Source organism: Pecten maximus, chromosome 8, assembly GCF_902652985.1.
Source record: "Pecten maximus chromosome 8, xPecMax1.1, whole genome shotgun sequence".
NCBI lineage: Eukaryota > Metazoa > Mollusca > Bivalvia > Pectinida > Pectinidae > Pecten > Pecten maximus.
This window is the reverse complement of record NC_047022.1, coordinates 33,398,561-33,470,649: the sequence shown is the minus strand read 5'-3', so window position 1 is coordinate 33,470,649 and position 72,089 is coordinate 33,398,561. Positions and strand designations below refer to the sequence as shown.

Sequence of the window (72,089 nt, the reverse complement as noted above, 5' to 3'; positions counted from 1 at the left end):
CCAAATAAGAAGTTTAGAAATGTCAACAGATGTGACGGCCGACTGCACAACGTTATCACGACCTGTGTCAACGTTAACGTTACCATGTTAGGACTTAGCGGATATGTCCTCATTATTGAAACATAAACAATTTTCAGCTTTCAGTTCATTCTCATTCAAAAAATCGTCACTAAGAAAATCGTCATCATCATGACAGAATTAGAAAAGGCAAAGTGTAAACTAAGCACCATGTGTGGTATCAACGTTCAATCGAACCAATACAGAACACCACCGATCGGTCCTAAAAGAGCGTATATTGAATCGTCATCAAGTTGGAATTCTCCATCATGTTGTGGGGTTGACTCGTGATCCTGGCTGCTTGAGGTGTAAACTTCATAAAATAATTCACGCTGCATACGTTTACCGCTAATTATTATCCGGAAAACAACAAGTCAACTCTCAACATACAGTTGAGTTTAGACTAAAGGTTACACAAAGTGCACTCCGAGTGCACTCCGTTAGGACTCGGAGTGCACTCCGTTTGGACTCCAGGTAAACTTGGAGTGCACTCGGAGTGCACTCCAAGTTTACATGTACCTGGAGTCCTATCAGGCCCCAATCCTACCTGGGTCCACATGTATCACATGTACCTGTAACCAAGTACATATATACATGATGTTTATAGATAGATGTATACTCTTATACATTTTGACTCCTTAAACATGTAACAATAAGATATGTGTTACTGTTTTATCTTTGTATATATCATCTTATTATTTTGTTGGGTCATTTTTTTCGTTGGTTAACTAACAGCATCTAATATAATAGATTTTTTTCTATTAGTAAACCCTACATAAAATGAATAGATCTGGCACTTGGTTGAAAAATGTATGATAGCATTCCTTTGATTTGAAGAGTTTTAACAAGCCACGTCAATTAGTAGAAAATTGGCAATAAACAAAAATGTATATAAATTTGGCAAGTTGTTTGTGGTCTCTCAAAATGTAGAGTTTGATTGTGTACTGGACATAACTTGTACTCGAAGTACTAAGTACTGTTTTTAATATATTTCAAATACTTTTCTTCCAACAGTTTATATTTATCTTAACATACAATAAAAAAGAAAGTTGTTTTTTTATCACCTGGGTAGCATATTCCGGATCTAATGTCTAATTTTGATTTACTATTTAACATCAGACTTACATTTCTATTTGCTAAATCAACTTTTTTTTTGTTATGCCTGCCTCATTATATCCAGGTCATACATGGAGTTCTTTTAACAGTTATATCAGATACATCCTCCCCCCCCCCCCCCCCCCCCCCCCCCCCCCCCCCCCAAGCGTGATTACAGGGGTGTGGAGAAAAGACAGACTTACACTGACCCCAATAATGACCCCTTCCTCCAAGTTTACCTCGTAAGGTGTGAAGATCTGGACAGGTGTACACACGGTCATCTAACTAGATAAAGACCCCCTTAATTGTTAGATGGAAACTGGTCATCACACCTTACCTTTACCTAGCCCCAGTTTCCTCTGGCCCTGACACCATGTCTGGTGTAATATGGTGTCAGGGCCAGAGGAAACTCCGGCTAACCTTTATCAAGGTCTTATAGAAATATAGGTACAGACTTGTGACGGTCGATATCCGACACTTTTGAAATTACATGTATATGATTGTCCATTCCTATTACAGTATTATTAAAACAGTTATAAGTCATTTATAGAAAGAAAAAAAATATTTGAATTTTTTTTTTTATTTCAAACTGGTACTATTACTTATAAGCATGTATAGAGTAATTAGAGGTCAATATGCATGTAAATCAACATAGATTAATATAATTTTCATGTTTGAGTTAAGTAAATACTTATCAAACATTCCATACACCAACTGCAGCGGGCATTATGCATTTTTTTTTTTTAAAGTTAGAACATTTAATTTTATGATTTTATAATTGGCTTGAACAACCATTGTACATTCATGACCTGTATCTGTTACATACAATGTATGAGTGACACATATCATGATAAATATTGACTGAATGGGATAGAAAAAGATGTAGTTCCAACAGGTCAGTTTTACAGGTAAATGGTACATAGGTTGCCGTGTCCAACTGCCCTGAGGCAAATTTTACCTCAGGCTCTATAATCTTTTTTCCTGGATGAGAACAATGTGTACTAATTACGGGTATAAAGCTATAGGTTGGTTTTGGGAAATGGTGAATTTACATTCATTATACCCTTTTTAATTACACTGAATTTTTTTTTTTTTTTTTTTACTTTAATCTCTTTCTTTACAATTAATTTTTTTAAGCAATGTCTTTATATTTTTTAATATTACAAGATAAGAACTGCATCATTTCTTAATTTGATTTGCATTAATTTTTTTTGAACTTATATCATTCAACATTGTACCTCTACATACCGGACACCTGCATAAACCAGCCAATACGTTTGGTCTCAAGGACTTACGGTTTAGACAGGTTACAATGTAATAAGAAACAGCTTATTTTTACTTTCTAATTTCAGTAAAGAATGACTTCATTTCAATAGAGTGTGTCTTCTTAAACCTGTTAACCAATTTGTTAATGGTTTTACAACTTATCTTGACATTTCCACCTTAATTACACTGGTATTTAGTTTATACGTGTAATTTTGGTCTGATTAAGGCCTCTCAAATGGAGAGCTACAATCCTTTCCTTCAAGTCAGGAGATAATCTTACTGTTCTGTTAATTGGCCTGAGGTTATAACACTGTGACCCTGCTTTGCACAGCTTCATCATTTGAACAGTGACAGTATTGACACAGGTATTTCTGTGAACTCAGGACAGTACCTGTAGCTGGCTCATAAAACTCACCTGGCACAGTATCAGGGGTGTCAGGCCAGAGTCAGTCATGCATGGCCAATAATAATAGCAATTAAACAGATACTGTCATTCATTATGGTAGTCCAGAACTACATACTTGTGTGTACGTTATGTCAGAACATTAATTTAACTAGGTAATGCTCGTGAATATGTACAGTTGTAAATGTATATTTTTCTAATGATACATTTAAATATATAACCTATTATCTATCAACTAAAATGATTGTTCATTTTATAATTACTTGCCTGAATTGAGTACATATATGTAGAGAATGTCTTATATAAAAAAACACATAATTCATTAAATACTGTAAACTTTCAATATTTTGAATAATCAATAACATAATATAGATACATTATATAAACTTCCTTTAAAGTCATGATATATGTACAGTAATAAATATTCTAATTGAAATAATTTTCAATTCCTTAATAAAATGAAATACAATTTACTTACATCTTAATGAAATATGAAATAATAAGCAAAAACTTTCATAGAAACCTGATTATAGCATAAATTGTATAACTGTCTTTTATGGATCTTAATAAATATAAATTTAACATGTAGGCATTATTACCATGTATTAACAATAAAAGAAATATTCCTAGTAGACTAAACAAATGTTAATAGTAATATTAACAGAACAAAAGTAATTTGTAAAAATCTATTTATTTATATGTAAATTATATTAAAAGCATCAAAGTATTAATATATATATATGATATAGTCTGATTATAGAACTGGAGTAGGCATGGTGCCTTATAGGACTCCAGGTAGACTCGGAGTCCACTTGGAGTGCACTCCAAGTTTACCTGGAGTCCAAACGGAGTGCACTCCAAGTCCAAATGGAGTGCACTCGGAGTGCACTTGGGTGTAACCTTTAGTCTACACTCAACTGTACAAACAAAAGGACCCGGACGCTGGGTCAAATATGCGGAATTTGATTAAATCAATCCGACACTACCTGACCAGTCATATGGGTGTATACATCAGTTCATTCTAGTATTGCCAACGTATTGAGCGAACAACATGACTTTCACGCCAAAACCCTTTCATTATGTAGCGGAACTGGACCGGGTCGACCATCGGCGACCAGGTAGCTCAATCGTTAGAGCATCCGGCTAGTGTTCGGAGGTCCCGGGTTCGAACCCCGGTCTGGCCGTGCATTTTTCCACTCCTACGACAACTCCAATATTCAAGTAAGTTTTATCTATAAAAAAAACTAGAAAACAAAGTCAAAAAAGCATATAAAGGATTTAGCATTTAAGATTTGCATGGCGGGTTTTATCGATGCTATGCACTCTTACTTTCTATTACAACTATTGGTCTTATTTTCCGTTTATTCCTTCAAGGGCCGTAATAAAAATCCTGTCATTGTAATATGTTCTAGTTTTATCGATATTGAGTTAGAGTTGTATAATTGTGTTTGTTGTTGAATTCCTCTGCCCTAACAAAGGTATTATCAATACATGAAATACACGTGTAGATACACATACTGATAATCAGCGGTCAACCTATCTCTGGAAGGCTAATGATATTAATAAGTTGGTTACGATACTATTGATGATTGTGCTTGTCGATTTCAGACTGAATTGTTCCAATTGAATGCCCTGTTGATGTTGCTTATGCCCTGCACTCTATGGCACAACAGTCAATAGCGAAAAACAAACAAGACATCTGACTGAAATGGCATACTCAATCTCGATATAACCAGTACGGTGATATATTTGATCTGTACTCCATGGCACGCGATATTATCAGTACGATGATATATTTGATCTGTACTCCATGGCACGCGATATTATCAGTACGATGATATCTTTGACCTGTACTCCATGAGAGACGATATTATCAGTTTGATGATATATTTGACCTGTACTCCATGAAAGGCGATATTATCAGTTTGATGATGATCAGTACGATGATATATTTGACCTGTACTCCATGAAAGACAATATTATCAGTTTGATGATATATTTGACCTGTACTCCATGAAAGGTGATATTATCAGCTTGATGATATATTTGACCTGTACTCCATGGGAGACGATATGATTAGTACGATGATATATTTGACCTGTACTCCATGGGAGACGATATGATCAGCTTGATGATATATTTGACCTGTACTCCATGAGAGACGATATTATCAGTACGATGATATATTTGATCTGTACTCCATGAGAGACGATATTATCAGTTTGATGATATATTTGACCTGTACTCCATGAGAGACAATATTATCAGTACGATGATATATTTGACCTGAACTCCATGAAAGGCGATATGATCAGTTTGATGATATATTTGACCTGTACTCCATGAAAGGTGATATTATCAGTACGATGATATATTTGACCTGTACTCCATGAAAGACGATATTATCAGCTTGATGATATATTTGACCTGTACTACATGAAAGGCGATATTATCAGTTTGATAATATATTTGACCTGTACTCCATGAGAGACGATATGATCAGTTGACGATATATTTGACCTGTACTCCATGAGAGACGTTATGATCAGTTGACGATATATTTGACTTGTACTCCATGAGAGACGATATGATCAGTTGACGATATATTTGACCTGTACTCCATGAGAGACGTTATGATCAGTGGACGATATATTTGACCTGTACTCCATGAGAGACGATATGATCAGTTGACGATATATTTGACCTGTACTCCATGGGAGGCGATACGGTCAGTTTGATGATATATTTGACCTGTACTCCATGAGAGACGATATTATCAGTACGATGATATATTTGACCTGTACTCCATGAAAGGCGATATGACCAGTACGATGATATATTTGACCTGTACTCCATGAGAGACGATATTATCAGTACGATGATATATTTGACCTGTACTCCATGAGAGACGATATGATCAGTACGATGATATATTTGACCTGCACTCCATGAGAGACGATATGATCAGTACGATGATATATTTGACCTGAACTCCATGAAAGGCGATATGATCAGTTTGATGATATATTTGACCTGTACTCCATGAAAGGTGATATTATCAGTACGATGATATATTTGACCTGTACTCCATGAAAGACGATATTATCAGCTTGATAATATATTTGACCTGTACTCCATCAGAGACGATATGATCAGTTGACGATATATTTGACCTGTACTCCATGACAGACGTTATGATCAGTTGACGATATATTTGACTTGTACTCCATGAGAGACGATATGATCAGTTGACGATATATTTGACCTGTACTCCATGAGAGACGTTATGATCAGTGGACGATATATTTGACCTGTACTCCATGAGAGACGATATGATCAGTTGACGATATATTTGACCTGTACTCCATGGGAGGCGATACGGTCAGTTTGATGATATATTTGACCTGTACTCCATGAGAGACGATATTATCAGTACGATGATATATTTGACCTGTACTCCATGAAAGGCGATATTATCAGTACGATGATATATTTGACCTGTACTCCATGAGAGACGATATGATCAGTTTGATGATATATTTGACCTGTACTCCATGAGAGACGATATGACCAGTACGATGATATATTTGACCTGTACTCCATGAGAGACGATATGATCAGTTGATGATATATTTGACCTGTACTCCATGAGAGACGATATGATCAGTTTGACGATATATTTGACCTGTACTCCATGAGAGACGATATGATCAGTTTGACGATATATTTGACCTGTACTCCATGAGAGACGATATGATCAGTGGACGATATATTTGACCTGTACTCCATGAGAGACGATATGATCAGTTGACGATATATTTGACCTGTACTCCATGGGAGGCGATACGGTCAGTTTGATGATATATTTGACCTGTACTCCATGAGAGACGATATTATCAGTACGATGATATATTTGACCTGTACTCCATGAAAGGCGATATTATCAGTACGATGATATATTTGACCTGTACTCCATGAGAGACGATATGATCAGTTTGATGATATATTTGACCTGTACTCCATGAGAGACGATATGATCAGTTTGACGATATATTTGACCTGTACTCCATGAGAGACGATATGATCAGTTTGATGATATATTTGACCTGTACTCCATGAGAGACGATATGATCAGTTTGATGATATATTTGACCTGTACTCCATGAGAGACGATATGATCAGTTTGACGATATATTTGACCTGTACTCCATGAGAGACGATATGATCAGTTTGACGATATATTTGACCTGTACTCCATGAGAGACGATATGATCAGTTTGACGATATATTTGACCTGTACTCCATGAGAGACGATATGATCAGTTTGACGATATATTTGACATGTACTCCATGAGAGACGATATGATCAGTTTGACGATATATTTGACCTGTACTCCATGAGAGACGATATGATCAGTTTGACGATATATTTGACCTGTACTCCATGAGAGACGATATGATCAGTTTGACGATATATTTGACCTGTACTCCATGAGAGACGATATGATCAGTTTGACGATATATTTGACCTGTACTCCATGAGAGACGATATGATCAGTTTGACGATATATTTGACCTGTACTCCATGAGAGACGATATGATCAGTTGATGATATATTTGACCTGTACTCCATGAGAGACGATATGATCAGTTTGATGATATATTTGACCTGTACTCCATGAGAGACGATATGATCAGTATGATGATATATTTGACCTGTACTCCATGAGAGACGATATTATCAGTTTGACTGATATATTTGACCTGTACTCCATGAGAGACGATATGATCAGTTGACGATATATTTGACCTGTACTCCATGAGAGACGATATGATCAGTTTGATGATATATTTGACTGTACTCCATGAGAGACGATATGATCAGTTTGACGATATATTTGACCTGTACTCCATGAGAGACGATATGATCAGTTTGATGATATATTTGACCTGTACTCCATGAGAGACGATATGATCAGTTTGACGATATATTTGACCTGTACTCCATGAGAGACGATATGATCAGTTTGATGATATATTTGACCTGTACTCCATGAGAGACGATATGATCAGTTTGATGATATATTTGACCTGTACTCCATGAGAGACGATATGATCAGTTTGATGATATATTTGACCTGTACTCCATGAGAGACGATATGATCAGTTTGACGATATATTTGACCTGTACTCCATGAGAGACGATATGATCAGTTTGACGATATATTTGACCTGTACTCCATGAGAGACGATATGATCAGTTTGATGATATATTTGACCTGTACTCCATGAGAGACGATATGATCAGTTTGACGATATATTTGACCTGTACTCCATGAGAGACGATATGATCAGTTTGACGATATATTTGACCTGTACTCCATGAGAGACGATATGATCAGTTTGACGATATATTTGACCTGTACTCCATGAGAGACGATATGATCAGTTTGATGATATATTTGACCTGTACTCCATGAGAGACGATATGATCAGTTTGACTGATATATTTGACCTGTACTCCATGAGAGACGATATGATCAGTTTGACGATATATTTGACCTGTACTCCATGAGAGACGATATGATCAGTTTGACGATATATTTGACCTGTACTCCATGAGAGACGATATGATCAGTTTGACGATATATTTGACCTGTACTCCATGAGAGACGATATGATCAGTTTGACGATATATTTGACCTGTACTCCATGAGAGACGATATGATCAGTTTGATGATATATTTGACCTGTACTCCATGAGAGACGATATTATCAGTACGATGATATATTTGACCTGTACTCCATGAGAGACGATATTATCAGTACGACGATATATTTGACCTGTACTCCATGAGAGACGATATGATCAGTTTGATGATATATTTGACCTGTACTCCATGAGAGACGATATGATCAGTTTGATGATATATTTGACCTGTACTCCATGAGAGACGATATGATCAGTTTGATGATATATTTGACCTGTACTCCATGAGAGACGATATTATCAGTACGATGATATATTTGACCTGTACTCCATGAAAGGCGATATGACCAGTACGATGATATATTTGACCTGTACTCCATGAAAGGCGATATTATCAGTTTGATGATATATTTGACCTGTACTCCATGAGAGACGATATTATCAGTTTGATGATATATTTGACCTGTACTCCATGAAAGGTGATATTATCAGTACGATGATATATTTGACCTGTACTCCATGGGAGGCGATACGGTCAGTTTGATGATATATTTGACCTGTACTCCATGAGAGACGATATTATCAGTACGATGATATATTTGACCTGTACTCCATGAAAGGCGATATGACCAGTACGATGATATATTTGACCTGTACTCCATGAAAGGCGATATTATCAGTACGATGATATATTTGACTTGTACTCCATGAGAGACGATATGATCAGTTGATGATATATTTGACCTGTACTCCATGAGAGACGATATGATCAGTTGATGATATATTTGACCTGTACTCCATGAGAGACGATATGATCAGTTGATGATATATTTGACCTGTACTCCATGGGAGACCATAAGATCAGTACGATGATATATTTGACCTGTACTCCATGAGAGACGATATGATCAGTTGATGATATATTTGACCTGTACTCCATGAGAGACGATATGATCAGTTTGACGATATATTTGACCTGTACTCCATGGGAGACCATAAGATCAGTACGATGATATATTTGACCTGTATTCCATGAAAGGCGATATGAACAGTACGATGATATATTTGACCTGTACTCCATGAGAGACGATATTATCAGCTTGGTGATATATTTGACCTGTACTCCATGAAAGACGATATTATCAGCTTAATGATATATTTGACCTGTACTCCATGAGAGACGATATTATCAGCTTGATGATATATTTGACCTGTACTCCATGGGAGATGATATGATCAGTTGACGATATATTTCACCTGTACTCCATGAAAGACGATATTATCAGCTTGATGATATATTTGACCTGTACTCCATGAGAGACGATATTATCAGCTTGATGATATATTTGACCTGTACTCCATGAGAGACGATATTATCAGCTTGATGATATATTTGACCTGTACTCCATGAGAGACGATATTATCAGCTTGATGATATATTTGACCTGTACTCCATGAAACGCGATATTATCAGTACGATGATATATTTGACCTGTACTCCATGAGAGACGATATTATCAGCTTGATGATATATTTGACCTGTACTCCATGAGAGACGATATTATCAGCTTGATGATATATTTGACCTGTACTCCATGAGAGACGATCTTATCAGTTTGATGATATATTTGACCTGTACTCCATGAAAGACGATATTATCAGCTTGATGATATATTTGACCTGTACTCCATGGGAGACGATATTATCAGTACGATGATATATTTGACCTGTGCTCCATGAAATGTGATATTATCAGTTTGATGATATATTTGACCTGTACTCCATTGGAGACGATATTATCAGTACGATGATATATTTGACCTGTACTCCATGAAACGCGATATTATCAGTACGATGATATATTTGACCTGTACTCCATGAAATGTGATATTATCAGTTTGATGATATATTTGACCTGTACTCCATGAAACGCGATATTATCAGTTTGATGATATATTTGACCTGTACTCCATGAAATGTGATATTATCAGTTTGATGATATATTTGACCTGTACTCCATGGGAGACGATATTATCAGTACGATGATATATTTGACCTGTACTCCATGGGAGGCGATACGGTCAGTTTGATGATATATTTGACCTGTACTCCATGAAATGTGATATTATCAGTTTGATGATATATTTGACCTGTACTCCATGGGAGACGATATTATCAGTACGATGATATATTTGACCTGTACTCCATGAAACACGATATTATCAGTACGATGATATATTTGACCTGTAGTCCATGAAACGCGATATTATCAGTGTGATGGTAAATATCTGCCAAGGAATGTTAAGCAACGTTTTGCTTTATTAACAAAAAGTTAAAATTTAAGTCTGAATTGCAAAACAATGTCGCATTTAATAGGTGCCTCATGTCTAAGATGTCGATAATGTACATTTGATTTCTGGTCAAGGATTAATCAAAGTTAAAAGAAATCTACATATAAGGTATTTTAAATGATATATTTTGGACTTGGTCGCTCGAGGATGGAAAATTGGAAATATAGAACAGTTATATATTGGTTGTTAGCTATTGGTTGAAGTTCACTTATTAAGAAGATTATATTGTAACCACTGTGCATGATTTTGTATACAAATGAGGCACAGGACACTGTTTTAAATGGTTATACTTTGCAAAAATATATTTTTTGTCTGGTGTTTTGGTGATGTTTATACACTTTTCCATGCAAATCTATATTTTTGTTAATATCTTACACCGGTTTTATCGATCTGGGGTTTGTATTATAGTTTCATTTTTATGTCGGTATTTTTTCATTGCTTCTACAAATGTTGATATCGACAGATAATCGAATATTTAGTCTGTGTCTACATTCGGTTGATAGACTTTAGGGTATATATACAGGGTATACTCTCCACCTTTCAGATGATATAAGCCTCATTATCCACACTGTTTGAATTACTTCTTTGCCCTATATATTGAATGGGGTGATGATGAACATTGATCTACATGCATGTTCTGTATGTACAGCCCATTGCATGTATATAATGCTCACCATCGGTGCCATCATTTGTACCCCATCTTTGTTGCTACATCATTATATTCAGTAAATACACTCTGTTTTTTCCATTACATCAAACATTATTCATGTTGAATAATGATATATTGTGGACTGGCAAGAGTTCATCAGTCATTCAATAAATGACCTTTTAACAACAATATAATTGTTGTTGTCTTTAATTTGCGAGTCATCTTTTTGCAACAAACAAGCTTCAGTCTCTGAACATGATCCAGGCTTACACAAATATATATATATATATATCAGCCTGTTTGGAAAAGTTAATACCGGTTATTTCCGCCATAATTTCTGCAATTAGGTCTGGGATTTTACTGAAATAGTCCCAGATTTCGACATATGATATAGCGCATCCCAATATTATCGACCTCGCCTCTTTAAAGCGACTATGATGTTATAATGTCCAAAATCACAAAGATGACGGTATAGGCTCGTATATCTTATTATTATGGCTATATAAGATCATTTGTAGGCCAAACTCTCCATTTCACGAGGGCGAAATCTAAGATAATAGTCGCTTTAATAGATAACCGGGTTTTTACTGTATTACTGTATAATTCATTTATCGTACCTAGTAAGAGGATGAAAATATATAAAACATAAAATGTATGAATATGCGCGAGAATACCCAATGTTCATGCTTATGATGAATAAGTCATTTTGAACATGAAGAAAACTGACGTTGTATAATATGTAATGTATTCGGTACCAGCATTACATTATAATGGATATTGGCACTTACCTATCTAAAGAATGTGGGTTTTCACCTGGTACTCGGGTTTCCTTCCACAGTAGAACCCATCGCGCGTTTCCATCTGGGCCAGCAAGCGTGATTAATTTAAGTTGATATAACATTTTTCGCAAGTGTTGTGAAATAAATAAAGTTTACAGTTAACTTCTAGGATCTAATAAATAAGAATTATTGCTGAACTTATATTTGGAACATGTCCTAATACGTTTTTTTAAAAATTGAAATGAACTCAAGGAAACTGTTACCTCCATTGTTACAAGATATCTTAAATTCTTTTATTTACAATCAAAACAATAATTCCTGTTTCCTCAGAAAAACAAGACTATTTAATACGCCAATATCAGAAGTTTCATTCTTCTGACAGTTTCTCACATGAACCACACAACTGCTGATGATGCTGTCTTTAACTCCCACACTCTAACCTTTAAACACCAATTAAAATTGTCAACTTAGAAACTCCTGTATGAATTTTAACTGGGATAAAGGCTATCTACCGGTGTAAATGTCTCTCTTGTGCTCGCTCCTGTAATACACAATATTTCCCCATTACTTTCTAGAATGTCCAATGTACAATGATATCATACTTACTTTGTTTACCGCGTCTTATGTATCTGGAATTCCATATTGATACAAACATTTTCCTGAAAGTTGTCCGGACTGTGATAGAATGAAAAACATACAGACACTTAATGACGTTCAGGTATTTATTGACAAATCAATGTGATTTCTATATGATCCAACCAGCCATGACCTAAATGATTCAACCAGCCATGATTAAAATGATTCAACCAGCCATGACTTAAATGATCCAACCAGTCATGATTTAAATGATCCAACCAGCCATGACCTAAATGATTCAACCAGCCTTGATTTAAATGATCCAACCAGCCATGACTTAAATGATCCAACCAGCCATGACCTAAATGATCCAACCAGCCATGACTTAAATAATCCAACCAGCCAAGATTTAAATGATCCAACCAGCCATGACCTAAATGATTCAACCAGCCATGACTTAAATAATCCAACCAGCCATGACTTAAATGATCCAACCAGCCATGACTTGAATGATCCAACCAGCCATGACCTAAATGATTCAACCAGCCTTGATTTAAATGATCCAACCTGCCATGACTTAAATGATCCAACCATCCATGATTTAAATGATCCAACCAGCCATGACTTTATACTTTTATATTCTTATCTTAGTTACAATACACAGAATAGCAAATTATCTACCTTACCTACTTGTCTGTAAATGATTTTTCTCTTTGGGAGTTTTCAGTTGAGAATGTTTTCTTGTTGTAAGATTTGTTAAATCTGCCATGTTTTACAGTGAACATCTTATACGGACGGTTGGATGTCACTTAGGCTGAACAGGTATGAAGTAACCTGCTGCCGGACCCAGTTGTTTTTCTCTTGGTAGTCAGGTTCCTGTCACAAAAAGAAACAACGCACGCTTCCATCCAGGCCAACAAGAGTGATTGATGTAAGTTTACATAACTTGTTTTCAAATTGAAAAATAAGTTTACATTACACCATGAGACAACGAGATAAATTGTCGTTTACTCATTAATTTGGGTAAAAAAATATTCACGCGTTTTTTTATATAAGGTACTTTTTTTTTTTTTTTTTTTTTTGCAAACTTTAATTTTTACAGAAAATGAAGAGAATAATAATAATACATCGAATAAAACTTTGTCACAGTTTAAAATTCAAGTGACAATAATTGTTTTGCAACCGATCTGTGCACGTATCAAAATATGGACTTTTGAACAACATCTACAATAACAATATAACACATTTGTTTATATCAAATTTCATTAAGAATGAGGGCTGTAAAGGTGTTTGTGTGTGGTATAAATGTAGTAGTTTTTCAGTCGTGTTCAGGAAAAATGAATTATCTCCCTTTAACTTATATGCTAATAATTATACACTTAAATAAAATCCTAAACTACATGATAGCATAATACCTGTATATTGTCAATTATTTTTTTGAATTTTTAATAGTCTAAACACTCTCTTTTCTATCCATAAGATTGAAAAGTTTGTTTGCATTTTAATGAAGAAAAAAGTGTTTAGATATTCAACTAAATACTCTTCACCGCACAGCACATATCTGTTTTCTTTCTGTGGAAACCAATTATTTCGAATCCTAAAAAGATACACTTTTCAATAGTTCTACTTAATTAAACTGGATTTATTCGATCTGGCAACAGGCAGCTTACACTTTAGAGCTGTGCATTTCCATTTTAGTAAAATATTTGAACAACCCCATAACGTTTTGCAAATCATAATTAGCAATTGTTGAGGGTATGACCTGTATAAATCGGAAAATACATTTCCTGATCCTTTCTGTGTCGCCCGCATAGAATTCTACCTTCTAATTATCACATTTATAAATGCTTCTTCTAAAGATACACTAACCTTTTGTTCTGCTAACCTTTGTCTAAATATCAACAGATAATAATTTATCTTAAGTTACAATGTTCAGACTGATCATTGCCAAGGAAAGTTGAAATGTTTACTTCAAACTTTACCATCGGAATTCCTTATAAACCAAACAAAAATACTGATGTTTAGCCACATCTGGTTCCATATACCACTTTTTGCTACTCATGAATAGTGAAACTTGATAAGGATACACATCACGATTTCACTTGTTATCCCCTCGCGACGAAAGTCGGGGAGGGGATATAGCGTTCCGTTCGTAAGTACGTACGTATGTTCACTTTTTGTCAGCGCTCTTGCGACTTCATTTTTGAACGGATTCTGACCAAACTTCATATATGGGTCCAGCATGGGAATACCTCGAACGAGTTCGTGTTTCAGGGTGCCAAGGTCAAGGTCAAGGTCAGCGTTACTATTTATAGAAAATCTTTGTCAGCACTCTTGCGACTTCAATTTCTGAACGGATCCTGACCAAACTTCATATATGGGTCCAGCATGGAAATACCTCGAACGAGTTCGTGTTTCAGGGTGCCAAGGTTAAGGTCAAGGTTAGCGTTACTATTTATAGAAAATCTTTGTCAGCGCTCTTGCGACTTCAATTTTGAACGGATCCTGACCAAACTTCATATATGGGTCCAGCATGGGAATACCTCGAACGAGTTCGTGTTTTAGGGTGCCAAGGTCAAGGTTAAGGTCACCGTTACTATTTATAGAAAATCTTTGTCAGCGTTGTTGCGACTTCATTTTTGAATGGATCCTGACCATAATTATAATAACTATCAGGAAATGAAGTTGCTAGTGTGATGCGTAACCAGATACTGTTGAATGCATAACAATATATACCATATTTATCTGGCAATGAGCCCATGCCTGATAATAAGCCCATCCATGTCTATTGCAGTTCAGTGCAAATGACAACTGATGTTATTTCAATGTCCTGCAATAACCCCACCCCCCATTTTGCGTCAGAGTTCATGTGTTAGCACGCGAGGGGATTTGTATCGTTTGCGATGCCTTGTTTAACAAGCAAATATTACCAAGGCAGACCAAATATTAGTTTAGTGTTTGGTAGTTTGAGTTTGCTTTATCTCTGGATTTCATCATCTTCTAATACGTAGGCTTCTATTAATACAATGACAGTAATACAGTGTTTGATAAAATGGTCCGTACGTTATATACAACATGGTATGTGTGACACCTATACATAAACTACGTCAAATTCAACTTCCGACGTATACAAGTTCCATGAATGTAAACTACAATTAACATATTGTTTCAGATACAAAAAAGAGTATCCACATGTATATGGCTTGAGCAAATGGACAGAGACATTATAATTATCCGTAATGTATCACCTAGCTATCATTTACTTTCTCGTTATATCGGAATCATTTTATAGATATCCTATGCGGTGTCAGAAGCTATGCGATAAGCAGGATATATGACGATTGGTGATGGATAGGATTCAAATGACGCACACAATGCAAGGTAATATTACCACACAATCTGGATCTTTTGACGTTCCTCCGATACGTCGGACAAGCCCTATATAAAGGACCAGCCTCCAAGGTGTCAGTAATTTCAGGAATGCTCCAGGGCCGAAGACACCATGATAAAGGTAAGGCGTTTGATATTTATGATAGTATGTATTGAAGAAATAAAAGTGGCAAACCTTTCATACATCTAAACACTATTATACATTAACTTTTTACACCTAATACTGCTTTTCTTAACAAGTCAGTATAGTTGGTATCTTCAGAAATGATCATAGGTTTAGATTTGTTAGGGATAATGAAGTAGTAAAGCAATCGCCTTTTACCAAGGTAACGTAACCAGGGTCGATTTCCCCTGACAGGAAAAACGGAAGGGTTCTCCGAATAATATGTTTGCGATTGATTAGCATCCGCTCTAGTTACTTGTTTCATTTGAATCCGCTTTTTACCTGAAAAGGTATTTAAAGGCATAGCAATATCCAACTAATCAAAACCAATGTACAATGCAATTAATTAAGTAGTAATTGCATAAAATATCATGCCTTGAATGGTTTCGGTAATAGGAACTAGTAATACTACCTTGGAAGTGCAAAAGTAAAATGAATGAATATATATCAAAACTAATGAAAAACGAAAAACAGGGTGTGTTTGAATCATGCTATTTTCCTCTTTCGATCAAAATTTCAACACGCAATATTTCATGATATCGGGTTATACATTCTTACATTGTCATAGATTATTTTAGAGCTGTAATTAATATAATTTTGCATTAATCTACTACGGTCCCAGTGGCACTTGTTTTATTTTTCCTGTTTTAGGTCGTATTGAGTTCTGTGTCATTATTGTTTTAATATCATCAAATGTAAAGTTACCTAAGAACTTTTGGTTTTCATCCAGATGTGTCCTTCGTTACTGTCAAGTTTTAATGAACATATAAAAGACAAAAATGGCAATACTTCAGTATACTGAGCATTTTTCAGCCAAGAAAGTTAAATAGAAAATGAACTTCTGAATATGATAACAATTGTTTTTAAGAAATGTTTGAGAATACACCAGAAGTATTTGCAAAATAAGGTCATATTATAAGCTTACTTGTTACACGTATACATTACAAATTAGGACATTATATCATAATACTTATTTTTTCAGTTTATGGTGACAGTTTTGCTGTTGAAATCAATGCGAAGTTCTGGTCAGACTTGTCACCCTACATTGAACACAACAATGTTCGAGGAACAACTTGGTCACCTAATGGAACAAAGAAATGACATAGAGGTTCGGAACATCTCCTATTTATATAGCATGGATGACGCCATGTGTGATCGGAGTCCAAATGCCGCACCGACATTCCTCTCTGAAAGATCTGTTTGTCCATGGGAAATTGACTGGGACGTAAAGGAGCACCGTTACCCTCCGGTTCTCGCATTCGCAAGGTGTCGATGTAGCAGATGTTTTGACAGTTTCGAATGCCGCCCTGTCTATTACCGTATCCCTGTACTGGAGAGGGAATGTCTACACAATACCATGCAATACATCAAAGCGTATGTAGCAGTACCCGTGGGCTGTGTTTGTGTTGAACCACGTGTACGCCGTATGAAAAAAAGTTATCTCATGAAGATGTTAAAATCAAGAATGCATCTGATCCAGAGAAATAACCGTTTTCTTTTGGGCATTTTATCACAGAGGAAGAATACTGACAATATTTCTTTGTTTGACCAGTAAACATGATCTTCTTCGAAAGATTCACGACAAAACATGGTCATTAAGAAGTGTGGATGGATTCCTTCCGACAAAGGATCAGATGAGCATGCCAGTAGACGTTTAAGTTCCCTTTTAGAGGTTGTTGATGAAGCTCTTCGTTTATCTAAAATTCGATAAGTGGGATTATCTAAAGTATTGCGATTGAGATATTTAAACTGAAACTGTTGAATATATTAATAACTCTGTACAGTTTACAATATGTTATTTAAGAAACTGTTGATAAATGTGGTATACAAACGAAAGGTGTTTGTTTTATGTTTATATATTATGTCATTTAATATACAGATCATTTGATCGTGGAAACATGTTCAATTAACGCATCGTTGGTGGCAATACACCTAAGACCCGCGAACGCAATTAAAGTGATAACGTATCTGCTCTTGTTTTCCTATAATTGTCCTGAAAGGTACAAGTAAACAAAGGGTCTATATCCTAATGAACAGCATGATTTTGCTGGATGGACATACTATTTATAACAGCTCTGTATCAAAATAATTTACTGTGCTATCTATTGTCTGATTTGGTATAAATGTAATAAGTTATCCATTACTCATATTGTTCGAACGTGATGTTTTGACAAAGTGACCTCGCCGTCACCATCGTTACCAGCATGGCGTAATGTAATGGAACCTATTTAAAGTCATTTCGAGATAGATTATATCATTCCAATTACCATGTGAAGGTGAATAATTAGCTTGATTATTAATACCTTAAACCCGGAAGTTAAAATAAGGTATCAATGACAGAGGAAAATAAAAGAGAAAATCATTCAAATGTAAGTTTTTGCAACTTTAGTTTACAACTAAAGATTATTTATGCGGAACACCACAAATATTTCCTCACGAATTTATTCAATTTTAAAATAAATGAACGAATTTTTACACTTTATGTTCAATTTTACATTATTGATTAATTTTACTACTAATCTAAGAATGCATTTTCCTAACATATAAAGAAATATGTATATATATATATCAAATCACTTAAGTAGTATTATATATTATATTCATAAAGGAAAAAAACCAACGAAAAAAACCCAATCTAATTAACAAAAAATCAAACAGGCGAATAAAACATAAATATATCTTAGATCTAAACATACATTGTATGTAAATTAAACCATACTCATGTAAAACAGTATAGATTCCTAAAACTCAACATGATTCACTAATTTTTGTTGAATATAATGATGGCTTATACCAGAGAACGAAGATCATAGCGACGATATATACGGAACACAACATTTGGCTTAATCATCTTAACCACGTCCTCGATCAATAGTGGTGTTTATTTCTCATTTAATGCACTTTTATTTCCTCAAAACTTGCACATTGGCCTACGAGCTTCATCCCGGCTGAAAATCAGCAACAATGCTGATATTATAATATATTACATAATAATAATAAGTTTGACGAAATATTTTATCTTATATCTAAGTGTTTGAACAAATAAAGTAAAGAACGTTATCAGTATACAATGTTACTTCCTGCATCGCTCGGAGAATCGACAGGCATCGTAGAGGTCACAATGATGTTGAATGTAAACATCAGTTCTACTTCTATTTGATAGATTACGTGGTCACACAAGAAGAAACTTTGATCGCCTGAACTTCTGCTGAAAGGCGGAAGAGAGGTTTTTCCATTTATCTTGCTTGTTTTCTGCTTCATCACAAAAATCATTTGATATGCTTTTACATAGTTTAATTACATATTTGTATAGCTCCGTTTTTATCCCTTTTTGTCATTCTATAACACAAAAGTATTTTCTTGTTCTTTCATAGATTCTTTTTTCACTTTTCGAAATACAATACGACTGGTTTATGCAGTTTAATTATTTATTCTGTAAATACCCATGTTTGGTTTGTACAGTTTAATTATTTATTCTGTATATAACACGACTAGTTTGTGCAGTTTAATTAATTATGTAAATACCCATGTTTGGTTTGTACAGTTTGATAATTTATTCTGTATATACTCATGACTAGTTTGTGCAGTTTAATTATCTATTCTGTAAATACCCATGCTTGGTTTGTACAGTTTGATAATTTATTCTGTATATACTCATGACTAGTTTGTGCAGTTTAATTATTTATTCTGTAAATACCCATGACTGGTTTGTGCAGTTATATAATGTATTCTATATATATGTCAGACTGGTTTGTAAAGCTTAATTATTTATTCTGTATATACCATGACTAGTTTGTTCAGTTTATTTTTTTTTACTTGTCCATTGCTAGATTGTGCAGTTCAATAATTCATTCTATGCATACCCGTATGTATTCTCTGGAAAAAAACACAATAAAGATGGTATGCTTTGTGAGTCAATACTGTGGGTATTGCTGGTCCGTTTCCTCTGATGGCCGATGTTTTAGTTCACGTTGTGTACCGCTAATTTTACTTGACACGGTTTGTTTTGTGTTTTGTGGGTTTTTTTTCCTGTCTGTTAATCTCACTTATAAAATATGTTCTGCCATCTTTTTCGTGAATCTATTTTTTTTTTCGAATGATTGACAAAAGAGACACCAGTGTATAACATACTTAGTATCTATATTAATATTTTTACGGACACGGGTTCCGAATACTAAATTGACGTTTTTTATGAGTCTAAACTAATTTTTGATATATGTTTCACAGCTAATTTATCGATTGGATAAAATGGATAGTATAACATTTCAAAAGAACGTGAAACAGATTGTACAAAATCTGTAACACGTGCCACTGCTCATTCAAATTAGACCGCATGGTTAATCGTTGAACTCATGCTACCACACTTGTTTATCTTAGAATGATACAGCTAATAAAGATGTTGCAATGAATAACACAAGCACTTCTTTCAATAACATTGTCTATCAAATTGTAAGAGAGGAAACGAACTAAAACATCACAATACTCAAAAATTACACTTGCATTCAAAATAATACACATTGTGGAAAGAAAACAAAACGTGGGCATTTCTTATATTTAACATTATTGTTGTTGTAAGTTTTCTTGTTTGTTTTGTTTTACCTTAATCCCGATTTGAAATAGATCATATGTTTCATTCCTATTCCTATTCCTGAAATACAATCATATTGCTGGAAAGTTTTGTCATTCCTATGACAAGGATGTTTACGGAGATAGGCTAAAACCTCGAGTGTGTTTATTACAACTTGATTTACTTCCGATAAATTTGCTATATATAGAAGATAGAGATTGCTGTTTTTCAACAGAGCAGAATCATTTGTGAATCGAATCGAACACGGAATCACGGACCTAACGTCTAAACTATTCAATATGATGGTTTGTAGTAACATTTTCTGATTGATAACATGTTTTTATTCTTTTTTTATTTTGCTTATTAAGAACTCTATAAAGTAATAATATGTGTGATGATTTCATTATTTTTCCAGTATATCGACATAAAACTTAAAGTAAATACTTATTTTTACCACGTGATAAAGGTTTTTCGGTAAATGTTGAATGATAACGATTGATCTGTAGGTATATTTTGAGTATTTCGATTACAAGGTGTAACACTTGACATACACTCTAGTCGCCGTTAGGTTTACTGTTAGAATTATTTTTGTGTAATCGGTGTGAGGTTAACTGTTAGATCTATTAAAACTTTAATGTAGTCGCTGTTATATTTACGTTAGAATTATTTAACTTTTACTTTAATCTGCTAGGTTTACTGTTAGAGTTATTTTACTTTTACTGTAGTCGATGTTAGGTTAACTGTTAAAATAAATTAAACTTTACGTTATTCGCTGTTATATTTACGTTAGAATTATCTAACTTTTACTGTAGTTATTGTTAGGTTTACTGTTAGAATTATTTAAACTTTACTTTAGTCGCTCTTAGGTGCACTGTTGGAATTATTTTACTTTTACTGTAGTTGCATCCCCCCAAAAAATTTGGATAGCACAAAAGACAATATTAGCAGCTTTCAAAGCCAATGGAGTTAGACACAGTAGCTGAAATGAACAGTACAGCTGTTTCGTTTTTCTTGGATTCATTGAGGTCGCAACCACAAAAAATCCAAATAGGTCGAAAAAAATATCAAAATAGGGCCGATTAAACGATCGATAAATTTCCGAATTGTGATTATAATTGAATGAAAACCTGGAGCCATGTTCATCAGTATTCCTTAACCTTACGGAAATACCTGAACTTTTCCATAAGAAATCTTAACATTTTAGGAAGATTTCCCTCTCCAACTCTGTTATACATTCCTATGGAAAAGCTTAAGTAAAGGAATCTCGTTTAGTTAATTTACGCTGATGGAACAAGATTTTATACCATCCCTACACCCTTCATCACTCATGAATGTTGTTTACACCATTCTGGACAAGAAAAATAATAAATTGATCTGTTTTACGAAAACATAAATCATATTTTCAACATTTAAATATCTTATACATCTTATTTATGAAAAGGAAACATTTACTGACCCGTTTTTTAAAACTCTATTAGAATACCATTAATCACGTCAAATAAAGCCACCATCAAATTAAAAAAAAAAACGTTATTTTTAATGACACTGCTTGAGATCACTTACCTGCATCTGCTTAACGTATAAAGGTACACGTAAATTGTAACTCTAAGCCATGGATACTGCTTCGATTTACATTATACGAGAAATGCATCATCATTATTATTACATAGTAGGAGGTAATTCATGAATTGATACTTCACGATTCGCTTTGTTGCTGTGAATGCCTGAACATTCAAACAATGAATGGATGTCTCATACGTCTCATGATGACATAAGATTTTTGAGCATATCGTATTATATCAATGAAGCAAAACGGTTACATAATTTTAGATTAGCTGACGTAGACCATCGATTGTATTCATATGCATATGCATACAAATCATATAGTAAACATTTACAGAAGATAAATTATAAGTATGTATATTTTTTTTGCGAAATAATTTCCCTTATTCGGATCTTTGAAGATGCATATGCTTAATCTGTTCATTTCCTTCTTTATTTCAGATTGTCCACTTGGCACTTATATCTTGTGTCATGTATGCATCCATGCCTTTAGTGGTTGCTTTCCCAAGAGGTGCGACAGAAAATGAGCAACAAGCATCAACAGATTCCTCCCTGCAGAACAGCCAGGTAACACTTATTGATGGCACGTTACCCTCCATAACTAACGGGAACAACTCTAAACCCAGCCGTTCTAAACGACAATCTACCACGATGTGCCTCCAGCCATCAGCCTATTGTGAAGGCGACGGACACGATCTGAACGCCGTTTCTTTGTGTCAGTGGACGAATCGCGACGATATTCAAGCATCCAGAATTCCTGCGATTGTGTATCATGCTGAGTGCATATGTTCGTCCCCTCACATCGACAGATTAGGAGATTTGCCATTAAGTTGTAGTCCGGTTTATGTTAATAAGTTGATGTACACTAATGGAAGATTGATGCCACAGACAATCAGCATCGGATGTACACCAGCCAGGGTTTACAACTAACACTAGTACTTAGAAATGACATTTCCTCTGGTGCCAAATTCTTTTGCTCCATTACTACAAAATAGACTGTTACTAGTCATACATGTTAATCCATTTTTCTGGCGATTGTCTATGTGGTATTTTACCATTGCTGTATAGCAGAAGTAACAAATAAATTAACGTAATCATTGATCATCATGTTTTTTCTCTCATTCATTCCGATATGTTTCAATTTCAAAGAACTGTATCAAAGGTTAGGTAACTTCATTTTAAATGGAAAAGGAACATGTTTATTATGCTAATATAAGGAAACAATTACCTTTCTAAACATTATTGATGGTATTACAAAACTCATACCCCTTTTGCACATGTGTTGGTTAATATCTTAAAACAAAACTAGACAAATGTAGGTATCAAAATTCCAAATCTATAAAAACGAGAGAGGTTTTTTAATAAACTGATTTCCGCGATAAGTAAGGAGTATGAGATCATATGTTCCGGAACATTAAGCACTTCCGTCTACAATGACGACACCCATATGTATATTGACATAAATTTAAAAAAAAACGGTTAAAACAAAAGGCATTAAAACGATTATTTAACATTTTGCTCCTCATGACTAACAAGGAAATGGCTTTTACCGAAATTTTTCACTGCGTTTTTCTTATTTTTATTAAGTACGAACCTTTTACCTCGTCTTAACCCTGTACTGTTTTTGGATTGTCTGGAAAATCATAGCTCTCTCTCTCTCTCTCTCTCTCTCTCTCTCTCTCTCTCTCTCTCTTTAAGCCAAGTTTGTCAACACAACATCATCGAGTTTATGATTTAGGTAAAAAAACTTAATTAATCAAGCGATTGCTTCCAATTATGTCTTTTACCAATCAAAGGGGGGGGGGGGGGGGGGGGTTAAAATGGATATCCATCCCCAATATCATATATGAAAGATATTGCACACTACCTTAATAAGTAAATAAAGTAAATAATATAAATTCATGTATTTCCATTCATTAAAATCCGTCATTGGTTATGAAAGATTAACGACTTTTCAATATTAAAACGGTAGCGAGACGTTTAAATTTTCAGCTGGGATTAGCGTACATAACAGCGTTAAGAAGTTGCGCTTTGTTCAATTTCTATGATTTTCGGTTATTAAAGATTAAGAGATAACACAACGATTGGTTGATGTATATGGTATTTCTTTCCCTCGAGTTATTTATTTTTCAAAAGTTACAGAAAACACGAGCTTAATGATACACAGCAACCACACATTTGTATGACATATTTCTACCACAATAAAAACTATTCCAAGGATGAGTTTAGCTTTCTGTGTCAACAATTACAATGTGAATCAATACAGTAACAACATCAGTTGAGGCGTTAGGATAAGACCTGAAGTGAAATACCACTAATCAATATGCAAAAACTAACAATTTCAGAAATGTGTAGAAACATTAAAATCTATTAGAAATGACAAGTATTTAACAATTTTACTATCTCCAAAGCAATAAATTGATATAAATCTATATCAAAATTTTATCATCCCGCATTGCAAACTGCTTTTCGTTTGTTTTCGACACTGCTTGAGGTGGCCTTCACGTGTTATCTTATTAAAACTCGTTGAACTACGTGATGAAAGATAGTACTGGTCAAAGTTCACATGTTCAGCCAATCCAAACGCATTTACAGTTTACAACTCGTATGGTATAATTTTTAAGATTGATTGATACCTTAGGAGTTTAATAACAATAACATCCACCTTTTGTGGTAGAAAACAGTATATACAACTTAGCATTTCTGATTTCACTTGGTTATTTTTAAAGCGACTAGACATTCATAAAATCTTCCGTCATATTGAAGCCTGTAAAAAATTTGTCATTACCAGAGAACAAGCATTTGGCGTTCTTGCAATTTTCAACATGTTTAGATATTTCATTAATCAATAGGTTACTTTTTTTTTAAATGATCGACAAGATATGTTTAAAAATGAATGTTCAGGACTTTTGCCTTCCTCTCCATATAGATAATCTTTGCATGAAGTAGAATAGCACTCTGATAGAAGTCCATCACTAGAGACATTTGATGAACTCAGAAATGTAACATACGTTATAGTACGCTATATCAGTAGTTTAGATGGTATGGCATGGGCCGGTCAGATGGTCAGTCATTTCTCTTTACGGATAAAAAAAGATATGGTTTAATTATTATGCGATTCAAATTGCTCTATGATAGCTCTATCAGTAACCTTAATTATTACTGCTGACGGTTTCTTTGTCTTATTTGTATTCTTAAATGTATCATTTGGTCTTATCATTTTGTATCGTACATAACGGAGAGCTTTTTGTATTAGAAAATAGCTCGAATTATTGGTGAAAACATCACATGCACAAAATGAGTTCTGAATGCATAACAATATCTAAGTAATTGAAATTTACATATCTTAGATTGATGCTTACAGGCTTGGCGTTATGCAGTCCCTGCTGCAGTAACATTTAAGCATTGAGCGCGCTTCATGTTGAATTTGCCTTTGTCCAGTTGGCATTCATCAGCCCATAACTTCCAACTAAAAGCAGTTCAATGCTTATATTTACATTTGACAACGATTTTTAAAGACTATATCCAGGAATTTTGCTCCGACGATGAATGCACAAATTATTATCGTCAAAGACGGAACAGCCTTTTCAACAGCCATCTTTCGTTATCGCCGACGTGACAATTATGACGTCACTATATTAATGACGTCATAATAAAGATTTGGTAGTTATGGACTCATAACTTCCAAGTGAGCTTGGTAAAGTTATATAGTGGGGCTGCAGTGTAAATGTAAATATATATACATGACCATTCATATGAAATATAGTAAACCCAAAAATCCGTGAGAGTCATGACTTGAGCGCCGCCACCTAAGATTCCGGGGAGCGTGACATAGGACTTCTCACATAATAGAACAAGGCATGGAATCAAGCACCGTATGAATTAGACTATAGCAACCTCAGCATCAGACATCAGGGCATTTAGCGACTATGGCCACACTTATGACTTCATATGACGACATCAAACACGTATAGCTGAACATTTCGGCATAAAATACTAAATAACTATGAAATTATTGTAATAACCAAGAAAGATTTCATTGAACCGTATTACCTGAAGTGCCGACATAAAACACCGAAACATTTCGCTGGCTGCTTCAAACACAGCAGATATTTAAAGCAAAAACAATTTCAATCAGGCTATCATATTAATCAGCAGGTTATACTTTACCCCAACTAAAATGAATCCATTCAAGCCCATTTTGTATCGCATTCAGGAATACATTATTTCTCATCTCTGACAGGTGGACATCGTCGGTGAGCAATTGTGCAGCGCCTTAATACCCCGGGTATCTTCTCTGAGGCATGGCACCGAACAATATTTTCTAAGTCAGAACAGCAATCATCATTATTAGCCACCAGTTGGAGATCGTAACATAATTCTAACTATTCTTTTACAGTTTATCTTCAGTACTGTTTAAGTTTCCGTACAGTAACGTTTCTTCATATATTCAGAATTAGGTTCACTGTGGTTAAAACAACAATTATTTTATTTTATATGAGAACAAGCAGCAATATCTTAAAAAGCAATCCAGGAAGTTACTATAACAGTAACCCTTGATAAATATTTGAAGTATTTCACGTTACTATGCTTCGTTTGTCAGGCTTTGTCAGTATTGAAAGTTTTATTCCAGTCATAAACCTAACTATCAGTTTAAAAAAAACAACTGCAAACCAATTGGTTGAAAGTTAATTCCGTAGTACCGAAAATAGGAAAAGATCACACCATATACGAGCACCACATGTATTGACAAAGACATTTGAAAATATTTATACATTGTAAATATCTTGAGAAATCTGAAGAACAATTGCGAACGATAGAGATGAGCCAAGCGATATATTGGAAGTATGGGCTTCTCATTTTAAAAATCTTTTTAAAGATAGTCGATGCGGTAAATTTGATGAATATTTCTACAATCACATTATGGATAGTATCAAAGATATTGAGACTAATATACATGAGGAGCGCGATGTTCTCTTACATAATCCAATAACAAACGACGAGGTGAAAAAAGTATGTAAATCTCTAAAGACTGGGAAAGCAGGTGGTTGTGACGGCATTGTATACGAACATCTCTTAAACGGTACTGAAACGCTTTTCAGATACCTAGCAAAGTTATACAATCTAGTTATAGAGTATGAATATATACCGACGGACTGGAAACGGGGGACCATTATAACGTTATACAAAGGAAATAATAAACCAAAGGACGATCCCAACAGTTACAGAGGGATAACATTGTTACCGGTTATTTTTAAAGTATTTGAGATGTTGTTATCAGAACGAATAAGTTCAGTTCTAGATTCCGATTCGCTTATTAGTAAACATCAATCGGCCTACCAGAAAGGCTTATGTAGTCTGTGTACATCTTTTAACTTGCAAGAATGTGTGAGGTACAACACGGAGAACGGTGAAAATGTATATGTTAGTTTTTTAGATAGCAATAAGGCTTTCGACACAGTATGGCATGCTGGCCTGCTTTTTAAGTTACATGAAGTTGGTTTAAAATCTAAAGTATGGAAAATATTGAAAGGTATATATACCGGTGTCAGAAGTAGAATTTTGTTTAATGGTTTACAGTCCAGATATGTACCGATGGAAAGAGGTATCTTACAAGGTAGTGCGTTATCAGCGAAAATGTATCTAGTATTTATCAATAAATTGTTGAAAGATATTGAGCAGAGCGGTAAAGGGTCAATGGTAATTGATATAAGAGTAAACGTCCCTACTCAAGCGGATGATATATGTCTTATTAGTAATAAACGTAATGATTTGAAATGTATGCTTAAGATGTGTGAAGATTATAGTAAGAAATGGAGATTTTTGTTTTCCTCAGTCAAAAGTAAAATTATGTGTTTTAGTAAACACAAGAATTTCAAGTCAAATTTTTATCTATACGATGAAAGTATACAAGAAGTTGAAAATATTGTCCATGTAGGTATAATGTTAAATTGTACATTACATTCATACGAACGCACCAAACGCGCATGTAATAAATTAAAAAGTGGTACAATGTGTCTAATTAGGAGTGGTACACACCCCAGTGCACTGAACCCCGTGACTGCTGGTAAATTAATCAAACAAACTGTGTATACGTCAGCTCTATATGGTTGCGAACTATGGATTTTATCTAGGAATGAAGTTTTGATGTTAGAGAGGGCACATAGGTTTATTCTCAAAGCAATTCAGGGTTTTAATAACAGGACCCGTACCGATATGTGTTTGGGGTTGATTGGATGGACAACCATAGAAGGTTATATAGACATTAAAAAACTATTGTTTTTTGGAAGATTATGCCATTTAGAGAAGAGTACTTTGACATATTGTATATTTTTAAGAAGGCTTTACAAATCTATGTTAAGTGGAAACGAAAACAAAGGTGGAATTGTGGATGATATTATGAGAGTAATTAATAAATATAAATTGAATGATGTAATCAAATTATTTATTCAAACAAGTACATTTCCCTCAAAACCGCAATGGAAGAAACTCGTGAAAGCGTCAGTGTTGTCAAAAGAAGAAAAAGAGTGGAAAGAGAGAATGATGAGCGATAATGAATTCAGAAGATTTAGGCTTATTCATAATAAATTAGAACCGCATGTGTTATGGAAACTTGCAATGAAATATCCTTGCTGCAGAAACTCCATACATTATGTTATGAAAATTGTCGTTTCCAAATTTACAAATGAATTGACAGAGCTATGTCACAAATGCGGCAATATGTATAGAGATGTTTTAACCCATATCATATTAGACTGTAGTTACATCGATAATCTGAGAGATCAATTATGGTGTTCCATCGCATGTATTAGTGACACGGGTTTATTGTTGAGTGTCTATCTACATTCCCTCTCGGATAAAGAACTTGTACATATCCTAATTGGTGGACCAATTAATTTCGAATTGAGTAAAGTAGATATTGATGAATTCAGAAGAATAACAGTAGTTGCTGTTGAAAAAATGTCAAAAACTTATTACCAGTAGCGTGACTGACGTCACTACATTTAAAGTTGTTGTTTTTTTGTTGTTTTTTTTTTGAATGAATGAATATACATCATTAATTACGGTTTGCACGTATGATTTAAAGTGTAATCTATTAATCATAGTAATTTAATATATGAGTATGTGAAATATATATGTCTAGAAAGTGATATTCGAATGCACCTTAAATGTAATGTCTGTTTATAGAGACATATTATCGTAGATTATGTACATAGTACCACTAATCGACTATAATGCACGAGTCTATTGTTAATTCCACTTGTAAAAAAAATTATGCACATTTAATTATTCCTACATGCATGTCATTCAAATGTATTTGTATATACACTTATGTATGTATTCTGTTTATAAAATCTTCATTTTGGAGGAAATAAAGAGAATAATAATGATATGAACTTAAAGTTTTAGACCAAGACTGTAACACACAAAACTTTAAAAAGGGAACTATAAACGACGCTCGCGCAAGAAAAATAAAACAAAAACAAATAATACTGCTTACAGGATTTTTTGTCACAAACAAATTAATATCAAGTATTAGACATAAATGTCCGCCTGTCCCTCTTCGTCACTGAAGTAAGTTTTAAGCAAACTTCAATATTCACTTAAATCAAATTTCTCAAAATTACTCATTCTTTCTGAATTGACAATGGGAATACATCCCATATATCAAATAATGTAAGTATGCACTGATTTGTAAGGCAGTTGGAAGATTTTATCTTTAATGAGATTCATCAGATTGGAGGTTTATCTTTACACAAACAGTATATGTCAAGTTTGACAACGAAACCAGTTGGTCTAAAACGTTGCAACGATACTGGTACACATTTTTACGTATACTGGTTGTGTAAAGGTTGACCTTTGTAAATTGTTTTTCTTTTTTTCTTTTCTGTTTTAGGTTTTGAACGCAAAAATACATCAAAAACAGGACACGTAGCCTGTAGGAAGTGTTGAGACTTCCATATTACAATGTAACTATATTTCCTATTTTTTTGGAGTCACTTAATCTTCATGACCTAAACACAACACTAAAGACCTTATTCTAAGGGTGCGGTGAGATGTCCAATATCTGATCATCATGTATTTCTACTTTTCAATCAAAGGTTCTACACGCAAAATTTTAAAGTGAAACGATGACGACTCCGTCGCCGTCGGTAAAGGTAACAGGCAAGACAAAAACCCTATGTAGAATTTAAGACATGACTAATGGTATGCATTCTTACTGGAATAACCTCCCTTAGCAAATCAAAGGATAGCTTATAATTATTTGAAGAAAAAAGTTAAATCAGTTTATTAAAGCGTTCTGTTATTGGAATAATTCTAATTGTTATGCACTTAAGTGAACAGAAATGTATATCAGTATGTGTGCAAAAATCCTCTATCGTGTACAACATAGATTTATTTCTATTTTGGATTACATTGAGTCACTTCCTAAGTGAGGACAAACAGTGTTTTCTAATGAATACCGACGTGATAACAACACCGTTTTTTCTTACTCAAAAACGGTAAAAAGAGAGCAACAAAAATATAGTTTAACATAGAGACCGTTGAAAATCTTCTAAGAGAATTGTGGTTTCTTTTGTTTAACGTCATATTAACAGCCAGGGTCGTTTAAGGACCTGCCAGGTTTTGTAGGTGGAGGAAAACCGGAGTACCCGGAGAAAAACCACCGGCCTACGGTCAGTACAGGCAACTGTCCCACGTGGGTTTCGAATTCGCAACCCAGAGGTGGAGGGCTAGTGATAAAGTCTCGGGACACCTTAACCACTCGGCCACCAGGAGAAAAGGCCAAGTATTCCGTAAGAGTTGACGTCTTCTGGTTCGTAGACGACACCCACAAACAAATATAGATTTCGGTTACATGTAAGTCCTATTCTCTAAACGAGAACTAGGTTGGTGACGATGGAACCACTATTCATTTCAACAAGCATCAAACACGTCCGAAATAGAATATATTCAAATGAGATCATAATGTCCACGATGGTCTTCATCAACCTCTCGAAAGCTTGTTATTGGTGTTATTGGTTTTATTGTTTACATTAGTTGTCGATATCTGTCACGGAAGGGACAAACTGGGAATAAACCCTAAACTATTTAATCAATTAGGATATGTAAACAGGGGGAGCAGGGATGTTACTAAATTATCAATTGGAAATTGAAATCATCACGTTCATCGCACAGCTCAATTGTAAGTTGTACATGCTTGTCACGTTAACGACTTTTATTGAAGAGATTGTAGTGTCATTGACTTCAAGTTTTAACAGGATACATCGACATGTTCAGAAAAGGTTTTGATATGCAAAGATAACACATCGTCAACTTACCTTTAGGTGGAATTGAATGACTTTGAAGTGTATCTGTTACCAATTCTGATAAGCTTCTTAATATTATCAGCCTCGTATGCAGACAAAACAAGTCAGCTTGCTACCATTGTATGTGAATAGCTTGTTGGACGATCATGCCCCGATTTCATCATCGTTCCTTCCCTTAAGGAAATCCCTTATCTTAAGCTTTTCCGATTGAAAGCATTGATTGAATTCAAACTCAGCTGAGGAACTTTTACGAATCGCAATAATGCTGTTCTATGGACAATTTAAAAATAAATGTTTTTCATAAGTTAATGAATATTGATGAAACCGGGACCTGGTCATCAAACTCAACAAAGATGCTGTCGATTAGAAATTCAATCATTCTCATGATTCCATCTTCGGTGTATTTTCTACCTACCTTAATCGTATGTTTGATGAAATATGATCCTGTATAGTTCACAACAATATACAACGCCGTTTCCTTTTCTTGGAAAAGAAAACTCTCATCACAGACGAACGAAGGGGTTCTACTAGTTAATTATCTATTTAATACTATTGGTAACTATGGTGGTTACCAACATTGACAATATGGTTACTACTTGACTGCTTTCGGAAGAATTAAATATATATTATCGATGTAACCAACATTACAAATCTTCCGATGTCTTGATTAATAATCGGGTTCCAAAAGAAACGCGAATTATAAAGGTCGTGTAACTGCATACGGGTGTCTGTAACATGCACACTTATTGACATATATATATAATAAAACGTTTCTCCGTCTTCAAAACGGCTTATATCCAATGTTTTCCATCTTTAAACCGCCTTATTCAAGATGTGTTTCCAACTTTAAAACGCCTTAAATGCTTTTCCAATTTTAAAATCTTTATTCCAACTGTTTCGTCAACTTTTAGCGCCATATTTCTAATGTTTCTTTCACTTAAACACGCCTTTAAAACATCCTCAGACCAAATGAAAGATAAATACATATGGATTGACATCTATGCTCAGTAAAAAACAAGTAAAAAGTCTTCGTTTTTGTTAATGATGCACCTATTTACTTGAATAAGCAATTTTGCGTCGAAACTTTCGTGTCTTCCCTTCCCTTTATAGTACACAGTATTTTATGTATGTGACTTCACTCTTAGTGACCAATGATATTATATAAAAGGTGAGAAAAAGGAAAAGAGAAATTAATTCCTTGTCGGTAGTTGCGGGCATGCTACTGTCGGGTTTAAAATGACGGTTCAGAAACAAATCTCGCAAAGCCGATTTTTGGACCTTAATTATACACCTCAACCAAGAAGAAAATGAATATTTAATTAAATCTTGCTTTGATAACGAATGCAATTTTTGGAATAACAATTATTAGGAAGTACAATGCACGCAATTCGATTTGACAGGTATGCTGACGTGACGTATGAACCTGTGGCCCACTTGAGGGGTCGATTTAATGGGGGGATTATTTAGGCTTTCCTGACAGAGGAAGTTAACGGAACCGATTTGAGTATTCCGGGTAAAAGATATACGATACAAATATAGCTTATCAATCGGTTAAACGCGGAACATATAAAATTCGGTTCCCGATAACAAAACTTAAGGGATATAAATATACTTCCAGTCCATATTAATGTCATATTGGGCAGTCATTTTGGGAGAGCAAACAACAACGTTGTTCCATAGCATAGGATTCCGTACCTACCCTCCAAATTATGGTTAGTATTCAAGACCTATAACGTAAATGTGAAAATTACGTCCGAGAGTTGAACTTGGATGTTGGCATCTTTTATATTAAGAGGGACAATTAAGTGCATATGATAATTGGTTGATCTAGATACTCGATTTAGAAAGGTAGTACAAACATGCGTATTTCAAGAAGAATGTGAACAATATATATTTCACTTTTCCACGAAGTGAACCATAGGAAATTAATTTGATAAATTGTCCTTTATAATGATAAATTGTTATATTCATACCAAATATATTTCCATTCCTAATACCATCACGTCATAATTATCTTTCAAAATTGGAATTTCTTGCAATCTAGTTAAGGAATTGTGGTGTCAATGGCATATGCTTTCTGAAGTCTAAATGTGTGTATTCAGACATGTCGATCCCCTATTACTGTAAACACTATAATGTTATTAGACATGACCGACTTACAAATTGCATTTTGTCTCAAAATGGTAAGGATTGTTTTCTTGCAAATCATCTGTGAATTAATTTCTCTCATTAGATAATGATTGAACTATGGAAAATCCGTCTATAGCATGTATTTTTTCTAATATATTGAACATTATATTGTACGTTAATGTTTCCATTTTCTTTGTTATCACTATCATTCCTGTCATATCCAAATATAACGCTACTTGATACAAGGGTTTGTCATGACTTTATCTTATTGTCTTTATCTTCACAGGGCGTCTTTGTAAAGATTACAACACTTCTACTGTTATATTTAAACTGTATGACAGCTAATAACAGACACACAAGGCTACGTGTAGCAATACAACCTGACCTCAACCAGCGAGCAGTGTGTTCCTGGCATATGCAGACGATCTTTAACACATCACATGTTCCTCAACTTTTATATACAGCCATTTGCGATCACCAAGTACTGCATTTGAACGATGGCCCTTCTATCCGGTGTAAGCCGATACCATACACGACGCTCGTGCTGCGTCTGGTGAACGGGGACCCGATACCAGAAGAGGTGACATTGTCTGGCGGATGTACAGCCGTCATCGAATGTCCAACAGCCAATGTGTGTAAATAACGACGTCAGGTGTCATCCAATCAACGACATTGAAGCTAGTATCCGACATTGACTTTCCTCGGCAAATAAACGTACTATTCTTGATAAAAAGAAATGCACTGTCACTTTATGTGTAAATATTTATTTGTATTAGAAAACTTATTGTTAAATGGTGCGACATTAAATATATTGGGTAATACTTATTTGATTTTTTTTTTTTTTTCGAAATATATTTTCATCGCTTCATCTGGCCGACACGTACATATATATATATGGGTGTGTATGTGTGTATTAGCGAGATGTATATGACTGATATCAACGCTACCCTCTTAAATAACAACAACTAACATTATTAGTTCCAAAAGGTTTTAACATACATTATGCCTCCCCTTATCAGTTTAAACTCATTTTGATTCTTTATACTTCTTTCATGAGGATATTTCTTTTATAGATTCGAAGTTTTGTATCCATGAAAGTAACTTTTCTTATGCTGAATTTAGATTTTGATAATTTTCATATCGACTATGTTTTACCTAGTTGAATGGATATTTCGGTTTGGACGCTGAACACTTCCTGATATTTAGAATATTTCATTTTCCAATACAGTTTATATTTCAAGATTATGACTGAATAAACCGATATCTTGTGCTTCGTTCCTGTATAAAATATCGATATTTTGTGACAAAACTATTTTTCCATCAATTGCATATGTTTCAAAATTGTAATGAGCATTATACCGGTCAATATTTGATACACGGTAAATCATGAGTGCAGTAATTATCTACTGAATGTTACTATGACAAGAGAATGAAAATGCATTACAAAGTATTACAAACAATGTTGGTAACTTGCATAATTAATGCACGTCTTACTTAATTATAAAATAAAGGACATTTTATATTACGAAGTTGGTATTTTCCTGTCATCATTCAGATTCGAGCTAATCTAAACATCTTAAGCAATCATGTTCTAAGCAGGCATGATGATTTTTTCTCTCAACCGTTACTGTGTCATTTCCGTCATTATATATAGTGAATCGACTACATGTTTTGTTTAAAGATATGTGGCGTAGGATTTAATATAAATATATAATATAATATATAATTAAATTAACATAGTCCATTTATAAAACCATGGCAGTATTGTCGTCGTTATTTCCCTAATGATGAATATAATGGTACATTACAACATGTAATAACTTCATCAGTAGCACACCAAGTGAGAATAGTTTATACAGGAATCAAGGACCGCAGCTTCAAAATCTCGAACAAATCGAGGAGAAAGAGACAGATCTTTTCTCCGAAGGTGTGGAGGTGTGGATACAGCACTCTACATTGGTAGAGAAATGTATCCTTCTGTAGGTGGCGTGATGATCGACAGTTCTATAGCCACGTGATCAATATTTCTCCCACAGTTCACCGAATTATCTTCAGTTTTAGACGTGAGAGATTTCTCTGTTAACCCCTAGGGTATGATAGTTTGCACGCGCTAACTTTCTGACCCGGAACGATTTGAATGACGTCACTTTATAGTTCCCGCATTGTTATTTAATGTTAAATAATCTTAAGAGAAACAAAACTTTATGAAATGACAAGATGTACTGTTGTTAACATCAGAATAGCATCATTGACACCTTATTTTAGTGTACTTTTGAATAAACATTGTGAATCAATGTTAGACCTATGTTTTCTTGTGTAATGATATTGGTTTGCAATTTTTTGGAGTTGCGACGGGTACTTCTTCAAATGAAGATATTCGTGTAACGACCATGTGCATTTGTTTACAAACAGACCTGGATCACCGATGGGATATGCAATTATTTAAAGTGGTGGGAGAAAATTAATCATTTCCTACCTAGGTATTGTGACAAAGAAATATTAACCCTTGGGATTCATGAATGCCCAACCCTCGGCAAGCCTCGGGTTGGACGTTAATAAATCCCCCTCGGGTTGTGATTTCTTTGTCACATCCCCAAGGCAGGGAAATATTATATTAGTCATCACAAATTGCATGCTAAATAATGACGACTGACTTTAGGACATGTAAGCAAAGTCCTTTCAATATGAATGTCAATGTTATTAAATTAACATTTGGATAGAGGACGACAATCTAACAAAATCGCAAAAGAAAGACCAATATACCAAAGGAAAGATAATTACACATGAATTGATATTGATACTCGGTTAAAAAAAGTAGAAAGCTTTTGTCTTGTTTACGATGCACCTTTTCACTCGACTTAAAGAATTTTGCGTTGAAACTTTCGTGTCTTCCCGTACTTTAAAGAACACGATTAATTATATGTGTAAAATTCTTTCTAATGTGAATCGTCTAAAACGTTAGAATTTAAAAAAAGCAATCATTAATTCCTGATCAATTGCGGATATCTATCATAAAATGTCGACTCAGAAACAAAGCTCGCCATGCCGATCTTTGGATCTCAATTATACAACTCAACTAAGTAAAAAATAAACTCCCTCATACTACTACAAAGACTGATTTTCGTATGAAAACCCTCCAGGAAATTGCTATTTAATTTGACTAAATATTGCTTTAATAACGATTGGAATTTTAAATGACATCACTATTTTTTGGAAAAACGATTATTAGAAGGTACAATACACGCAGTTCGATTTGACAGAGATGATGACGTGACGTATGAACTTGTGTCCTACTTAGGGGGTCCATTTAATGGGGAAATTATTTAGGCTTTCCTGACAGGGTAGGTTAACGGAACCGAGTTGAGTGTTCCGGGTTGAAAGATTCACGATATAGATATACGCTATCAATCGGTTAAACGCGGAACATATTACAGAAGTCCGTTCCCGATAAAACAATTAAGGGATATAAATATACTTCCAGTCCATATCAATGTCATATTGGCTATTCTGGTAAGCACACGTTTTCCCCTAAAGGAAGATTTCTGTATCTACCCTTCAAATTTTCGTAAATGTTCCAGACATATAACGTAAGTGTAGAAACTACGCCGGAGAGATAGATGTTGACATCTTTGATAACAAGATGGCGAGTGTATATGATATAGTGTTTGGTCAAAATACTCGTTCTCGAATGGTGGTACAGAAATGCTTATTTCAAGAATAACATGCATATTTATATTTTACTTCTTTAAGAAGTATTTTATTGGAAAGTAATTGGATAAATTGTCCTTTGTAATGATATATTATTTCATACCAGATATATTTCCATTCCCGATACCATAACGTAATATAGATCCCTTAAAATTGGACTTTCTTGCAAGGTAGTAAGGGACCTGCCGTGTATCATAAAAAGTGTTACAAAAACTGCCAATGTCATATGCTTTCTGAAGTCTAAATGTTTGTATTCAGACATGTCGATTCCCTATCACTGTAAACACTATCATGTTATAAGACATAATCGATTTCAAAATTGCATTTTGTCTCAAAATTGTAAGAATTGCTAACTTGAAAAAACAATTGTGAATGAACATCATTCCTATTGAGCGATGGCAAGCTAGTCTTTCATTATTTTTTGATAATTTTATGCATAACATGGTACAATAATGTTGCCATATCCAAAGATCACCGAAGTGATACTTTCAGCTTGATATTTAAATGTTATTTTTCTGTCTATTATAAACGCCAAATTTCAGCTAGGTGAAAATCCGTTTGCTTTATACTGTCGATAAGGCACACTTGCATACTGGGAGCAAACAAGGCAATGGGATAGCCTAACCCCGATATACACATTCCTCCACTCAAAATATGACATTTCTCTTCTGTTATCAGTATCATTCTTGTCATTTCCAAAGATAACGTTACTTGATATCAGGGTTGTCATGCCTTTATCTCACTATCTTCACAGAACGTCTTTGTACAGTTTACATGGCTACGTTTATCAGGATAGCCTGACCTCAACCAGCGAGCAGCTTATTCCTGGCATATCCAGACGATCTTTAACACATTGCAGGTTCATCGACTTTATATATATATATATAGTTTTTTTTTTTTTTTGTTTAACGTCCTATTAACAGCCAGGATCATTTAAGGATGTGCCAGGTTTTCGAGGTGGAGGAGTACCCGGAGAAGAACCACCGGCCTACAGTCAGTACCTGGCAACTGCCCCACGTAGGTTTCGAACTCGCAACCCAGAGTTCGAAACATAGCTCAAAACCCAGGTTTATATATAGTGATTTGCGATTATCAAGTTGTGCATTTGAGCAATGGCCATACTATCCGGCGTATGCCGATATCATACACTACGCTAGTGCTGTATCTGGCGAACTAGACCCAAATACCGGAAGAGATGACATTGTCTGGCGGATGTACAGCCGTCATCTAATGTCCACAGCCAATGTGTGTAACTAACTACGTCAGGTGACAGCCAATTAATGACACTGAAGTTATTTACCCGACAATGAATGTAAATACTAACTTTCCTCGGCAAATAAATGTAGAAATATGTCAAACATGTATCTTACTATATTCTGGATGATGTGCGCGACATTTAATAAACTTCGAACTGTACAATTTGAGCATTTTTAAGAAATTATTTTATTCAAATTACAATTTTCTGGTTTTTCATTCGTGTTTTTCATCGTTTAGATATTGCCCATACTTATCGATATAATATTAGTGATATGGATTTAAATGTTCAGTTTTTTTCAAATAATTAAGCCAGCATGTGAAACAGATAGAACAGATCAAATGCTGTCCTTTCTAAGTTTATGAATATTGTTAGTTGAATTAGGCTTTAACATACACTACATCACCTTCTATATTTTGCGGAATCATCCTTTTAGACCCATTTTTGATTGTGTTGTTATTACTTGTAATGATAATTTGATGATTTGTATAAAGCATGTCTAATGCCTAGTTTGGGTCGTTGATGCTGACTTATGTTGTTAAATTCTACATTGACTATGTTTATTTTGTTGAATGGGTTACCAGATATTTCGAACTAAATCAGTTTTTTACCAATTTGTTGTTTTCTTATGTTTCACTAGAAAAATGTAATAAATAGAGTATAATTAAAGGTTTCCTATTAAATAACATTTATGTTTCAAGAGTATGACGGAATAAACCGATATACATGTATGTTTCATCATTACTTCGTTCCGGTATAAAGTATCGATATTTTTTTTTTACAAAATTTCAATATCACCTACATGTATATATATATATATTGCTTTCCAATGACAAAAAAGAGAAAATGTATGTATAGCATGCCAGTCTTACCCTATTCATGCCATATTTTCGTGACATTTTCTATGTAAAGAAACTTGCAACAAGATGCCAATCCAAGTACATGTATAAGCGTCCCGTCAGTACATGATAGTACTGACGTCCTCAATTCGTGACATAGATATAGCTTCTCAAAATATCGGGTATCCTATAGCAGCCAATCGATACCAATATAGGGCACAGTATGCCGATTACGGAGTAAATATCCTGACAAAAATAGCAATGAAGGCCATATGGCTAACTGAATCAGGTAGGCGTACAAATGTAGTAGAGGCAAATATCATGATCAGAGTGCAGTATCATGGCTAGCATTGTGACGGTGGCAATGATTTGATTGATTTTTTTTTTTTTTTTTTTGTGGTTTGTATATCACGGATTATCATAGCATAATCAAAATTAAAACATATAATATAAAACTTCAAATACACTGTTTTCTATTCCGTTAAAAATATACTTTCAACAAATGAGTTTGTTTTTTCAATTATGAAGCAATATTAAATTTCCTTGTATTCCTGAATATTTTCTGCTGCCAATATTATATATTCAAAGGGCCCAGTTGTTTAAAAGGAGATTAATGATTTGGTTAGTGAAAACCTCATTCCTCCTTTACTTCAAAAGAGACTGAGCAGTGTTACGATTTCATAAACGTTTGTCAAGTTGATTTTACTAGAAATGAGGATTGTTGTTAAACTGTGATTAGCCTAATCACATCTTAAACAACCGGACCCTGGACATAATTTGTATTCTAGACCTGTAATTAGTCAAGATTCTTCTGTCATTGAAGGTTTTATACAATGTAAATGGTCGAGGTTTCTCTATAATGCGTTATCACAATGCCATGTCTATCTTCAAGTGTTTCCATGAAGTTCAAATGCCCAAAACAGCGAATTTACAAATATGATTCATAACAAATGAGAGTTGGTTATCAATTTCAGTTTATCGTGAGTTTGATAAATAAAGAGAAGAGTCAAAATACTACTTCCGTCATCAGATAATCTTTATTTCATTTGTGGCGTTTTCGGATACGAAGCTATTATAAAACAACTACACATACTTATATATTTCTCGTGTGTATCCGCTTCTGCGTATCATTCAGATTAAATCAACATGTCTGTATTTAATATATTTTTTTTAACTACCTGAATAAATTATTGCTACGATGTATTTTTTCCGAATATTTAAGCTCAACCCAAATCTAAACGTTAAACTTTTACATTGTACAATTAATTAACAAAATCCAATTACAAGTAAACTGAAGATGAAATTCAAATTCTGAAATGTGTGTAGGGATGCCCACACTTAGATAAAAATGTAGCCCAGATTTGGTTTTGACAACCCATATACTTAGTGAGAAATTAAACTCAACTCCAACGAAATGGAAAACTTTTAATATGGCCCAATTAATTAAGTTCAATTAACAGTATTGGGTGACCAACGAAATGTTGTGTTATATAATAATAGCAACAGTACCATCCTGCTTATACCATTGTAAATCGGGTATGAATCACACATTCTACAGGTATCCAAACAACGGAACATATTAAAAAGTTGGCTGTTCTTACAAACATAGGCTTAAAATCAGATGCATAATATTATCTTTCTTAATATATTAATTTCTGTTCAATTACATTCAAATAACCAGAGTGTAATTATCTTACACATACATGTATCTATGTAAGCATACACACCTTCTAACATCACACGAAAAACTAGCTAAATGAAGATGATTTCTCAAACCCTGGAGGAATTGTAACATTATTCACATTTGGAACCTGAGCAAAGCCTGGTGGTGGTCGCTTCACTCCACAATGGCTTTTTGTAAGTGTCTTCTTATCACTTTCATCTACACTTCCAACAGTATCTTTGTTAGAATATTTTTTGTCTTGACTGAATCTCTCATTATACTTTTGAGAGTTAGCCTCTGTGTTTCTACGATCACCTCCTCTGGAGCGCTGCGGCTCTGTTTGGTGGTTTGAAGTATTTTTGTGCATACTTGATGTTTGATTTCGTCCTGTAAAACTTTGGGTGTGATCACGGCCAACCTCTCTTTTATCAGTTCTTCCATTGACCCTCTTGAATGGTTTATCATGTATTTCACTTGCCTCTGCTACGTCACTGTTTCCATTGGCCACTCTTCTGACATATTTATCGTTAAACTCTGCTTCATCACATTTGCCACTAACCTGTCCTTTGTCACTTTTGCTTTTAACTGTTTCCTGATTGGCACTGCGCCTTGATCCTCGTCCAAGACCTCTGTTTGAACGACCTTGACCTCTACCATAACTAGACTGTTCTCTTTCCCGGTCATCATTTTTGCTTTGATGAAAATTCCGTCTATCATTTTCCGGCCTTCTACTCTCACGACCGCTGTAGTTTGTGTTGTTAAAATACCTAGCATTACCTTTATTTCCTGAATCAAGGAATGTTTTTGTTTTCACAGATTCTAAGCTCACTTCGTCTGTTTCTTTATCTGTTTTGTTAGGGGGAATAATCACTACATCTTTGTCTCTCTGTTCATGACCTGCGTGTCCTTGTTTCATGTCTGTATCACAGAAACTACCCTTATCCTCATTTGTCTGGTTTTTCTTTGGATCATTATTTATTGCAGAAGTTCTATCTACACTTTTAATGCCATCTTCAATTTCAATTCTAGAAGCAGGAAATTCCTCATTTTGAGAACAAACTTCTCCATCAATGACATCTGTGTGGTCGGATTTGGATGCTTCTGTCCGGTTTGATTTTGATACATCTATCCGTTGAGATTTGGATACATCTGTCCGTTGAGATTTGGATACATCTGTCCGTTGAGATTTGGATACATCTATCCGTTGAGATTTGGATACATCTGTCTGTGGAGATTTGGATACGTCTGTCTGGTGAGATTTGGATACATCTGTCCGTTGAGATGTGGATACATCTGTCCGTGGAGATTTGGATACATCTGTCCGTTGAGATTTGGATACATCTGTCCGTTGAGATTTGGATACGTCTGTCCGGTGAGATTTGGATACATCTGTCCGTGGAGATTTGGATACATCTGTCCGTGGAGATTTGGATACATCTGTCCGTTGAGATGTGGATACATCTGTCCGTGGAGATTTGGATACGTCTGTCTGGTGAGATTTGGATACATCTGTCCGTGGAGATTTGGATACATCTGTCCGTTGAGATGTGGATACATCTGTCCGTTGAGATTTGGATACATCTGTCCGGTGAGATTTTGATACATCTATCCGGTCTGATCTATGCCAGGAACGTTTATCATTAAGGTAATCTGATTTCCTTTTACAGTCATCACCTTGGCCAGAGTGATAACTGTGGGGTACCCTTCCTCTGCTCCTCCCGTCAGAAGAATGACGTCCATCCCGGTCATAGTTTCTATGGCCTCTGTACCTTTGGTTTCTGTCAGTATGTCCAGAACGTGGCCTTGGGCGATCACCTCCTCTGTTCCGTCGCTCTGTTTTAGAATCTGAATGATCTCTCTCTTTTCCTTCGTTCAGTACTGTCTTGCTATCAATAATTGATCTGGCTAAGTTGTTCACCTCAGAACTTGATCCTTGCCATGGTAGTTGTACAGTATCCTGAAAACCATCAAAAAAATAAAAGATAATAGATCTATCATTGAAATGAAATTGTTTTACTACTCCCGCAAAACAAACTTTATTTGTTATGCAATGTTGCATGAAATTTCTTCTGTTTTTCTGATATGAAAGAAACTTACTACTTTCTCATCTTTCTGCAATTACCTGGTAGTGGGCCCTGTATAGCTACCTAATTTAACTTATTTTTCTGATAAAAATGTAGCTATCTAACATAACTCCAATTTCATATACAGCTAACTAACAAATCTCCAATCTTATATACATCAAAATAACATAAGTCCAAATTTCGAATAGCTAACTAATAAAACTAGCAACCAATTCTTTATACTAATAGCTAACTAACATACAACAAACATATATCCAATCTTATATGCATCTAATTAACATAAACCCAAATTTTATACACTTAAACTAACTCTAATTAACATATATATATAACTGCAATTTTATATACAGGTAACTAATAAATAATATAACATAACTCAAATTCTATATACATTTAACTAACATAACTCAAATTCTATATACATTTAACTAACATAATTCAAATTCTATATACATTTAACAAACAACTCCAATTCTATATTTGTACATTTAACTAACATAATTCAAATTCTATATACATCTACCTAACATAATTCAAATTCTATATACATTTAACTAACATAATTCAAATTCTATATACATTTAACAAACAACTCCAATTCTATATTTGTACATTTAACTAACATAATTCAAATTCTATATACATTTAACTAACATAATTCAAATTCTATATACATTTAACTAACATAATTCAAATTCTATACACATTTAACTAACAACTCAAATTCTATATATATCTAACGAATATAACTCAAATTCTACATACATCTACCTAACATAACTCAAATTCTACATACATCTACCTTACATAACTCAAATTCTACATACATCTACCTAACATAACTCAAATTCTACATACATCTACCTAACATAACTCAAATTCTACATACATCTACCTAACATAACTCAAATTCTACATACATCTACCTAACATAACTCAAATTCTACATACATCTACCTAACATAACTCAAATTTCATGTATAGTTGTTAACTAATCTAACATAGCTCTAATTTTATAAACAACTCAATAACATGACTAAACTTTTACACTCATCATGCATAATATCAAATTATTAACCTGATTATTAAATCAATTCCTAATATATGACATACCTGAAAGTGTAACCTACCTCTACTGTTACTATATGACATAACCACGAGTGTAACCTACCACTACTGTTACTATACATAACCATGAGTGTAACCTACCACTACTGTTACTATATGACAGTCATTAGTGTAACCTACCTCTACTGTTACTATATGACATAACCACGAGTGTAACCTACCTCTACTGTTACTATATGACATCACCACGAGTGTAACCTACCTCTACTGTTACTATACGACATAACCATGAGTGTAACCTACCACTACTGTTACTATACATAACCACGAGTGTTACCTACCTCTACTGTTACTATATGACATAACCACGAGTGTAACCCACCTCTACTGTTACTATACATAACCACGAGTGTAACCTACCACTACTGTTACTATACGACATAACCACGAGTGTAACCTACCACTACTGTTACTATACGACATAACCACGAGTGTAACCTACCTCTACTGTTACTATACGACATAACCACGAGTGTAACCTACCTCTACTGTTACTATACGACATAACCACGAGTGTAACCTACCTCTACTGTTACTATATGACATAACCACGAGTGTAACCTACCTCTACTGTTACTATACGACATAACCACGAGTGTAACCTACCTCTACTGTTACTATATGACATAACCACGAGTGTAACCTACCTCTACTGTTACTATATGACATAACCACGAGTGTAACCTACCTCTACTGTTACTATACATAACCACGAGTGTAACCTACCTCTACTGTTACTATATGACATAACCACGAGTGTAACCTACCTCTACTGTTACTATACGACATAACCACGAGTGTAACCTACCTCTACTGTTACTATATGACATAACCACGAGTGTAACCCTACCTCTACTGTTACTATATGACATAACCACGAGTGTAACCTACCTCTACTGTTACTATATGACATAACCACGAGTGTAACTACCTCTACTGTTACTATATGACATAACCACGAGTGTAACCTACCACTACTGTTACTATACATAACCACGAGTGTAACCTACCTCTACTGTTACTATATGACATAACCACGAGTGTAACCTACCTCTACTGTTACTATACATAGCCACGAGTGTAACCTACCTCTACTGTTACTATACATAACCACGAGTGTAACCTACCACTACTGTTACTATACGACATAGCCACGAGTGTAACCTACCTCTACTGTTACTATATGACATAACCACGAGTGTAACCCACCTCTACTGTTACTATACATAACCACGAGTGTAACCTACCACTACTGTTACTATACGACATAACCACGAGTGTAACCTACCTCTACTGTTACTATATGACATAACCACGAGTGTAACCCACCTCTACTGTTACTATACATAACCACGAGTGTAACCTACCTCTACTGTTACTATATGACATAACCACGAGTGTAACCTACCTCTACTGTTACTATATGACATAACCACGAGTGTAACCTACCTCTACTGTTACTATATGACATAACCACGAGTGTAACCTACCTCTACTGTTACTATATGACATAACCACGAGTGTAACCTACCTCTACTGTTACTATATGACATAACCACGAGTGTAACCTACCTCTACTGTTACTATATGACATAACCACGAGTGTAACCTACCTCTACTGTTACTATATGACATAACCACGAGTGTAACCTACCTCTACTGTTACTATATGACATAACCACGAGTGTAACCTACCTCTACTGTTACTATATGACATAACCACGAGTGTAACCTACCTCTACTGTTACTATATGACATAACCACGAGTGTAACCTACCTCTACTGTTACTATATGACATAACCACGAGTGTAACCTACCTCTACTGTTACTATATGACATAACCACGAGTGTAACCTACCTCTACTGTTACTATAACATAACCACGAGTGTAACCTACCTCTACTGTTACTATATGACATAACCACGAGTGTAACCTACCTCTACTGTTACTATATGACATAACCACGAGTGTAACCTACCTCTACTGTTACTATATGACATAACCATGAGTGTAACCTACCTCTACTGTTACTATACATAACCACGAGTGTAACCTACCTCTACTGTTACTATATGACATAACCACGAGTGTAACCTACCTCTACTGTTACTATATGACATAACCACGAGTGTAACCTACCTCTACTGTTACTATGACATAACCACGAGTGTAACCTACCTCTACTGTTACTATATGACATAACCACGAGTGTAACCTACCTCTACTGTTACTATATGACATAACCACGAGTGTAACCTACCTCTACTGTTACTATATGACATAACCACGAGTGTAACCTACCTCTACTGTACTATATGACATAACCACGAGTGTAACCTACCTCTACTGTTACTATATGACATAACCACGAGTGTAACCTACCTCTACTGTTACTATATGACATAACCACGAGTGTAACCTACCTCTACTGTTACTATATGACATAACCACGAGTGTAACCTACCTCTACTGTTACTATATGACATAACCACGAGTGTAACCTACCTCTACTGTTACTATATGACATAACCACGAGTGTAACCTACCTCTACTGTTACTATATGACATAACCACGAGTGTAACCTACCTCTACTGTTACTATATGACATAACCACGAGTGTAACCTACCTCTACTGTTACTATATGACATAACCACGAGTGTAACCTACCTCTACTGTTACTATATGACATAACCACGAGTGTAACCTACCTCTACTGTTACTATACATAACCACGAGTGTAACCTACCTCTACTGTTACTATATGACATAACCACGAGTGTAACCTACCTCTACTGTTACTATATGACATAACCACGAGTGTAACCTACCTCTACTGTTACTATATGACATAACCACGAGTGTAACCTACCTCTACTGTTACTATATGACATAACACGAGTGTAACCTACCTCTACTGTTACTATATGACATAACCACGAGTGTAACCTACCTCTACTGTTACTATACATAACCACGAGTGTAACCTACCTCTACTGTTACTATATGACATAACCACGAGTGTAACCTACCTCTACTGTTACTATATGACATAACCACGAGTGTAACCTACCTCTACTGTTACTATATGACATAACCACGAGTGTAACCTACCTCTACTGTTACTATATGACATAACCATGAGTGTAACCTACCTCTACTGTTACTATATGACATAACCACGAGTGTAACCTACCTCTACTGTTACTATACGACATAACCACGAGTGTAACCTACCTCTACTGTTACTATATGACATAACCACGAGTGTAACCTACCTCTACTGTTACTATATGACATAACCACGAGTGTAACCTACCTCTACTGTTACTATATGACATAACCACGAGTGTAACCTACCTCTACTGTTACTATATGACATAACCACGAGTGTAACCTACCTCTACTGTTACTATACATAACCACGAGTGTAACCTACCTCTACTGTTACTATATGACATAACCACGAGTGTAACCTACCTCTACTGTTACTATATGACATAACCACGAGTGTAACCTACCTCTACTGTTACTATATGACATAACCACGAGTGTAACCTACCTCTACTGTTACTATACATAACCACGAGTGTAACCTACCTCTACTGTTACTGTAGAACATAACCACGAGTGTAACCTACCTCTACTGTTACTATATGACATAACCACGAGTGTAACCTACCTCTACTGTTACTATATGACATAACCACGAGTGTAACCTACCTCTACTGTTACTATATGACATAACCACGAGTGTAACCTACCTCTACTGTTACTATATGACATAACCACGAGTGTAACCTACCTCTACTGTTACTATATGACATAACCACGAGTGTAACCTACCTCTACTGTTACTATACATAACCACGAGTGTAACCTACCTCTACTGTTACTATATGACATAACCACGAGTGTAACCTACCTCTACTGTTACTATATGACATAACCACGAGTGTAACCTACCTCTACTGTTACTATATGACATAACCACGAGTGTAACCTACCTCTACTGTTACTATACGACATAACCACGAGTGTAACCTACCTCTACTGTTACTATATGACATAACCACGAGTGTAACCTACCTCTACTGTTACTATACGACATAACCACGAGTGTAACCTACCTCTACTGTTACTATATGACATAACCACGAGTGTAACCTACCTCTACTGTTACTATATGACATAACCACGAGTGTAACCTACCTCTACTGTTACTATATGACATAACCACGAGTGTAACCTACCTCTACTGTTACTATAGACATAACCACGAGTGTAACCTACCTCTACTGTTACTATATGACATAACCACGAGTGTAACCTACCTCTACTGTTACTATATGACATAACCACGAGTGTAACCTACCTCTACTGTTACTATACATAACCACGAGTGTAACCTACCTCTACTGTTACTATATGACATAACCACGAGTGTAACCTACCTCTACTGTTACTATATGACATAACCACGAGTGTAACCTACCTCTACTGTTACTATATGACATAACCACGAGTGTAACCTACCTCTACTGTTACTATATGACATAACCACGAGTGTAACCTACCTCTACTGTTACTATATGACATAACCACGAGTGTAACCTACCTCTACTGTTACTATAGACATAACCACGAGTGTAACCTACCTCTACTGTTACTATATGACATAACCACGAGTGTAACCTACCTCTACTGTTACTATATGACATAACCACGAGTGTAACCTACCTCTACTGTTACTATATGACATAACCACGAGTGTAACCTACCTCTACTGTTACTATATGACATAACCACGAGTGTAACCTACCTCTACTGTTACTATATGACATAACCACGAGTGTAACCTACCTCTACTGTTACTATATGACATAACCACGAGTGTAACCTACCTCTACTGTTACTATATGACATAACCACGAGTGTAACCTACCTCTACTGTTACTATATGACATAACCACGAGTGTAACCTACCTCTACTGTTACTATATGACATAACCACGAGTGTAACCTACCTCTACTGTTACTATATGACATAACCACGAGTGTAACCTACCTCTACTGTTACTATACGACATAACCACGAGTGTAACCTACCTCTACTGTTACTATATGACATAACCACGAGTGTAACCTACCTCTACTGTTACTATATGACATAACCACGAGTGTAACCTACCTCTACTGTTACTATATGACATAACCACGAGTGTAACCTACCTCTACTGTTACTATATGACATAACCACGAGTGTAACCTACCTCTACTGTTACTATATGACATAACCACGAGTGTAACCTACCTCTACTGTTACTATATGACATAACCACGAGTGTAACCTACCTCTACTGTTACTATATGACATAACCACGAGTGTAACCTACCTCTACTGTTACTATATGACATAACCACGAGTGTAACCTACCTCTACTGTTACTATATGACATAACCACGAGTGTAACCTACCTCTACTGTTACTATATGACATAACCACGAGTGTAACCTACCTCTACTGTTACTATATGACATAACCACGAGTGTAACCTACCTCTACTGTTACTATATGACATAACCACGAGTGTAACCTACCTCTACTGTTACTATATGACATAACCACGAGTGTAACCTACCTCTACTGTTACTATATGACATAACCACGAGTGTAACCTACCTCTACTGTTACTATACGACATAACCACGAGTGTAACCTACCTCTACTGTTACTATAGACATAACCACGAGTGTAACCTACCTCTACTGTTACTATATGACATAACCACGAGTGTAACCTACCTCTACTGTTACTATATGACATAACCACGAGTGTAACCTACCTCTACTGTTACTATATGACATAACCACGAGTGTAACCTACCACTACTGTTACTATGACATAACCACGAGTGTAACCTACCTCTACTGTTACTATATGACATAACCACGAGTGTAACCTACCTCTACTGTTACTATATGACATAACCACGAGTGTAACCTACCTCTACTGTTACTATATGACATAACCACGAGTGTAACCTACCTCTACTGTTACTATGACATAACCACGAGTGTAACCTACCTCTACTGTTACTATATGACATAACCACGAGTGTAACCTACCTCTACTGTTACTATATGACATAACCACGAGTGTAACCTACCTCTACTGTTACTATATGACATAACCACGAGTGTAACCTACCTCTACTGTTACTATACATAACCACGAGTGTAACCTACCTCTACTGTTACTATATGACATAACCACGAGTGTAACCTACCTCTACTGTTACTATATGACATAACCACGAGTGTAACCTACCTCTACTGTTACTATATGACATAACCACGAGTGTAACCTACCTCTACTGTTACTATATGACATAACCACGAGTGTAACCTACCTCTACTGTTACTATATGACATAACCACGAGTGTAACCTACCTCTACTGTTACTATATGACATAACCACGAGTGTAACCTACCTCTACTGTTACTATATGACATAACCACGAGTGTAACCTACCTCTACTGTTACTATATGACATAACCACGAGTGTAACCTACCTCTACTGTTACTATATGACATAACCACGAGTGTAACCTACCTCTACTGTTACTATATGACATAACCACGAGTGTAACCTACCTCTACTGTTACTATATGACATAACCACGAGTGTAACCTACCTCTACTGTTACTATATGACATAACCACGAGTGTAACCTACCTCTACTGTTACTATATGACATAACCACGAGTGTAACCTACCTCTACTGTTACTATATGACATAACCACGAGTGTAACCTACCTCTACAGTTACTATATCCTACCTCTACTGTTACTATATGACATAACCACGAGTGTAACCTACCTCTGCTGTTACTATATGACATAACCACGAGTGTAACCTACCTCTACTGTTACTATACATAACCACGACTGTAACCTACCTCTACTGTTACTATATCCTACCTCTACTGTTACTATATGACATAACCACGAGTGTAACCTACCTCTACTGTTACTATACGACATAACCATGAGTGTAACCTACCTCTACTGTTACTATATGACATAACCACGAGTGTAACCTACCTCTACTGTTACTATATGACATAACCACGAGTGTAACCTACCTCTACTGTTACTATATGACATAACCACGAGTGTAACCCACCTCTACTGTTACTATACGACATAACCACGAGTGTAACCTACCTCTACTGTTACTATATGACATAACCACGATTGTAACCTACCACTACTGTTACTATACATAACCACGAGTGTAACCTACCTCTACTGTTACTATATGACATAACCACGAGTGTAACCTACCTCTACTGTTACTATATGACATAACCACGAGTGTAACCTACCTCTACTGTTACTATATGACATAACCACGAGTGTAACCTACCTCTACTGTTACTATATGACATAACCACGAGTGTAACCTACCTCTACTGTTACTATATGACATAACCACGAGTGTAACCTACCTCTACTGTTACTATATGACATAACCACGAGTGTAACCTACCTCTACTGTTACTATATGACATAACCACGAGTGTAACCTACCTCTACTGTTACTATATGACATAACCACGAGTGTAACCTACCTCTACTGTTACTATATGACATAACCACGAGTGTAACCTACCTCTACTGTTACTATATGACATAACCACGAGTGTAACCTACCTCTACTGTTACTATATGACATAACCACGAGTGTAACCTACCTCTACTGTTACTATATGACATAACCACGAGTGTAACCTACCTCTACTGTTACTATACATAACCACGAGTGTAACCTACCTCTACTGTTACTATATGACATAACCACGAGTGTAACCTACCTCTACTGTTACTATATGACATAACCACGAGTGTAACCTACCTCTACTGTTACTATACGACATAACCACGAGTGTAACCTACCTCTACTGTTACTATATGACATAACCACGAGTGTAACCTACCTCTACTGTTACTATATGACATAACCACGAGTGTAACCTACCTCTACTGTTACTATATGACATAACCACGAGTGTAACCTACCTCTACTGTTACTATATGACATAACCACGAGTGTAACCTACCTCTACTGTTACTATAGACATAACCACGAGTGTAACCTACCTCTACTGTTACTATATGACATAACCACGAGTGTAACCTACCTCTACTGTTACTATATGACATAACCACGAGTGTAACCTACCTCTACTGTTACTATATGACATAACCACGAGTGTAACCTACCTCTACTGTTACTATGACATAACCACGCGTGTAACCTACCTCTACTGTTACTATATGACATAACCACGAGTGTAACCTACCTCTACTGTTACTATATGACATAACCACGAGTGTAACCTACCTCTACTGTTACTATATGACATAACCACGAGTGTAACCTACCTCTACTGTTACTATATGACATAACCACGAGTGTAACCTACCTCTACTGTTACTATATGACATAACCACGAGTGTAACCTACCTCTACTGTTACTATATGACATAACCACGAGTGTAACCTACCTCTACTGTTACTATATGACATAACCACGAGTGTAACCTACCTCTACTGTTACTATACATAACCACGAGTGTAACCTACCTCTACTGTTACTATATGACATAACCACGAGTGTAACCTACCTCTACTGTTACTATATGACATAACCACGAGTGTAACCTACCTCTACTGTTACTATATGACATAACCACGAGTGTAACCTACCTCTACTGTTACTATATGACATAACCACGAGTGTAACCTACCTCTACTGTTACTATAGACATAACCACGAGTGTAACCTACCTCTACTGTTACTATATGACATAACCACGAGTGTAACCTACCTCTACTGTTACTATATGACATAACCACGAGTGTAACCTACCTCTACTGTTACTATATGACATAACCACGAGTGTAACCTACCTCTACTGTTACTATATGACATAACCACGAGTGTAACCTACCTCTACTGTTACTATATGACATAACCACGAGTGTAACCTACCTCTACTGTTACTATACATAACCACGAGTGTAACCTACCTCTACTGTTACTATATGACATAACCACGAGTGTAACCTACCTCTACTGTTACTATATGACATAACCACGAGTGTAACCTACCTCTACTGTTACTATATGACATAACCACGAGTGTAACCTACCTCTACTGTTACTATATGACATAACCACGAGTGTAACCTACCTCTACTGTTACTATATGACATAACCACGAGTGTAACCTACCTCTACTGTTACTATATGACATAACCACGAGTGTAACCTACCTCTACTGTTACTATATGACATAACCACGAGTGTAACCTACCTCTACTGTTACTATATGACATAACCACGAGTGTAACCTACCTCTACTGTTACTATATGACATAACCACGAGTGTAACCTACCTCTACTGTTACTATACATAACCACGAGTGTAACCTACCTCTACTGTTACTATATGACATAACCACGAGTGTAACCTACCTCTACTGTTACTATATGACATAACCACGAGTGTAACCTACCTCTACTGTTACTATACATAACCACGAGTGTAACCTACCTCTACTGTTACTATATGACATAACCACGAGTGTAACCTACCTCTACTGTTACTATATGACATAACCACGAGTGTAACCTACCTCTACTGTTACTATATGACATAACCACGAGTGTAACCTACCTCTACTGTTACTATATGACATAACCACGAGTGTAACCTACCTCTACTGTTACTATATGACATAACCACGAGTGTAACCTACCTCTACTGTTACTATATACATAACCACGAGTGTAACCTACCTCTACTGTTACTATATGACATAACCACGAGTGTAACCTACCTCTACTGTTACTATATGACATAACCACGAGTGTAACCTACCTCTACTGTTACTATATGACATAACCACGAGTGTAACCTACCTCTACTGTTACTATATGACATAACCACGAGTGTAACCTACCTCTACTGTTACTATATGACATAACCACGAGTGTAACCTACCTCTACTGTTACTATATGACATAACCACGAGTGTAACCTACCTCTACTGTTACTATATGACATAACCACGAGTGTAACCTACCTCTACTGTTACTATATGACATAACCACGAGTGTAACCTACCTCTACTGTTACTATATGACATAACCACGAGTGTAACCTACCTCTACTGTTACTATATGACATAACCACGAGTGTAACCTACCTCTACTGTTACTATATGACATAACCACGAGTGTAACCTACCTCTACTGTTACTATATGACATAACCACGAGTGTAACCTACCTCTACTGTTACTATATGACATAACCACGAGTGTAACCTACCTCTACTGTTACTATATGACATAACCACGAGTGTAACCTACCTCTACTGTTACTATACATAACCACGAGTGTAACCTACCTCTACTGTTACTATATGACATAACCACGAGTGTAACCTACCTCTACTGTTACTATATGACATAACCACGAGTGTAACCTACCTCTACTGTTACTATATGACATAACCACGAGTGTAACCTACCTCTACTGTTACTATATGACATAACCACGAGTGTAACCTACCTCTACTGTTACTATATGACATAACCACGAGTGTAACCTACCTCTACTGTTACTATACATAACCACGAGTGTAACCTACCTCTACTGTTACTATATGCGTAACCATGAGTGTAACCTACCTCTACTGTTACTATATGACATAACCACGAGTGTAACCTACCTCTACTGTTACTATATGACATAACCACGAGTGTAACCTACCTCTACTGTTACTATATGACATAACCACGAGTGTAACCTACCTCTACTGTTACTATACATAACCACGAGTGTAACCTACCTCTACTGTTACTATATGACATAACCACGAGTGTAACCTACCTCTACTGTTACTATATGACATAACCACGAGTGTAACCTACCTCTACTGTTACTATATGACATAACCACGAGTGTAACCTACCTCTACTGTTACTATATGACATAACCACGAGTGTAACCTACCTCTACTGTTACTATATGACATAACCACGAGTGTAACCTACCTCTACTGTTACTATATGACATAACCACGAGTGTAACCTACCTCTACTGTTACTATATGACATAACCACGAGTGTAACCTACCTCTACTGTTACTATACATAACCACGAGTGTAACCTACCTCTACTGTTACTGTAGAACATAACCACGAGTGTAACCTACCTCTACTGTTACTATATGACATAACCACGAGTGTAACCTACCTCTACTGTTACTATATGACATAACCACGAGTGTAACCTACCTCTACTGTTACTATATGACATAACCACGAGTGTAACCTACCTCTACTGTTACTATATGACATAACCACGAGTGTAACCTACCTCTACTGTTACTATATGACATAACCACGAGTGTAACCTACCTCTACTGTTACTATATGACATAACCACGAGTGTAACCTACCTCTACTGTTACTATATGACATAACCACGAGTGTAACCTACCTCTACTGTTACTATACATAACCACGAGTGTAACCTACCTCTACTGTTACTATATGACATAACCACGAGTGTAACCTACCTCTACTGTTACTATATGACATAACCACGAGTGTAACCTACCTCTACTGTTACTATATGACATAACCACGAGTGTAACCTACCTCTACTGTTACTATACATAACCACGAGTGTAACCTACCTCTACTTTTACTATACGACATAACTACGAGTGTAACCTACCTCTACTGTTACTATATGACATAACCACGAGTGTAACCTACCTCTACTGTTACTATATGACATAACCACGAGTGTAACCTACCTCTACTGTTACTATACGACATAACCACGAGTGTAACCTACCTCTACTGTTACTATATGACATAACCACGAGTGTAACCTACCTCTACTGTTACTATATGACATAACCACGAGTGTAACCTACCTCTACTGTTACTATATGACATAACCACGAGTGTAACCTACCTCTACTGTTACTATACATAACCACGAGTGTAACCTACCTCTACTGTTACTATACATAACCACGAGTGTAACCTACCTCTACTGTTACTATACATAACCACGAGTGTAACCTACCTCTACAGTTACTATATCCTACCTCTACTGTTACTATATGACATAACCACGAGTGTAACCTACCTCTGCTGTTACTATATGACATAACCACGAGTGTAACCTACCTCTACTGTTACTATACGACATAACCACGAGTGTAACCTACCTCTACTGTTACTATACGACATAACCACGAGTGTAACCTACCTCTACTGTTACTATATGACATAACCACGAGTGTAACCTACCTCTACTGTTACTATATGACATAACCACGAGTGTAACCTACCTCTACTGTTACTATATGACATAACCACGAGTGTAACCTACCTCTACTGTTACTATATGACATAACCACGAGTGTAACCTACCTCTACTGTTACTATATGACATAACCACGAGTGTAACCCACCTCTACTGTTACTATATGACATAACCACGAGTGTAACCTACCTCTACTGTTACTATATGACATAACCACGAGTGTAACCTACCTCTACTGTTACTATACATAACCACGAGTGTAACCTACCTCTACTGTTACTATATGACATAACCACGAGTGTAACCTACCTCTACTGTTACTATATGACATAACCACGAGTGTAACCTACCTCTACTGTTACTATACATAACCACGAGTGTAACCTACCTCTACTGTTACTATATGACATAACCACGAGTGTAACCTACCTCTACTGTTACTATATGACATAACCACGAGTGTAACCTACCTCTACTGTTACTATATGACATAACCACGAGTGTAACCTACCTCTACTGTTACTATATGACATAACCACGAGTGTAACCTACCTCTACTGTTACTATATGACATAACCACGAGTGTAACCTACCTCTACTGTTACTATACATAACCACGAGTGTAACCTACCTCTACTGTTACTATATGACATAACCACGAGTGTAACCTACCTCTACTGTTACTATATGACATAACCACGAGTGTAACCTACCTCTACTGTTACTATACGACATAACCACGAGTGTAACCTACCTCTACTGTTACTATATGACATAACCACGAGTGTAACCTACCTCTACTGTTACTATATGACATAACCACGAGTGTAACCTACCTCTACTGTTACTATATGACATAACCACGAGTGTAACCTACCTCTACTGTTACTATACGACATAACCACGAGTGTAACCTACCTCTACTGTTACTATATGACATAACCACGAGTGTAACCTACCTCTACTGTTACTATATGACATAACCACGAGTGTAACCTACCTCTACTGTTACTATATGACATAACCACGAGTGTAACCTACCTCTACTGTTACTATACATAACCACGAGTGTAACCTACCTCTACTGTTACTATACATAACCACGAGTGTAACCTACCTCTACTGTTACTATACATAACCACGAGTGTAACCTACCTCTACAGTTACTATATCCTACCTCTACTGTTACTATATGACATAACCACGAGTGTAACCTACCTCTGCTGTTACTATATGACATAACCACGAGTGTAACCTACCTCTACTGTTACTATACATAACCACGACTGTAACCTACCTCTACTGTTACTATATCCTACCTCTACTGTTACTATATGACATAACCACGAGTGTAACCTACCACTACTGTTACTATATGACATAACCACGAGTGTAACCTACCTCTACTGTTACTATATGACATAACCACGAGTGTAACCTACCTCTACTGTTACTATACGACATAACCACGAGTGTAACCTACCTCTACTGTTACTATACATAACCACGAGTGTAACCTACCTTTACTGTTACTATATGACATAACCACGAGTGTAACCTACCTCTACTGTTACTATATGACATAACTACGAGTGTAACCTACCTCTACTGTTACTATATGACATAACCACGAGTGTAACCTACCTCTACTGTTACTATATGACATAACCACGAGTGTAACCTACCTCTACTGTTACTATATGACATAACCACGAGTGTAACCTACCTCTACTGTTACTATATGACATAACCACGAGTGTAACCTACCTCTACTGTTACTATATGACATAACCACGAGTGTAACCTACCTCTACTGTTACTATATGACATAACCATGAGTGTAACCTACCACTACTGTTACTATATGACATAACCACGAGTGTAACCTACCTCTACTGTTACTATATGACATAACCACGAGTGTAACCTACCTCTACTGTTACTATACATAACCACGAGTGTAACCTACCTCTACTGTTACTATATGACATAACCACGAGTGTAACCTACCTCTGCTGTTACTATATGACAGTTGATATTGTAACCTATCTCTACTGTTACTATACCTAACCACAAGTGTAACCTACCACTACTGTTACTATATGACATAACCACGAGTGTAACCTACCGCTACTGTTACTATACGACATAACCACGAGTGTAACCTATCTCTACTGTTACTATATGACATAACCACGAGTGTAACCTACCACTACTGTTACTATATGACATAACCACGAGTGTAACCTACCTCTGCTGTTACTAGAAATTTGTTTTTCTCTTCCTCCAGGTCAATTATTCCTCCTTTCTGTTTCTGGGTTTCCAAGATGGCTGCCATTTCCACCTGCCACTGAAGAATGTCTGCTGATGGTCTGTATAACAGGCAATTATCTTTGTGGACCTGATCTTGACTCAAGGACTTAAAGTGGTCAAGGTCATAGTCAATGACTTCCCTACAGACTGGACAAAATACCTAGAAATGAATTAAGGATGTCAGTTACACTAAATTGTATATCTGTTTCATATTGTTTGCATTAAGTAGATGTTATTAATGAAACAAGCATTTTGTGAGTATTGCTAAACCAATACATGTCCCCTACCGGTGCCCCCAAGTTAAACCTTTAGCCAAATTTGATTAAAAAACTTTAGCCAAAACTGAAACATGATCATTTTATGAAAATAAGTTCATTCCAAACAATGTGTAAATTCAACTCTATTGGGTCGAATAAACAATGTTTCCTGCCCCTAAAAGATATTCAGGTATTAAGTAAATAACTACACTGATATTGTCCTACATTAACCAAAAATAGTTAGATTTCTTCTGGTAGGATAACTGTATACCAGACCTTAGTTACCTATCAAAATCTTTATAATTCTAATGGAGGAAAATCCTTTTAGAAATGGGATTCTACGTTTGTACTTTCAACATTAACATTTCTTGATATCATTGACATATTGCTGATTTATTAGTATCCAAACCTTATCAGTGTCATCCTGCCCCAGCTCCTTGTATTTGGGACGTTGGTTTGCTTCACTCTTCAGTGACTCGAGAGTGTGTGATACATAGCGGTAAAGACAGTGTTGATGAAAGTAGTGGTAACAGTCAGTACGAGTAAACTCCTCTCCCTCACAAAAGTGCTCCAGACATATTGTACAAGGACAGTGTGGCACGTTACCATCGGTCAGACTTTCTTTGGCTAACTGTGATGATAAAGTACAAAAGTGCAATCAATGATTGCGAACACTATGCATTCATCTTTTATGTATGTATAAGCATGACATTTTGAAATTGTACATCAGTCCTAGACCTCAAATGAATATACAATATGTATAAACCAAATCAGAAGGGTGTGAAGTGTATACTTTTGGACTTACAAACTTACCCCAAAAACTTTAAAGTCTTCGGTTGGGACGCCAATGCCGACATGAATGCCGGGGATCAGCATTAGCTCAAGGTTACTCATAACCCGTGAGCTAAAAATTCCTTTAGCTGCAGTGTTACAGATTATAGACATAGAAATATTGAAACTCAAGGGACAGCATGAACCTCTACATCATAACCCTTAATTCACAGTAATGTTATAACTAAAACTTTCACCAAGATGGCTGACACCCCCTTCCCTAATCTACCATTTTTCCAACTTCACACTAAACACAAGTTACAGGTACATGATTAACAGGAATTTGCTATTTATACTGACTTGGTTTTTAAAGAATTACACATTACTATGAGTTGATAGACTTATGGCAGTGACCAAAATTTTGCAGAACAACTTATACACAGGTATCAACTTATATTAATCACTTTTGTTGGCCCGGATGGAAGTACATGAGGGGTGCTACTGTGGAAGGAACAAGGAGAAAACCCATGTGTTTGGGCAGGTGACCATACCTTTTAACGTCCAATAAAGGAATCAAATCCTGGCTGCTTTGGTGAAGGGCAAGTGTGTTACTTTTCATGTGCGACTAAACAATTTACTGTATAGGGAAGATATAATCTAAAACAGAGCCATGGACAAGTTGATTCAAATCTCTAATCGGATAAATACTCCGATATACGATACAATGCATATTACTCACTTCTATAATATCATACAACATATGTCCTCCTCGCCTCTCCTCAGCCAGCTGGTTTATAGCCTCATGTAAGCTGAAATAGAATACAGGTAGTTTGATTAAGGACACTTAAAACTATTATTTAATACTTCTTTGTTAAAATACTTCTTACTTTGTTATTAAGATTCTATAGAGCAGAGACATGTTTAATAAAACGATTTACTTTATTGTTAAGAATCTGTAGAGCGGAGATATGTTTGGTAAACAATTTACTTTATTGTTAAGAATCTATAGAGCGGGGATATGTTTGGTAAACAATTTACTTTATTGTTAAGAATCTATAGACAAGAGATGCATTCATCAAATTCTTTAGCCTTTGTTGTTATTCTATAGAATGGAGATACATTCATCAAAATACTTTTTACTTAATAGTTAACAATCTATAGAACTGAGATAAATTCATTAAAATACTTTTTACTAAAGATCGAGTTGAGAATATTAAGACCTGAGATATATTCATAAAATACTTCTTCATCCTTTGTTGTTAAGAATGTATAGAATTGCAATACATTCAGTAATTTACTTCTTGATAAATAGACTGATACCTCTCTACCTTCTTATTACAGCAGGCTAACTGATACCTCTCTACCTCCTTATTACAGCAGGCTAACTGATACCTCTCTACATCCTTATTACAGCAGGCTAACTGATACCTCTCTACCTCCTTATTACAACAGGCTAACTGATACCTCTCTACCTCCTTATTACAGCAGGCTAACTGATACCTCTCTACCTCCTTATTACAGCAGGCTAACTAATACCTCTCTACCTCCTTATTACAGCAGGCTAACTGATACCTCTCTACCTCCTTATTACAGCAGACTAACTGATACCTCTCTACCTCCTTATTACAGCAGGCTAACTGATACCTCTCTACCTCCTTATTACAGCAGGCTGACTGATACCTCTCTACCTCCTTATTACAGCAGGCTGACTGATACCTCTCTACCTCCTTATTACAGCAGGCTAACTGATACCTGTCTACCTCCTTATTACAACAGGCTGACTGATACCTCTCTACCTCCTTATTATAGCAGGCTAACTGATATCATACATCCTTATTACAGCAGGCTGACTGATACCTCTCTACCTCCTTATTACAGCAGGCTGACTGATACCTCTCTACCTCCTTATTACAGCAGGCTAACTGATACCTCTCTACCTCCTTATTACAGCAGGCTGACTAATACATCTCTACCTCCTTATTACAGCAGGCTAACTAATACCTCTCTACCTCCTTATTACAGCAGGCTAACTGATACCTCTCTACCTTCTTATTACAGCAGGCTAACTGATACCATACTTCCTTATTACAACAGGCTAACTGATACCTCTCTACCTCCTTATTACAGCAGGCTAATTGATACCTCTCTACCTCCTTATTACAGCAGGCTAACTGATACCTCTCTACCTCCTTATTATAGCAGGCTAACTGATACCTCTCTACCTCCTTATTACAGCAGGCTAACTGATACCTCTCTACATCCTTATTACAGCAGGCTAACTGATACCTCTCTACCTCCTTATTACAGCAGGCTAACTGATACCTCTCTACCTCCTTATTACAGCAGGCTAACTGATACCTCTCTACCTCCTTATTACAGCAGGCTAACTGATATCATACCTCCTTATTACAGCAGGCTAACTGATACCTCTCTACTTCCTTATTATAGCAGGCTAACTGATACCTCTCTACTTCCTTATTACAGCAGGCTAACTGATACCTCTCTACTTCCTTATTATAGCAGGCTAACTGATACCTCTCTACCTCCTTAGTACAACAGGCAATACTGATACCTCTCTTCCATCCTTATTACAGCAGGCTAACTGATACCTCTCTACCTCCTTAGACCACAGACTAAACAATAATAATTGACCCTCTCTACCTCCATAATACAACAGGCTAACATGATACAATGGAACTCACCTCTCCAGTTCCTCCTCCCCTATACCTCGAGGGTTCCGTATGATGATCTCTGGTAGCTCCATGGGATACTACAAAGAAAACATCAGTCTAACTATAACTTTCCATATATACTACTTTTGCATGCTTTGAATTGTATATATGAATATGATGATGCAATAAAAATGAAGCAAAATGTTACATCTGAATGGTTTGATCTTCAAGCTCTTATTCTTGATTAATCAAGTTTTTGCCACATTAGTTGTGGATGTTTTATTTTTGATGTCTTGAAATTTGGTTAATATGTATAACTTTTCCACCTCTCAATCACACAATGTATGGAGTACACTACATGTACATAGATAAAATAAAGTACATACACTGCCAGGCAGGTTGAGTACGAGTGTCATACAAACAAATTTCTTGTTCACATCTTCGCCTGTGGATGGGTGGAGCTGAAGGCTGATACTAGATGGGTGGCCTCTGTCAAGTAAAATAAATAACACACACTGAACAAAGGGAAGCAACTCAACACAAATTCCATTCCTGGATGTTTTTGGTTGTACCTACTTCTAACCTGAATACCAATTTACAATAAACTTCTTGTCAGTTGGAATTGATGGTTTACAAGATATAAGAAATTTAGTTTTGTGCTGTACACATGATAACAGGAACTCTCTGAAGAGTGTTTGTTCAAACACATGATTTTTTCCATAAAAACAGTAATTGTTTAGCTAGTGACAATTTGAAATCTGATTATTTGTTATTTCCTCTATTTCAGATGTAGTCAGAACATATGCATGGAAAATCAAAACAAGAGATCCCAGAGGGATCTTGGCGCCCACCACTGAATGATCTTCATAGGTTCCATGTCAGATTGATCTTTTCTCTACTTTTCCCTTCCTCTAAGTCTTACTAATCTGTGTAAATTCAGAAACAGCCCTCTAGTACTTTTCAAACAAGGGGAACCTATATATAAAATTTAAGATTTAGTGATAATGGCTGTCTGTCGGCCATATTGTTTTCGGATTGGTCCCAAAATGCAACATCAGGGACAAAAGGGAATCTACAAATGAAATTTTAGAAAGATCCCTTCAGTACCTTTTGTAAAATAGCGATAACAAACTTCAATTGTCAAAATCCAAGATGGCTGCATGTCGGCCATGTTGTTTTCCGATTAATCTCAAAATGCAATATGCATAACAAAGCACCCAGGGGAACCTACATATGAAATTTGAGAAAGATCCCTTCATTACTTTCTGAGAAATAGCGATAACAAACTTCAATTGTCAAAATCCAAGATGGCTTCCTGTCGGCCATGTTGTTTTCCGATTGGTATCAAAATACAATATGCATAACTAAGCACCAAGGGGAACCTACATATGAAATTTGAGAAAGATCCCTTCAGCAATTTCTGAGAAATAGCGATAACAAACTTCAATTGTCACAATCCAAGATGGCTGCCTGTCGGCCATGTTGTTTTCGAATTGGTATCAAAATGCAATATGCATAACTAAGCACCAAGGGGAACCTACATATGAAATTTGAGAAAGATTCCTTCAGTGCTTTCTAGGAAATAGTGATAACAAACTTCAATTGTCAAAATCCAAGATGGCTGCCTGTCGGCCATGTTGTTTTCCGATTGGTCTCAAAATGCAATATGCATAACTAGGCACCAGGGGGAACCTATGTATAAAATTTGAGAAAGATCCCTTCAGTGCATTATGAGAATTAGCGATAACAAACTTCAATTGTCAAAATCCAAGATGGCTGCCTGTCGGCCATGTTGTTTTCTGATTAGTTTCAAAATGCAATATGCATAACTAGGCACGAAGGGGAACCTACATATGAAATTTGAGAAAGATCCCTTCAGTACTTTCTGAGAAATAGCGATAACAAACTTCAATTGTCAATATCCAAGATGGCTAACTGTCAGCCATGTTGTTTTCTGATTGGTCTCAAAATGCAATATGCATAACAAGGCACTGAGGGGAACGTATGTATGAAATTTGAGAAAGATCCCTTCATTACTTTCTGAGAAATAGCGATAACAAACTTCAATTGTCAAAATCCAAGATGGCTGCCTGTCGGCCATGTTGTTTTCTGATTGGTCTCAAAATGCAATATGCATAACAAGGCACCAAGAGGAACCTTCATATGAAATTTGAGAAAGATCCCTCCAGTACTTTCTGAGAAATAGCGATAACAAACTTCAATTGTCAAAATCCAAGATGGCTGCCTGTCGGCCATGTTGTTTTCTGATTGGTCTAAAAATGCAATATGCATAACTAGGCACCAAGAGGAACCTACATATGAAATTTGAGAAAGATCCCTTCAGTACTTTCTGAGGATTAGCAATAACAAGAATTGTTTACGGACGGACGAAGGGACGGACGGAGGGACGGACGGACCACGGACCACGGACGCAGGGCGATTTGAATAGCCCACCATCTGATGATGGTGGGCTAAAAATGTTATCAATATTATTAGTTTTTTGGCAAATCATTAAAATGTAGCTTTTTCTATCACTATTGTTATTCATAGCTCTAAACTATTACCATTATTAACAAGAGATCCCAGAGGGATCTTGGCGCCCACCATTGAATGATCTTTATAGGTTCCATGTCAGATTGATCTTTTCTATACTTTTCCCTTCCTCTAAGTCTTACTAATAGCCCTCTGGTACTTTTCAAACAAAGAGAACCTATATAACAAATTTAAGATTGAGCGATAATGGCTGTCTGTCGGAAATGTTGTTTTCAGATTGGTCCAAAAATGCAATACCAGGAACCAAGGGGAACCTACATATGAAATTTGAGGAAGATCCTTTCAGCAATTTCTGAGAAATAGCGATAACAAACTTCAATAGTCAAAATCAAAGATGGCTGCCTCTCGGCCATGTTGTTTTCTGATCGGTCCCAAAATGCAATATGCATAATAAGAAACCAAGAGGAACCTACAAATGAAATTTGAGAAAGATCCCTTCAGTATTTTCTGAGAAATAGCGATAACAAACTTCAATTGTCAAAATCCAAGATGGCTGCCTGTCGGCCATGTTGTTTTCCTATTGGTCCCAAAATGCAATATGCATAACTAGGCACCAAGGGGAACCTACATATGAAATTTGATAAAGATCCCTTCAGCACTTTCTGAGAAATGGCGATAACAAACTTCAATTGTCAAAATCAAAGATGGCTGCCTGTCGGCCATGTTGTTTTCCCATTAGTCTCAAAATGCAATATGCATAACTAGGCACCGAGGGGAACCTACATATGAAATTTGAGAAAGATCCCTTCAGCAATTTCTGAGAAATAGCGATAACAAACTTCAATTGTCAAAATCCAAGATGGCTGCCTGTCGGCAATGTTGTTTTCCAATTAGTCTCAAAATGCAATATGCATAACTAAGCACCAAGAGAAACCTACATGTGAAATTTGAGAAAGATCCCTTCAGTGCTTTCTGAGAAAAGCGATAACAAACTTCAATTGTCAAAATCCAAGATGGCTGCCTGTCGGCCATGTTGTTTTCCCATTAGTCTCAAAATGCAATATGCATAACTAGGCACCGAGGGGAACCTACATATGAAATTTGAGAATGATCCCTTCATTACTTTCGGAGAAATAGCGATAACAAACTTCAATTGTCAAAATCCAAGATGGCTGCCTGTCGGCCATGTTGTTTTCTGATTGGTCTCAAAATGCAATATGCATAACTAGGCACCAAGAGGAACCTACATATGAAATTTGAGAAAGATCCCTTCAGTATTTTCTGAGAAATAGCGATAACAAACTTCAATTGTCAAAATCCAAGATGGCTGCCTGTCGGCCATGTTGTTTTCCGATTGGTCTCAAAATGCAATATGCATAACTAGGCACCTAGGGAAACCTACATAGGAAATTTGAGAAAGATCCCTTCAATACTTTCTGAGAAATAGCGATAACAAACTTCAATTGTCAAAATCCAAGATGGCTGCCTGTCGGCCATGTTGTTTTCCGATTGGTCTCAAAATGCAATATGCATAACTAGGCACCAAGAGGAACCTACATGTGAAATTTGAGAAAGATCCCTTTGGTGCTTTCTGAGAAATAGCGATAACAAACTTCACTCGTCAAAATCCAAGATGGCTGCCTGTCGGCCATGTTGTTTTCCGATCGGTCTCAAAATGCAATATGCATAACTAGGAACCAAGGGGAACCTATATATGAAATTTGAGAAAGATCCCTTCAGCACTTTCTGAGAAATAGCGATAACAAGAATTGTTTACGGACGGAGGGACGGACGGACGGACCACGGACGCAGGGCGATTTGAATAGCCCACCATCTGATGATGGTGGGCTAAAAATCAAGTTACATCTTCTTACATCTATACATTTACATTAAATTTTACTTGTTAAATTATTTCAAGAAATAATCTATTTAAAGCAACAGATGTTAATGACAGGATTTCTGTCTTGATACAATCTGATATGAAAAAGAAAAGAAAATATATATTTAACTTTCTGCAAGATCCCAATTGCTGCCCCACCCATACAGACATTTCACTACAGGTGTTGAAAAACATATATACATAATATTGGGAATACCCCTGCATGGCTGTTAAAGACTGCCTAAATATAGCACGTTGGGGTCTCAGAAAAGAAGTCTCATTACATCATGTATTCAGTGCAAGGTACACACTGATCACTTAGCAGTTATATATATGCTGGGATCACAATTGTATTACTTCGTTATACCTACTTCCTGTCTATTTATAGGTACACAAATATCTCATACTGTCCTGTTATCACAACACACACAGTGTACTACAAAATCAGGGCCACATGGAGGTTTGTAAACACAAATTTTATGTTTGTTTATAATAATTATAATAATATGGTAAATTCAAACAAACAAATTACCATAAGAACATGATTATATAGACATAATATTCTTTACATTTTTATAAAAAAGATCTCAAATGAAATCCTTACATTGTACTTGTGGTATGATATCTCTTCAATAGATCTTTGATTAAATCCAGCTGGCCTAACATGCTCTTACTTTTCTTCTTTTGAATCTAGATAAAATATTCTTAGCAACATGGTTATAACAACATTAAGGAGATCTTGTGACATAAAAATGGCTACATTACCTGTCATCATGGTCCACCTCAAGTTCACCAATGTAGATGGATTCCAGGACTTCCAGCTCTTCGTGAATGATACTAAAAACCAATGATAATTAATTTTAACACAGACTTACATTCTGTACATGTATGTTCCCAACAATTCCTCTACTAAAGCAAAATGCATTCCTTAAGACATGAGCTACATTTAGTGTTCACTATTAATCTTACTAAACAAAAGGAAAAGTTATCAGACCATAACAATCACATAATTCCCATTGGTGTAGTTAAAGGAAGAATAATGTTTGTGACATTGTCACTAAATATAAAACATTGTTTTGTCAGATTTCATTAAATTAAGTGTATTTTTGATATCACAAAAATTTGTGGTACCAGAAAGAGTTAAAAAAAATATATTGATAATATACATGTAACTTGCAAATCAAACATACGTAGTTGAAATTGAATTGATACGTTTGTGTTTATTTCCACAAACTATATCTTTTGCCATGAGCAGTCACACAAACTATATCTTTTGCCATGAACAGTCTCATGTAGTCATGACGTGAACAGGTCCAGTTGACAGCGCAAAATTTGACTTTGGATTGTGATAACACTGTTAAATGTTAGTTATATATGAGAAAACCTAAAATTCAAGATAATATAAGTAACTGCCTCCTTTTGGAAAGTTATGGTCCTACAATGCTCACAGGATTATAGACAACACAGGATTGCAGTCAAATTGGTTAATGCTCGTTATAAGACCATAACTTTCCAACAGCAGTTTAATGCTTAAATATAGAGTACATGTAAGTACACATGTACAGCAATATATATCATACATTCCTTCACAGTACTGTCCTGAGCTGTTGATAGGACATTATACAATACTGGACTTATCCTACACAGTATATGGAATGTATACAATCAGAAATGTAAGTGTAAAAGTCACAGGTTGGTGTGTCTTGTACATAACATTAAATACGGTCTCTCGCTGTCACTCAGCTGACAGAGCATACATCTTTGGCTCAGGAGGTAGCAGAACTGTGGATCAACCAGGGACGAAATAAAGTTAAAGTTAAAAACGTTGATAAAATTTTGCACCAAATATAGTTTATTTTTTTAGCAAGTTTTCTCAAAAAATACTTGTCCAATTTTTTTCAATTTTGAATCAATTTGAAGCTGAACACATTTTGTATGATTAATGCAAGTTAAACAATTTCGAAAAGTTAACTAAATTTTGCATCAAATAGCAGACCTCTGATATATATCCAATTTTATCTAATGTCTGCAGGTATATATAGTAGTAGTGATAAAGTGGTAGACTAGTACACTTTCTTGGCCCAGTGCACAAATATAAACTGGTGAAGTTGACTTCTCTAATTCCACTTTGTTTGTCCCAGGATCAACACACTGAAAACCCAGGTTCAATTCCTATAGGGGTACTAGGCAGAAATGTGTTTTTCCCTATTCTTACACATTGGCGCCCCACTAAAATCTCACAGTGGTAGTATTGAGAGTCTCGGGTAGAGATGTTGGTAAATCTCAAGAAATAACAGGAAAGTTGTTTGGAATGGGCGTTTCATCGGTGGCCAGGCACATGTAGCTCAAATGGTTAGAGTGTCCGTCTAGAGCTTGAAGGTCCTGGCTTTGAGTCTAGGCATTCGAGGCATTCACAAGAATGTGTTTTTCTGTCTCTATATACAATGTACATTTGTATGTAGACATTACAGGTACTGTATCATATACAGATACGAACCACCGTGGCTTAATATAAGACCTAGTTACTTATTTTGCTACAAAAAGGAAATATATCAACACGCACATATATATCGCTGCTTTGGCATGTTTAATCTGTTTGTTAATGTATGTAGACATTACAGGTACTGTATCATATACAGATACGAACCACATTGGCTTAATATAAGACCTAGTTACTTATTTTGCTACAAAAAGGAAATATATCAACATGCACATATATGGCGCTGCTTTGGCATGTTTAATTTGTTTGTTAATGAATGGAGACGTGGCCATGGGCCATCGGACTTGCATAATCCAATCGTAATATTTGGATCAAAATAACTGAATGTCATTCTTTGGACTTAATAAGCATATACTTTAAACATGAGTTCATATAAATGACTGATCATTTCTAATATAACTGTTACCGATTTCTAGCAGGCATTATAAACTTAAACTGGTGTACCTGTCATCCGATACAAAGGTGCACCCGCCAGCCATCTTGTACTATCTAAAAATAAAAATGGAAGACGGAAAGTGTTCATATTTCCGGATGTATCGGACCCTAAACAAAAAAAGGAGAAGAGCTTCTTATATCACAATGCTTATTTAGATATTAAATTGTAAGTCAATATCACATAAATACATGTAGAACGAGTAATAATCTTTAATCTAACAGTACCGAATTGCTAGCTGTTAATTAAATAAGATTTCGTTAACGCATGCAAATTCTATTTTATTCGATAAAATGATTTTATTGTGGTAAACAATACATGCTTGAGAACAGCACGAATTAAAATAAGAGATTGTTATTTTAAGCATATTGGATTTGCTATGTGTGTATATATATATACATATATATCACCGGGATAATTTTGGCACTACAGTATAGAAATAAGAATATTGTTCCAATGAAAAAGAAATAATAAATATGTTGTCCTTGAAAACAGGATTAACCAGAAACCCCTCAGGCTTATTTCCACTGGGGTCTAATGACACATTTAGTTAGAGTCTGAGAAATTCATAAACAATTGAGAAATTCTTATAAATTCATATAACGATACTGTATATATATTACAAGTTATAACACATCGAATGAAAAAAATGAATGAAATAAAAGTATGTGAAATTCATATAAAATTCAGAAAATCGTTTAACTTTTAGGTGTCATAACCGCACATTTTTTACGAGACATCTCTCGAGAGGTTACATTCATGCAGTTACAATAATGATGTAGCTTTTTCTCCGTCAGTACAATAGTGTCATGTTGGGTTCTTTAGCAGGATGATCATGAGGTAGGCCTAGTATTCGGCATCAGTTGTTCGTTACGCCTATCATAAGGTGTCGGCCCCGAGGCTATCACTGTTTCATACTTGGTCGTATGAATGTGTCAAACCCCTGTGATCGCAAGGCGACAAATACACGAACACACTCATCCCGCACACAGGGGAGGCCGTCCATAGTTGTTGATGAGACCACAGGAACCTGAGAATTTGTTACAGTCTACATAGTGCGTATAGAACACATTCAGAAATTCAGAATTTATTTTTAATTTTAATTAATTTTTTTTTGGAGGGGGGGGGGGGTAGATTAAAATTGCATAATCAACATCGGGGTGTCATTTTTACAAAATCACAAAATTTTAATATAGCCCTAAACAGCCCCTTCCCCAAATAAACCTAACGGGTTCCCATGCCATTTGCCCACCACACATCGACTATAACAACAACATTAAATCACTGTTCATTGCTTAAATGGTCCACAAGGATATGGCCAATCGGGCGATGCACATGGGTATAGAAATTTAAATGAGGGATGGTTTATATAATTAGGACAGTCTGGACAACGTTACCGCCATACATGTAGAGGAGCATGCCTCGTCTGTGTTAGTACATCCAACCAAGTCAGAGATTGTCCAAAAGCTAAATAAAAAATCTTTAAAGAAAGAAAGACAGGGCAGATAAACCAGGGCGTGATCGATATGTGTTGAACCACAGGGGCATGTCTAGTTTTATATTACAAAAAATAGTCAGAAATACCTATATATCATGCCCCTGTGGTTGAACAGAGCCTAAGGGTGGTTCAAGCTGCAATTACTTGCGTGAGATAGG

The 72,089-nt window shown here is 35.8% G+C and overlaps 1 protein-coding gene across 1 annotated transcript; it reads right to left on the bottom strand.

Annotated features, from left to right (window-relative positions):
- Window positions 1–41,283: 41,283 nt before the first annotated feature.
- On the bottom strand, window positions 41,284–70,530 carry LOC117333258 (uncharacterized protein DDB_G0287625-like). The gene is made up of 8 exons (XM_033892473.1): window positions 70,445–70,530; window positions 68,266–68,337; window positions 63,515–63,617; window positions 63,159–63,226; window positions 61,196–61,265; window positions 60,095–60,316; window positions 59,367–59,588; window positions 41,284–43,432 (listed from the first exon to the last, which is right to left on the bottom strand). Exons 1-8 carry the CDS (start codon window positions 70,477–70,479, stop codon window positions 41,561–41,563), a joined length of 2,664 nt encoding a protein of 887 aa, XP_033748364.1. The 5' UTR covers window positions 70,480–70,530; the 3' UTR covers window positions 41,284–41,560.
- Between the last annotated feature and the right edge of the window lie 1,559 nt (window positions 70,531–72,089).

Coding starts and splice junctions, on each gene's coding strand:
- LOC117333258 (XM_033892473.1), bottom strand. CDS start 70,479: ATGGCTGGCGGGTGCACCTTTGTATCGGATGACAG. Junction 68,338..70,444: donor ACCTTTGTATCGGATGACAG/GTACACCAGTTT, acceptor ATTGGTTTTTAG/TATCATTCACGAAGAGCTGG. Junction 63,618..68,265: donor GAGGTGGACCATGATGACAG/GTAATGTAGCCA, acceptor TTTACTTGACAG/AGGCCACCCATCTAGTATCA.